Source organism: Cannabis sativa, chromosome 6, assembly GCF_029168945.1.
Source record: "Cannabis sativa cultivar Pink pepper isolate KNU-18-1 chromosome 6, ASM2916894v1, whole genome shotgun sequence".
Lineage (NCBI taxonomy): Eukaryota > Viridiplantae > Streptophyta > Magnoliopsida > Rosales > Cannabaceae > Cannabis > Cannabis sativa.
Genome location: NC_083606.1, coordinates 3,693,283 through 3,765,371, shown reverse-complemented (window position 1 = coordinate 3,765,371; position 72,089 = coordinate 3,693,283). Strand labels below are relative to the sequence as shown.

Below are 72,089 nucleotides of genomic sequence, written 5' to 3'. Positions count from 1 at the left end.
GGATACATATCAAGGGTTTCTTTTAGATTTGTATTATATAGTTAGGGTCTTTTTCTTCTTTTAGTTTTTAACCATCCTCGTAGGGTTAGGGTTAATACTACTTGTGTCTAAGGATGTAATACTATTAATTACTATGAATCTATGGTTCATAATCATAGGTTTATTTTTATATATAATAAGATAAATATAGTTTGAAATAAAATATTTATATCATATTTAATTTTTTAGCTATACAATTGGTTTATTTTTTTTAATATTTTAATATCATGGCCACAAACAATGAAGGGGCAGACAAAGCCATTGAACTCGAGCCAAACAAATTAATTAACAAGCCATTTTGAAATAAATCATTTAATTAAAGACTCCAACCAAACCCTAATATTTAATTTTTATACACTATAATTTTTTTTATATATAATTTGACTAAAAAGGACTAAAATATTAGTCACAAAAAATCAGTAACTAAATATAATTTTAGTTTGTAACTAAAATAAAATTAATAATAATTTATATCTAAACACGTTGACTAAAAAAGTTATCATGTTTTTTTAGTGATATATGATATGATTTAAATATCTTTTTAATTATTGTTTGTTTTTTTTTGAAACAAAGCTAATTCAAAAATTAATTGATGACTCCAAAATATTCTATCAATGCACTCATGCTCGATTGGTTGAGCAAAATAAGTATATTTAAAATAAAATAAACTAATTTTGAGAAAAAGATGTTATACTCTTCAATTTCAAATGTGTTTTTGATAATAAAATATCACGAAATTTCAAATAAATATTAATTAACTAATTAAATATATAATTATTATAACTGATTCTATATATATAGCTAATTAATAACATAAGTTTTTTTATTTAAAAATTACTCAAAGCCATCTCTGTCAACAATACCATGGCAAAAAATCATCACTTTCATAAAAAAACTAAAAATGGAGAAAGGGTAGATTCGGTTTCAATTTTACAATCTACAAATCCAGAATTTTTGAAGAAAATTATGGCAAGGTCAAACTCAACATCATCAGATTTCGACAAAGATAACTTTAGAAGGCCTATTGCAATTCCATTTAAGTGGGAGTCTCAACCTGGAATACCGAAAATACTCTCGACGCCACCTTTCTCGAAGTATGATTATTTGGACGACGACGATTATGATGATGATGCTGCTGATGATGATGATGATGATCGGAACATCAAGGAGGAGAATGGCTTGAGTTTGAGTTTATCTTCTATTAATGATCAATCTTTTTCATTACCATTATCGCGAAACAATAATGTTGTTAACGGTAACAGTAATAGTAATAAAAACAGTAATAATAATCTATTATCGTCTTCATCTGATGTTGCTATATTGAAAACTAGTTCAAAGTATCAAACTATCCCTAGGGGATGCATTAGAGGCTTACTTTAGATATTCTTTATTTTTAGTATTAGATTAATATATAAATGTTATTTTTTTTTGCTATAATTGAGCACAATTCAATCATATCGTTAATAAAATAAATTTATCAGCGCTTGCATATGCGCCTGCAAAGTTAATGTTCATATTTATAATATTTTAATTTTATTTGTTATTTTGAAATTTTATATTTTATATTTTTTATTAAGCGGACAAATTTTATATTTGTTTCAATATTTTTATAGTAACATTATTTCACAATTTATAATACATCAATTTAAACTAAATTAAAACTTGATAATTATATGAAAGTATTAATACAAGAAATTTTGTTGAATGCTACAGATGATTTGAAGTAGTTAAATAGTGCATAATAAATTTGAACAAAAATCAAAAACTGTAACAGTCGCAGGTAGGTGTTAGGTAGTCTTTATTCCCAATCTAACACACTAATAATAATAATAATAATAATAATAATAATAATAATAATAATAATAATAGTTGTGATTAGCAAAAATAGATAAGAAATAGAAATGCAAGATATTATTAACTTGTAGCACTACAGAATTAATTTGATAGAAAAACAGTTTAAAGAAAACTATTGTGACATTCAATGAAAGAAAACAATTAATATTAATAAAACATAAAAACAGAGAGAAATGTGAGTAAGACCTACACCACTGCAATTCTAAAATAAAATAATAGTCAAGCCATGTACTTAACACTCTACTTATCTTTTTGAAAGAAGAAGCTCATAAATCTAACTAAACCAAAATTTGATGATATGATATGATAGAATGGGGACCAAAAAAATCTTCAAGAGGGGTCTGTAAATGGGGATATGATATGATAGAATATAATACTCTTTTTTCTTTTTTAGTTGTTTTAGATATTTTCTATGAAAAAGATAATTATATTTAAATTTAAACTTAATATATCTTAACCAAAAAGAAACCTATTCCTAATCGAATGAGGGTTTTTGTCCTATATATATATATATAACTAACTAAGACATTAAATGAAAATGAAAGTGAAGAGTGAAGAGTAGTACGTGGCTAATTGCTTAATTAATTACTGATATTAATTGGAAGAAGCAAGCTGGTTCTTTCTTTTACCAATCCAAATCACAACACACAACAAATTAACCAACCATCAATGGAGACTATGACTTCTGTTCCTGGGGTCATATTTTCCCCAAATGATCAAGAGCTTCTTCAATTTTATTTGACTAATAAGAATTTGAACCCTCATTTACTCCCACTTAATCACATTCAACAACTTCATTCGATTAATGACTTTCATCCAGATGAGTTAACAGCCTTATATCCGCCCATCAACCAAAATGAAAATGAGTGGTACTTTTTATTATCCCAATAATAATAATAATAATAATAATAATAAAAAGAGGTCGAATCGAAAAGCTAAAGGTGGAACATGGCATGGAAATGCAACAAAAAAAAAAAATATTTGATGAACAAAACAACGAAATAGGTGTTAAAAGGACTTTGGATTTTAAGGACTTAAATAAAACACTTACTTATTGGAAAATGACTGAATATCAATTGACTCAATCTAATCACCCACAGGTAACTACCTACTCCTACTTAAATCACTCTATATTATTGTTTTTGCATAATATTTAAACAAGTTATTAATTTTAATTTATCTTTTGCAGCAATGCAATTAGATGTTATGCAAGATTTATAAAATAAAATCAAAGGAATTGAAGAATAAAATCGAAAACGAGTATAAAGAGCAAAACGCAAAAAGACAGAAATTAATGGAACCAAATAATGAACAAGGATATCAAAAGGAGGCCGTGACAGAAGAAGCAGTACGAACAGAGAATGAGGTTGTCGTAGAAGAACAAGAGCCAACCCTTGATGAGCCAATCTGTCAAAATAGGATCGCTGCAGCGACGCAAGACATTGATGAGCCAAAGCCGAAACCGAAAAAGCAACCGCCAAAGAATTCCCGATATGATGTAGTATTGAAGGGTTTTTATGACCGACCATCAATTGGAAGCAAGACAACAAGAACATTCCGCTGATAAAATTGGCAATTTATTAACAAAACAAAAGCTAACCAATCGCAATGAGAACAAGATTATAGAGAAGCAAAGGGAATGAAATTTAATGTAGTAGACGATCTTATTAATTTGTTTGTTTCTTTTAACTTTATTATTGTTATTGAAATGTAATCACTAAGAAATTAATCATTCATGCTGTTATTGTTTGTTACTTTTCATCCATGTAAATCAATAGAAAAAGAATACAAAAATTTTCATTACAGAATAATAATGTAAATTACAATATCTCAAAGTATTATCTCTACTGTAATAATTTTTTGTTTTGTAACAGAAAAGGAAATTGAAACATAAGATTATATTACTTTTGTGACTCACAAACATTGGTACAAAAACATCATCATGTAAAATCGAATAACAAAATGGATTTGCCTTAATTTTGAGCTAATCATAATTAATTTGACCAAAAATATCAGCAAAGCAACAACATTCATTGGTTGCTTCTTAATTGGAAATGATCATTCAACAATGGCAGTAGTAGAAGTAGTAGTCCTCCTTTCCAGCAAGGACTCCAAAAAAGGTGAACATAATTTAGTGAGGGGTGGAAGATCATGACTTGATCCACTGAATATACTCTCCCACGGTCTCTCCGAGGGTCTCGAGGGAGCCGTTGCTTCCCACAACTCATCATCCTTGCTCTTCAACTCAAACTCAGGTAGCTCACCATACATAGATGCATATCCAAGTTGTCCTACTTTATACCAAAAATCATTAAATTAGTTATAGTAAAAACATGCTTTATAAACAAAGTAAAAGAAGCAAGGAATTAATGTCCACCTGTTTCCTCAATGGTAGCAAGGTTTTGTTGTCCAGTTAGGCTAAGTTCATGTGTTTCGCTACTCTGCGGGTCAAACACAACAAATTCATGATCACCATCTACATACACAACCAACTCTTGGCCTGCTTTGAATATATTTTTAGTTTGATTATTTCCTTGAATAAAACCAAGTCCTCCCCCATTGGCCTGCAATTTATTATATCAAAACTTGTGTTACCAATCTTCACCAACACATTTATAATCAAAACTGAGATAAGAAGACAATAATAATAATAGTACCTTCCTTACAGACCAAGTAGCCACAGGAAGTGGATCTGTGACATTGAATAATAAGATTACCCCATCTCTTCCTTTAAGCACTGTTGTCTCATTATTACACGATTTACCACAAGCTACATCTACAGAAGAAAACAAAAGCAACAATATTAAGTACCACACACACACAATACATAATTACATATTATCATTGGAGAGCTTGTGTCTTTACCTTCTACTTGAAGCTTGTATGACCAGGATACAGAGAGTTTCGACATACTACATACTGACAGCTGTGGTTGTAAACCTTCGGACACAGTCACAAGATAGTCTGATTTTCCAGCAAACGATAGAGACCTAATTGGCTACAAATACACACACAACAAAAATAAATCCCAAATCTCAGGCCTTCCAACAAACAATCAAATAGGGAAGAGAGCAAAATGAACATTTACCTTTTGAATTTCTCCGAGTACAACAACAAGGACGTTGTGTTCAGGGTCCCATAATGTGATCACAGTTTCTGCTGCAACTGCCAAAATAGAGCCATCAGCAGAAAATGCAGCAGCTGTCATTGCCTTCTTTCTGCAAATGATCAAATAAAATTGAGCCAGGTACGAACGTGTGTGAGGTTCATAAATGATTGTAGACAAGCTAAAATTTTTATTCAATGTATCAGATTCTCAAAACTTAAGACAAACAAGACTCCCAATTCCATCTTCAGGAAGCTTAACATCAGAAGTACACATTATAGCTCTCTGCTCTTAATGCAACCAATCAAGCAGAGTAATCAAATGCAAACTTGATACATAACTCTTTAAGCTTAATATCACACTACATATGGTATAATGGGATTAAACTCACTTAATTTGTCAAAGTCAGTAGTTCTATCTTTCATGTTGTTAGTTATAACAGTTGGCTTTTACACAAACTTAAAGAGAGCTCCACCAACATCTATAAATAGAAGTGTCTCTACTCTATGAAGGAATCTCCAATGCTCATACTTCAGATTTTAGAGTCAAGTTTTGAGAGAGAGAGAGTCCAAGATTATAGTGAGTGTGTGTGTGTGAAGAGATGTAGTGGGAGTATCACTCTTAAAGTGATTTCTCTCATTGTGAGATATTTTTTTTGTAATTGTTTATTGTGTTGAGTTGTATTTTTGGACATATGTCATTGTGTTTTACTATTCAATCAATAAAGATACATGATTTATTTATTCTCGAGTTAAGTTTATTCTTGTCTAATTTCATCTAAGTTCTAGTTTTTGATTTTGTAATTAATTCTAGTAGTGTTTGTGTGTTCTTGAACATATCACTACTGCTGTAACCAGGGGTGTTCCCACATTGAAGCGAGGTGGGGTAGTCGCCCCTCCTGAAAAAAAAAATTGAGGATATATGTATATATTTTAGTTAGTCAAAATATTTATTTTTGATTAAAAGTGATATTTTTAAACATGATATAAGCTTTGGCATAATGATTAAGTTATATGATATACATAAGGGAGGTCATAGCATCAAATCCCAGGAAGAGGAGTACGTGGATCAAGCACAACAAATTCATGATCACCATCTACATACACAAGCAACAAAATATTTTTCCATATAAAAGGAGGCAGATAATATCATGGCCACAAACAATGAAGGGGGGCAGACAAAGCCATTGAACTCAAGCCAAACAAATTAATTAACAAGCCATTTTGAAATAAATCAATTAATTAAAGACTCTAACCAAACCCTAATATTTATATATATACATATTATAAAAATCACAAAAAAATTTATGATTATAAAAAAAATTGTGACAAATTATAATAGTCACAAATAATTATATAAATTAAATATATTTTTACTTTTTAGTTACAATACTTATTATAATTAATACTAAATTAATAACAACTTATATTTAAACCAGTAAAAAGCTACGTGCGCGGCACGTATATTAAATTTTATGCTAGTTTTTTTTTTCTATGTTATTTAAAATTGATACAATTAAAAATTAAAGAAAAATATTATTAGTTATTAGGTGAGATTATTATTATGTGTATCTAAATATTATAGTTTATAAAGTTGTCAATTAAAAGTGAATACCGAATGCAATATATTAGTGTTTAAGAAAGCTTGATGATTTAAATATGTTCTTTAATTAATCCAAAAATAAACTAAAAATTGATGTTCCAATACTTAAAGAAACATTACTTAAATGGATGTAAGATAAAAAGAAAATTAAAAATCAATCTCTAAATTGTTGATAATTGAAGATAACATTTGTCTAAAAATTGAAGATAAGAAAACTAATGATACTCATTGGTGGATTTCAATCTTCATTTGCTTTGATAGAGATAATAGTGTAATTTTTGTATTTTGTACTTTTCATTCTAGTCTGGTCCGCATATAACTGGATTGTCCATCTTTTCATTCTAGCCGGGTCCGCATATTTTTTTCACAATAACATGGCAGCACATAGACTCTTCGTATTGTCATCAATAATACTCATTAGATATATATATATATATCTATTCTATATAAAGTGTGCCTATATAACTGAATTCTTGGTTTATGAGAAATTCATGGGTGTGATTTTTTATTTATATTTAATAAAATAATAAAATATTATTTATATATAATAAAATAAAATAATAAAAAAAAACAAATCCCATTTAAACTAATATTATTTATATATATACAATATTATATATTGTTCTCATGTGATATTATTTTCACATAAGTTTCAAACACACTCTAAAAAAAGTATCATTTATAATTCTATGTGTAACTAATTTATTTGTTTATTTGGATGATTTTAGTCCATATATCTCAAATTATACTTTTTAATTTTTATAATTCGGTTATAGCACGTAAAAATATTTGGGTTGATGTAATCATAACAGTATATATATAGCTTTAGTTGAGCATGAATTGTCCATTTGATATACATAAACACATATATTTTGTTGAATCCAGATATACATAAACACATATATTTTGTTGAATCTATCATGGAGTGCTATGAGATTGATGAGAGGCTTCAAGAGAAGAATGATATTAAGATAAATTTGGAGAGCATTGCTTTGTTATAATATTATTTGGAAGCTATCATATTTCTTGTTTTTTATATTAATTCTTTCTTTCATATGTCCAGTTATATGCCTGCTACCTCTATTCTTTATAATTTTATTATTACCGGCTCGAGTTAAGTGTCCATAGTAAGTGTGTAGCATTATTATTTTTTAAATATATTTCAAGCTAATCTCTATTCTCCTCTTCTCTTTCTGCAAATTTTAAATTTGACTTTTCACTATTGATTTTCAAATAACCCCACACACTAATTAAAATTAGTTTTTAAACCATTTTAAATTATATGATTATTTATTGAATCTTTCTCAATTAAATTATAGAGCACCTAACATAAAACTAAGTATACGTGCATTGCACGTAACTTTTTTCTAGTATATATATCTTTATATATTAAAAGTGTCTATCTAACGACATTTCTTGGTTTAACAGAATATACTTAAAAATAAAAGAATATTCTGTTAAATTTAACGATTAGGTTTGATCTCCCGTTAACAAATAAACCCAATAATTAAACCAAAAAATTAAACCCAAAAAATTAAACAATCTTTTAAATATTAATAATCTCTTTTTAAATTAAAAAATCTTAACCACATATCTCTCTAACAAACCTATCTTGGGAGAATATTAATAAATTTTTTTTATTTATTTTTTTAAAAAATCTTTATTTTTTTGATTCCGATGCATAATGTGATGTTATTCTTTTTAATTGCTTTATTAATTTCTTTTCTATTCTAATGTGAAGAAATTTTTGGCAATAGAGAGTCATCAAATGTAGTCCAAGTGTTTGCACTCCATAATCTATATATCTATCTATAATATAGGTCATGATTACTCTTTTTTTAACCTATTAATTATACAGGTATAATTATTAATTTTAATTGACGATAAAATTTAATTTTTCTATTTTTCTATCATATAAGGATAACTATTTTTTTTTATTGTTATTATTTTTTTCACTATGATGTTTGTAGATAATTTTTTTGACTAAATAATTATTAAATATTAAATAGATTAATTAAAAATATCTAAATCATATACCATTTAAATTTAAATTTGATTAGATTTAATTCTGTATCTACTTTCTCATTATTTGTAATTGTTCTAAATCTGATCGTGCAAACTCATATATTAAACACAATATTCCACCTTGAAATTGTTCTCTGTTTTTTTTCTTTCTTATTGGTTGGTGTTAATTCGCCCCGATGATTCAAGTGTTATGGTTTAGCAGAAATACCACTTCTATCTTTGTGTGATTGCAGATATACCATTTCTGTCATTGACCCACTTTTTAGCTTTATAAATGCAGATGTTTATATAATATTAACACTTTACATAATATTTATAGATATAAACTTACATTACAATGCTGTGTTAAAAAAAGAACTAAATAGAATAATCTACTACTCCAATAATAAATTTATTTACAATTTTATAATTACACTAATATTAGTTTTAATACATTATTAAATAATATTTCAAATATAAATATTTAATTTTTTCAAACAAAAAATTTGTAATCTTTAAAAATAAAATACATTCAAAATCTTCAAAAGACTACAATCTTAAATGGAACTAGGAATACGTGGCTCGGCACGTACATTCACCTAGTATCTATTTTATATAAAGTGTGCCTATATAACTAAAATTCTTGGTTTTTGAGAAATTTATGGGTGACTTTTAATTTTTATTTAATAAAATAATAAAATATTATTCATATATAATAAAATAATAATAAAACAAATCTCATTAATATTTGAACTGATATTTGGGTGACTTTTAATTTTTATTTAATAAAATAATAAAATATTATTTATATAATAAAATAATAATAAAAAAAATTCCATAAATATTTGAACTGATATTTGATGCTAAATATTCGAGAATCACAACACATTTAAAAAAAAAAACAACCCGGGATTTGATACTCTGAGACTCTCAATTAAAAAAAAAAAGTAATATGCTCATCAAATTTGTATTTATTTTTAAACATGGTGAAAAAATGAATTATCTTTCATATTATTCAACAGAGTAAAACAAGTTTTATATTGGTTTACTATTCAACAACCTTGTCAAGAATTCTTGTAAGTTGTAACCACAAAATTGCCAGGTCAAACCAACACTTTCATTGCAATATTCACAGACTAACTACAAAATTATTTCATAGCATTTAGAGAACCGCACACCCCCAATCATCTTTAATATGGACGTATCAGAAGCCAGATTATTAACCTAAATTGGTTAGTTCTATTATGTTTTGGAACAAATTGTCTATAATATAAAAAACCCATCATACTTGTATCTTGAAACATTCTTCAGGAACCAAGATTTTAAAACACAATTGTTACCTCCTTAAGGTCAACCCACTCCCAAGTCTCATTTGTTGTATTTATATAATAGACCAAAGCATGACGGCCCTGTAAATAATAAGAAAATCAAACGTGGTTTAAATCTCAAGGCAATAGAGCCTTTTCCGTTAAATCTCAAAGATACATAAATATACAAGATAAAAAAGTCAATCTAAGAAGTGGGTGCCACGTTAAAGCTAAGGAAACATTAAGCAACTGTTAGGCTTGTTTTACAATTTATGGTATTTTAAAAGAACATATCGAAACAGAAACACATAAAAAAAACCTCCACATCATTTAATTTTTTTTAAGGTAGTGTTCAACTAGGAGATCTAACGAGTTTCGCCCCTTCGCTAATGGCTTCTAAGAGTTCAAATTCCAGTATTGTATAAATCTTCAATTTGTTCTATTTCTTATATTAAATGAAATTTTGCTACTTTTTTTTTTTTTAATTTACAACTTTATTGTTTATATATTATTAGGGACATTCATGGAAATTAGAGTTTCTTTGAAATATACAATTAATGAGCATTACTTTTTGATCATAGTGTGTTTTCCATGGCTGAAAACCTCAATAATCTCTATCATTTGATATCAAATAAAATAAAATTATCATGATGTATACATTATGGTTATTTAATGAGTAATTAGTGTGTTGAAATTGTCAAGCTGATATTTAGAATTGTTTATAATTGAATTATTTCTTTGTCAAAATTAATATTAAGTATATTTATATGTTTATAAGTTTATCTATTTTCTCTTAGATCAATTATGCTCATATAGCAATAGAATCATACTCATATAGACATGTTATTTTCATTTTGTAATTTAGATCTTCTTAGTCATTATTTAGTTCACTTAAACCTTTTCCGATTATGCTAACTGAAGTTTTGTTTCTTTTAGGTACTTCATTACAAAGATCTGTATTACATATATTGTTTATTTTTGACTATGATGAGGTGGATTTCTTTATTGGGAAACATATAGCGTGACAAATTATTGTTCATATATTTAATAATTCTTTTTGATTAATGAGATTCATATATATAAATGTGTATATTGAATTCTTTATTCAAATAATTATTTTTTATTTTTACGTGATTATTTATTGTTCTTTATTCAAATAATCTCACCTAATAACTAATAATGTTTTTTTTTTAATTTTTTATTGTATCACTTTCAAATAACATAGAAAAAAACTAGCATAAAATTTAGTATACGTGCCTCGCACCTAATTTTTGCTAGTATATATATATATATATATATATATATAGATTCTTTGTATTGTCGAGCCAAGACAATGTTAGTTTTATTTAAATTTTATTCCTATAGTCCAATTTTCCTCCATCAATATTATTTGATTTAATGGGGTTTGCCTAAGAAATTTGAAAGTAACCCTTGAAAAGTTTTATTATCTTGTCCACCAGAGGCTGAATAACAGGATCCTGGATTTAGACATCATAACCAATAGTAGACATCATAAGTCCTATGAATTTGTAAAATTTGATCAAGTAAATGATATTAAGGGGAAGAGACAATAGTAAACCATAAAGTGAACTTTATTGTCATGCTTTAACTTTAAAATATGAACAAATATATTAATTAATTACCAAAACATAAACTCAGCTCTTGATATCATATCTCACATGAGAGCTCTTGATCAAACACACAAGACAGTCTTTTGCAACCCTCATAAACTCTCACTAATTCCTAATTTGTTTGTGCCTCAATCTTCTTGATCTAATCTGCTCTTGAACCAAGTGTATAGAAGCCTTTATATTACCAACAACAGTCCAGTAATTTTGAATTAAACAGAAGAGGAAAACATATATTTATTTACTTATCCCGTCAATTTTGCTCTATTTTAATCTTTTTGAATTTATTTGTAATATAAATCATATGATCAGAAGGAAGTAATTGCATACATACACGTACATATGATATCCTATCCTTGATTTCTTGTATTGCGTAGCCTAAACTTGTTCAAGAGGTTGCATCCCTTTTGTATTCTGCAATATAATTAAAGATAAACATCATAAGCACTGATTTCAATTTTATTTGAAATTAAAAGCAAACATTAGAGATTGACGTTTCTACCTCATAAATCAGTGTTGAATATGAGAAATCTTATCCCAATCTTCACCTGTATTCCTTTTGCATCTCTTCAATAATATGGGACACCCATAAATACGTAATTCGTTCAAAGTGGTGAGGGCTTCGCATAAATCTCCTTCTGTTGGATTTGATTTCACTTCAGGGAGGAGAATTGAGCATTGCTTGATTACAATCAAGAAGCTGAGAGAGGAGAAAGGAGAATGCGTCGTAGGTTATGGAGGTGCACTTAGAAATTGAAAGTCGACTAAATAATACTCAATACCAATATCAGTGATTCTCGAATAATTATCATCAAATATCATTTCAAATATTGATGGGATTTATTTATTAAATATTAAATAAAAATAAAAAATCACCAATTTCTCATAAAACAGAATTCAATTATATAGACCCACTTTATATAGAATAGATATTATATTTTAGTAAAAAAAACTAACATAAAGTTATCATGTTTGTAGTGATATATGTATGATTTAAAGATCTTTTAATTATTGTTTGTTTTTGAAACAAATCGAATTCAAAAATTAATTGATGACCCCAAAATATTTTATCTATGCACTCATGCTCGATTGGTTGAGCAAAATAAGTATATTTAAAATAAAATAAACTAATTTTGAGAAAAAATTGTTATACACTCTTCAATTTCAAATAAGTTTTGATTTTAAAATATCACGAAATTTCAAATAATTAATATTATTAATTAACTAACTAAATATATATTATTATAACTGATTCTATATATGTAGCTAATTAATAACATAAGTTTTTTTTATTTAAAACTTACTCAAAGCTATCTCTGTCAACAATACCATGACAAAAAATTATCACTTTCATAAAAAATCTAAAAATGAAGAAAGGGCAGATTCGTTTTCAATTTTACAATCTACAAATCCAAAATTTTTGAAGAAAATTATGGCAAGGTCAAACTCAACATCATCAGATTTTGACAAAGATAACTTTAGAAGGCCTATTGCAATTCCATTTAAGTGGGAGTCTCAACTTGGAATACCGAAAATACTCTCGACACCACCTTTCTCTAAGTATTGATTATTTGGACGACGATTATGATGATAATGATGATGATGATGATCAGAACATCAAGGAGGAGAATGGCTTGAGTTTGAGTTTATCTTCTATTAATGATCAATCTTTTTTATTACTATTATCGCGAAACAATAATGTTGTTAACGGTAATAGTAATAGTAATAAAAACAGTAATAATAATTTATTATCGTCTTCATCTGATGTTGCTATATTGAAAACTAGTTCAAAGTATCAAACTAAGATGCATTAGAGGCTTACTTTAGATATTCTCTATTTTTACTATTAAATTAATATATAAATGTTATTTTTTTGCTATTAAATTCACTAATAGTTTCACCAGCGCTTGCATTTGCGCATGCAAAGTTAATGTTCATATTTGTAATATTTTAATTTTATTTGTTATTTTGAAATTTTATATTTTATATTTTTTTTAAGCGGACAAATTTTATATTTGTTTCAATATTTTTATAGTAACATTATTTCACAATTTATTATACATGAATTTAAACTTGATAATTATATGAAAATATTAATACAAGATATTTTGTTGAATGCTACAGATGATTTGAAGTAGTTAAATAGTGCATAATAAATTTGAACAAAAATCAAAAACTATAATCGCAGGTAGGTGTTTAGCTAGTCTTTCTTCCCAATCTAACACAATAATAATAATAATAATAATAATAATAATAATAATAATAATAATAATAATAATAATAATAGTTGTCATTAGCAAATAGATAACAAATACAAATGCAACATATTATTATTAATTAGCAGCTCTTGTTTATAAAAGTTAAGATAAAATCAGACTTTAAGAAGCAATCTATAAACAACTTTAACTTGTAGCACTACAGAATATAATCAAGAATTAATTTTATAGAAAAAAAGTTTAAAGAAAACTATTGTCACATTCAATGAAAGAAAACAATTAATATTAATAAAACATAAAAACAGAGACAAACGTGATAACTTTACCTTATATAATCTCTATGATATTGTCCTAATATCTGAATCCAAAACTCAAAAACTAAGACCTACACCACTGCAATTCTAAAATAAAATAATAGTTTGTTTAATCTCTACAAATGATATAGCAAAAACGAGTAGCATAAGTGTACAATTAATTTGTTGCTTTTCCTTTCTATATAACTTGTGCACATATACTATTCATTGAAACAATAACAGTATCAATACGAAGCTGTATATTTTGTGGACATATTCTTCAACATTTACATTAACCTGGCCACTTTGAGCTTTCCATCTATAACCGCAGACTTAAATAGTCTCTCTGATTTCTCCCTCCTCTTTCCAACTGTATACTCTGAAGAAGTTGGTCTGTTTAAAATCGATAAAGCATAAAACAAGATCATTAACATAAGTGAAAGAACACCAAAAGAAAATATTGAACCCACTTCTTGTTCTTCTTCACAACCACCCTTCATCCACACTCATCCTTTGATTCTCTACTTTGTTCGAGAACACAAAATACAATGCTAAGTAATCATGAGAACACAAAATTATTATCAAAGGAACTGATCTTACTAAAAATTAGAAGCAAAAACAATAGAAAATTCTAGAGAAGGCAACAAATATATATATTTAAATTTGTTGTGCCTGGGTAATGACCGAGTGTTTTTCTCTTTTCTCTTTTTTTATTGTTTTAAAAAATTAAAAAAAAAATATTTTCTATGAAAAAGATAATTATATTTAAATTTAAACTTAATATATGTTAAGGAAAAAGAAACCTATTCCTAATCAAATGAGGTTTTTGTCCTATATATATATATAACTAGCTAAGACATTAAATGAAAATGAAAGTGAAGAGTGAAGAGTAGTGCGTGGCTAATTACTTAATTACTGATATTAGCAAAGCAAGCTGGTTCTTTCTTCTACCAATCCAAATCACAACACACAACAAATTAACCAACCATCAATGGAGACTATGACTTCTGTTCCTGGGGTCATATTTTCCCCAAATGATCAAGAGCTTCTTCAATTTTATTTGACTAATAAGAATTTCAACCCTCATTTACTCCCACTTAATCACATTCAACAACTTCATTCGATTAATGACTTTCATCCAGATGAGTTAACAGCCTTATATCCGCCCATCAACCAAAATGAGTGGTACTTTTATTATCCCAATAATAATAATAATAATAATAATAAAAAGAGGTCGAATCGAAAAGCTAAAGGTGGAACATGGCATGGAAATGCAACAAAGAAGAAAATATTTGATGAACAAAACAACGAAATAGGTGTTAAAAGGACTTTGGATTTTAAGGACTTAAATAAAACACTTACTTATTGGAAAATGACTGAGTATCAATTGACTCAATCTAATCACCCACAGGTAACTACCTACTCCTACTTAAATCACTCTATATTATTGTTTTTGCATAATATTTAAACTAGTTATTAATTTTAATTTATCTTTTGCAGCAATGCAATTGGATGTTATGCAAGATTTATAAAATGAAATCAAAGGAATTGAAGAATAAAATCGAAAACGAGTATAAAGAGCAAAACACAAAAAGACAGAAATTAATGGAACCAAATAATGAACAAGGATATCAAAAGGAGGCCGTGACAGAAGAAGCAGTACGAACAGAGAATGAGGTTGTCGTAGAAGAACAAGAGCCAACCCTTGATGAGCCAATCTGTCAAAATAGGATCGCTGCAGCGACGCAAGACATTGATGAGCCAAAGCCGAAACCGAAAAAGCAACCGCCAAAGAATTCCCGTTATGATGTAGTATTGAAGGGTTTTTATGACCGACCATCAATTCGAAGCAAGACAACAAGAACATTCCGCTGATAAAATTGGCAATTTATTAACAAAACAAAAGCTAACCAATCGCAATGAGAACAAGATTATAGAGAAGCAAAGGGAATGAAATTTAATGTAGTAGACGATCTTATTAATTTGTTTGTTTCTTTAAACTTTATTATTGTTATTGAAATGTAATCAGTAAGAAATTAATCATTCATGCTGTTATTGTTTGTTACTTTTCATCCATGTAAATCAATAGAAAAAAGAATACAAAAATTTTCATTACAGAATAATAATGTAAATTACAATATCTCAAAGTATTATCTCTACTGTAATAATTTTTTGTTTTGTAACAGAAAAGGAAATTGAAACATAAGATTATATTACTTTTGTGACTCACAAACATTGGTACAAAAACATCATCATGTAAAATCGAATAACAAAATGGATTTGCCTTAATTTTGAGATAATCATAATTAATTTGACCAAAACTATCAGCAAAGCAACAACATTCATTGGTTGCTTCTTAATTGGAAATGATCATTCAACAATGGCAGTAGTAGAAGTAGTAGTCCTCCTTTCCAGCAAGGACTCCAAAAAAGGTGAACATAATTTAGTGAGGGGTGGAAGATCATGACTTGATCCACTGAATATACTCTCCCACGGTCTCTCCGAGGGTCTCGAGGGAGCCGTTGCTTCCCACAACTCATCATCCTTGCTCTTCAACTCAAACTCAGGTAGCTCACCATACACAGATGCATATCCAAGTTGTCCTACTTTATACCAAAAATCATTAAATTAGTTATAGTAAAAACATGCTTTATAAACAGAGTAAAAGAAGCAAGGAATTAATGTCCACCTGTTTCCTCAATGGTAGCAAGGTTTTGTTGTCCAGTTAGGCTAAGTTCATGTGTTTCGCTACTCTGCGGGTCAAACACAACAAATTCATGATCACCATCTACATACACAACCAACTCTTGGCCTGCTTTGAATAAAACCAAGTCCAACAATAAAAGCCTATTCATCATCATCTCCTTCAGCGGACTGAAGAGCTTCTAGTTACATTCATCCTGTGCCAGGGCATGGTAGCAATGTCCTAATTCTTTATTGATATAACTAATCCAAAAACTAAAAGCCTCTCCAATTAAGGCTACCAAAATCAGACAATGAGATGGAAAATCCTTAGTAATCAGCCTCAATTATTCTTTATTTTCTTTTAGTTTTTCGATAAAAAATCAGCCTCATTCTTCGATCAACTGCAATTTGTATAGCTGGGTGTTGTGGTCTAACAAAAAGTTACTGTGTATGTGCCTTTAACAACTCAATACATGAATTATCCTTCTAAACACTAGGAACACTATTATTGAAAATATTGATAATATGACATGATTTGGTGACTTATTATCATTTGATAACATTGATAACACTTTTATTTTTTATTGTTTAAATCACAAAAAAAAAATGTCTTTAAAAAATAAAAAATTCATAGCTATTTTTATTTTTTAATTTTAAAAATAAAATATAAAAGGATGCACTTTTTATGGCTATGGTCTTTTTTTTATCTATTGATGGATATTTTATTATTAGTCGTTAATTGCATTGATAATTAGCCACTAATACGTTATTTGATCTCTGGTGGTCAATTGTGTTGACTGATAGGATTATGTCTTTTTGTAGTAGTGATCATTTCATTTCATATGTACATTTTCAATAATTTGATGATAATATTGTATTTCTATTTGATAGAAAAAACAGTACTAAGAATTAGAACTTAGAGTTCAAGAAACATATCAACTCTGTTCTCATGTCTTTTCATTCTTATTGTGCTCAAATTATGTTGATACCAAAGAAGATACTAAAAAAATGTGAACTCAATTTGCCGAGCTCGGCGAAATGTTTGTTCTTTGAAAAAGGAGGGGGTCTTGGCTTTAGGGATGTAATGGTTTGGAACATAGAAGCCATTGAGAAATATATTTGAGCCATATCTACAAAGCAAGATAATTTGTGAATTCAATGGATTCATAATATTTATTTAGGAAATCATAATTGGTGGGAGGATACAGCTCTTAGATCGGCAAATTGGTACTGGAAGCAAATCATTGTTGTAAAAGAGAGATTCAGAGTCAAAATTGATGCTCAAGAATTCATCTCTGCATATTCTTCCCAAACATCGCTTCACGCTATGGCTGGCTAGTAATGCTGCAAAAACTTCAAACAAAATCCTTGTTGCTCTCATTTACAACATTTGGTGTGGTAGGAATGACAAATATTAGAGCCTAAATAATCATACTATTGAGCAGATCATACAATGTACAAAGAGTTTTGTCAAAGGTAGAGAGTTGTATTAGTAGGTAATACTTTCAAACAGATTACTCATTTAGACAAAGCAAGGATTGAAAGCAGTGGCGGAACCAGAAAAAGATCCAAGGAGGGGCCAAATAGGAAGGTCAAGCGAATTGTATTTTTACTTATTTTTTTTAGAAAATAATAACAAAATTAGGCTATTTAAAAATTTTATAATCTTGAACTATTACAATGATCGTATCGTACCCCTTGAAATTTTTTTCGCTAAAACATGTCAATATAGTTGATGTGTTATTGTCAGCGCCACATATTTAATTTAAAATTTTAAAAATTATTTTCTTATTAACTATAAATTATAGGATAAATACTATTTTGGATCCTCTATTTTATAAAAATTATCAATTAGACCATCTGTTTTGTTAAATGACAAAATAGACTCTATATTTTCCAAAATGGTAAAAATAGGATTCTAAACTCAATTTTTAACAATTTTATTTTTTAATATAACTAACTTTAAGATAATTTCTAACACGAATAGATACAGAAAATGTAGCTAGATTTGTTATAACATCTTTAGATCAAATTATTATTAAGTTTTATTTTGGCAAAAAATCAATTCAGGGTCTTATTTGTACATTTTTCAAAAATACAGGGTCCATTTTGTAATTTAATAAAACATAGATTCCAATTAGTAACTTTTGCAAAATACAGGATCCAAAATGATATTTACCCTAAATTATATGAATAAAAATAAATTAATCTTAAATTTTCTTATTAATTATTGATAAGAAAAGAAATTTCTTAAATTTCAAATTATTTTTTATTTAAATTATACATGTGGCACTTACGTGACAATGACACACAAGTCTCATTACTATTTTATTAGCCACATTGGATAAAACTTATTAGAAGTCTTATATTTCAGCATTGTGACATAGTTCAAAGGGAATAATAAATAAATTCAAAAGACGATTTGATAATCGTATTAATTTGAGGGACAAATCCTACACATAGCCTTTAAATTAATATAAAAAATAGAATACACTTATACAACCCGTATCTTTATATATTAAAAGTGTCTATTTAACGGTATTTCTTGGTTTAACAGAATATACTTAAAAATAAAAGAATATTCTGTTAAATTTAACGATTAGGTTTGATCTCCCGTTAACAAATAAACCCAATAATTAAACCCAAAAAATTAAACAATCTTTTAAATATTAATAATATCTTTTTAAATTAAAAAAATCATCTTAGCCACATATCTCTCTAACAAACCTATCTTGAGAGAATATTAATAATTTTTTTTATTTGTTTTTTAAAAAAGAAAAATCTTTATATATTAAAGTTAACCTCACGTTATTTAATGTTTTTTCTGGATAAGCATAGGAAGCAGAAATACCACTTCTATCTTTGTGTGATTGCAGATATACTACTTCTGTCATTACCCACTTTTTAACTTTATAAATGGAGATGTTCATATAATATTAACACTTAACAGAATATTTATAGATATAAACTTACATTACAATGCTATGTTAAAAAAAGAACTAAATAGAATAATCTACTACTCCAATAATAAATTTATTTATAATTTTATAATTACATTAATATTATTTTTAATACATTATTAAATAATATTCAAAATCTTAAAAAGACCAAAATCTTAAATGAAACTAGCAATACGTGACTCGGCACGTACATTCACCTAGTATAATAATATACATCTATTTATGTACATTGAGGTAAACTAAACTAACTATATTTCTTTAATAACTAAATTTAATTTTTATAAATTATCTATATATATATATATTAAAAATAATTCTCCAAAATATTAGGGAGGGCCATGGCCACCCCATACCATAACATATATAGTTCCGCCACTGATTGAAAGTCTCTATTAAAGTTTGTATCTTCACATAGTTTTTTACTTTTAATAAAAGAAATAAAATAAATTAATATTATAAAATCGTAATTTTTCTAATTATAATTAATAAACTTGATAATTTTAATTGATTTATTTATTATAAATATACATTATTAAAGAGTTAGTTTTATTTTATTATGTAGTCATTTACTCCCACCCAATCACATTCAAGAACTTCACTCAATTAATGACTTTCATTCAGCTAAGTTGACAGCTTTATATCCGCCCATTAATGAAAATGTACTTTTATAATAATAATAATAATAATAATAATAATAAGAGGTCGAATTGAAAAGCAAAAGGTGAAACATGGCATGGAAATGCATCAAAGAAGAAAATATTTGATGAACAAAACAAGGAAATAGGTGTTAAAAGGACTTTGGATTTTAAGGACCTAAATAAAACACTTACTTATTGAAAAATGACAGAGTATCAATTGACTCAATCTAATCACACACAGGTAACTACCTACTCCTACTTAAATCACTCTATATTATTGTTTCTAGTAGTACAAACATTTTTAAAAGCTACTCCTACTTATTAATAGTTGAAATTAATTTTTAACATTTTTAAAATTTGTTAATTGATTTTTTATTTAATTTGAAAAAATATATGACTTGAGTGTCAATTAATGGAGATGAGTTCTCTGAGTGAGATTTTTCCCCTAACGATGATGAGCTTATTGGATTTTGTTTGAGAAACAAGAATTACTTCATTCCTCTCAAAATATCATATTTATAGATATAGAGATAAATAGATAATTATTAAATTAAAATGTGGGACTGTAATACTTGGTATGCATTTTTCAAAAAAAAAAAAAAAATCATCAAGATTTACATTTCCCATTTGGACTTATTAATTATGATGTTATATACATGTATAAGTGGTTTTTACATTATAATTTAAATTTTTAATTTTTTTCTTTTTATTGTGGGGTGGAATTTTTTTAAAAATATTGTGTAAGTTTCATACTGTGTACTGTGTTAAGTTTTCACTGTTATAACCTTGGTAGCGAGCTGGAGCTTTTCCTATTTCTTTCCAAAGTTGATAATGTAAATCTCGTCACTTTTACTCTGGGAACATAACACCCTATGTGACAATCGCAATTTTTGGTGACGAGGTAATCTTTTTCGTGTGCATGTCTTCCTATGGTGTTTGGAGACTTAGTCAAACAGTTGGAGACATAGTCAAGTGGTGGCTAGTGTTGCTCTCATTTACAACATTTGGTGTGGTAGGAATGACAAATATTAGAGCCTAAATAATCATACTATTGAGCAGATCATACAATGTACAAAGAGTTTTGTCAAAGGTAGAGAGTTGTATTAGTAGGTAATACTTTCAAACAGATTACTCATTTAGACAAAGCATGGATTGAAAGTCTCTATTAAAGTTTGTATCTTCACATAGTTTTTTACTTTTAATAAAAGAAATAAAATAAATTAATATTATAAAATCGTAATTTTTCTAATTATAATTAATAAACTTGATAATTTTAATTGATTTATTTATTATAAATATACATTATTAAAGAGTTAGTTTTATTTTATTATGTAGTCATTTACTCCCACCCAATCACATTCAAGAACTTCACTCAATTAATAACTTTCATCCAGCTAAGTTGACAGCTTTATATCCGCCCATTAATGAAAATGTACTTTTATAATAATAATAATAATAATAATAATAATAAGAGGTCGAATTGAAAAGCAAAAGGTGAAACATGGCATGGAAATGCATCAAAGAAGAAAATATTTGATGAACAAAACAAGGAAATAGGTGTTAAAAGGAATTTGGATTTTAAGGACCTAAATAAAACACTTACTTATTAGAAAATGACAGAGTATCAATTGACTCAATCTAATCACACACAGGTAACTACCTACTCCTACTTAAATCACTCTATATTATTGTTTCTAGTAGTACAAACATTGTGTCAATTAATGGAGATGAGTTCTCTGAGTGAGATTTTTGCCCTAACGATGATGAGCTTATTGGATTTTGTTTGAGAAACAAGAATTACTTCATTCCTCTCAAAATATCATATTAATAGATATAGAGATAAATAGATAATTATTAAATTAAAATATTGTGTAAGTTTCATACTGTGTAAGTTTCATACTGTGTACTGTGTTAAGTTTTCACTGTTATAACCTTGGTAGCGAGCTGGAGCTTTTCCTATTTCTTCCCAAGGTTGATAATGTAAATCTCGTCGCTTTTACTCTGGGAACATAACACCCTATCTGACAATCGCAATTTTTGGTGACGAGGTAATCTTTTTCGTGTGCATGTCTTCCTATGGCGAGGTGGACGACTCGCTATCACTTGCTTTGGTTCACCCGTCTGTTATACTTAGTTTGTATACTGCATATTATACGCTACGTGTCTTCACATTCATATATCTCATCCACGTAATCGAGGTTAGTGCCTTGTCTTATACACCTGAAGTTACATGGTTTCTCGTTGATGCGCAAGGCAACAGTTTGTATATCTTTATCTCGCATAAGACTTTTCAGTCATCAGAGTTGTAAATATACTCTGTCAATTATGCTTTTAACGAGTTATTCCACCTCAAATGTGATTATAATTAAGTGCCTTGGTTTGTATTTTTCCCAGCTTGACACGTGTTTTCTTCTAATGTGCTAGCCGAATTTCAGGTATAACAATTGCCCCTTAAAAGGTTCTTTTTAATAAAAAGTGCTTTTTAATTATTACAAAGGGTATATTTGTCATAATTTCTTTTGAAAAAACGCATATCTTCTAATTTTGGCAGTTTTGCGGTTTCGAGGTACATCATCATTAAATGACTATCTTTTCCACTTCTACTTTGAATTCTGTCCGTAGGATCAAACGTCTCTTTGATCCGACGAAACTGATTTCAAGGGTATAAAGTAAGAAAAAAGAACCACATTTGCATTATTTCCTTCGTTTTAGAAATTCTGAGAAACTCTTAAGCTTATTTGCTAAGAAACAACATCGAGTTTGCCCGAGAATTTGCATGCCATCCCTATTCTTGACATTTTTTCTGCGAGTTTCCTCCGACTTCACATTCTGAAAGACATCCTCACTGCATTCAAAGATTCGCATGCCGAAGAGCTGTCTATTGCTCCAAATCCTAACTTCAAACAGTAAGTAGCTTTTCTTCTTGATATCTTACATGCTTATCACGTTGCATTTTTGGTGTTAATTGCTGCATCATTTGTTTGTATCGTCGCCATCTCATTTGATTTTAGTAATTTTTAGGGTTGAACTGTATTTGGGTCAACATTAGGGTTCAGGCAATATGTACGTTTTTTTCGGAACCTTCAACTCACCACCTTCAGGTTTGATAAAAATTCTTTCCAGGGATTGGGATTGCTTTCTTCTTGCAGCAATGTCCCAATCTAGTTCAAAAATTTATCGTCCAAAAGATTTGGAAATTGAATTTCCTACAGAATCATTTGTCCCTTATAAACCCAACCCTTCAAAACCCACATCAAAATTAGAGTTAAACGATGCTAGGGTTAGGGAACATTTAATGAGAGCCTATCAGGAAGACAATGCTAGTCGCCACAGGCGCTTCTTCCAAGAAATCATCGAAGGTGAACGTTGTTTCTTGCGAGATGCAGCTTGGCCAGAACCTCCCAGTGTGTCCTTTATTCCTTTGGCTAAGCCTTTATTTTTACCCAAAGTCACGATTGCTTTTGAACCAGGTGACTTGGATTTTGAAATAATGTCTCCCAAGCCACGTACATCAAAGACTCCCTAAGATCCTAACGTCACCTTTGAGGTCGAGTTAATAGAATCGAAGGTGCGAACTATCTCAGGCTACACAGGTGATATACTGAGGACCTGTGGAATCGAACTTGGGCAAGTATGCCAAGTTAGGTCACTGCGAGCTGGTGAGTTTAGTTGTTACCCCCCCTGCGCGCCTTACAAGTGAGACCCCCGAGGGAGCCAGTAGTGAGACCAGTACCAGCGACTCCACTGGCATAGGTGCCTGGAGTCTTGAACACATCAGTGCAGGGGCCATAATTCCCCTCCGTGACTACTTCAAGGATTACATAAACCACATCGGGCTTGCCCCATTCCAACTAAATCCCATCTCCTACAGAATCCTTGCCGATTTGAAGGTCTTGTATAAAATTCTGAAGTGGAAGTGCCCTACACCTGTGGAAATCGAGTATCTTTACTCGATTAAGGCTGTTCCAGCGAGGAAGAATACCGTAGGGGTTTCTATTATCTCAGTACTCACTCCAGCAAGCCTAAAATTATTTTTACATTTTGCTTTTTTTTTTTTTTTGAATTAAGTATTTATATCTTACAATGCATAATTTGGGACAGATTTATATATTAAAATATTTTGCTCTTTTAAATATATTTTTTTTTCTTTCGCTTCGGGTACACATATTTCCTAGATCACCTATGAGTTCCAACTAATTAGGTTAAGGATCAATTAATATATGCTGATACTTATTTTTCAAATTCTTTGTTTTTTTTTTTGAAAAATTTAAGCAATGCACCTAAAATTGCATTTTTTTTTAAAAAAAAAAATCTCTATCTTTTATGGTTTTTTTTTTGTTAATTTTTTTTACTTACTATTTCACATTGGAGAAAAATAATATAATGCATAAAATTTATCAAACAAATAATATGAAATACTAAAATAATTTACAAAATAACTTCACTTAATTTACTTTATGCGACCATGATGGTTGCACATTATAAATTTATAGTCGTTTATAGTCGCATAGTGTAATTCATGATCGTTTTTGCGACCATATAAAATTATTTTGCTAATAAATTTTTTTATAAGGTAATTTTGTTAATAAAAAAATTCATAAAAGCTATTTTTGTAGTAGCAACACAAAAACAATATTTTTTTATAGAACAACCTTCTATATATTATGAAAAAGAAAATTGAATCTTAACAAAGTTAAAGAATACGGTAGACCCGTAATTTTGTAAACATTTTTATAAATGTCGAGTATTTATGAAATAATTTATATAGAGATTTTTACACTATGTGTCATATTTAGCTTTTTTTTTACATTTTTAATCCCAATCGTATTTTTAAACATTTTTACAAAATATTTTTTACCTTTTTAAACTTTCAAAAGTTTTATATTTACAAAAATACTAACTTGATGATGTCATCACACTCAATTTGTCCCCCTTCCCATTTTAAGTTCTGACTCTCTATTTCTCCATAATTATTTCTCTCTCTCTCTCTCTCTCTCCCCCTCCACCTCTCTCTCTCTCTCTCTCTAACCCTTGCCTTTTCCCAATATCCATTTCAGCCACGATTCATCTATCATTTTTAACCTCTCTCTACTCATGATCTCCTATTTTTGTTCAACCGATTGTATTTTCCAACTGTATAAATAGCCACAATAAGGTCATGTTTGAACTCCCCTTCACTTGCTAAAAAGCTTCCTAAGAAAACTAAAAAACTCCTCAGAAGAGCAACAAAGCTTAGGTTCAAGCTAATACCAAAATCAGGTTGAAAGGTATTGGAAAAAAGGGAAGGTCCATTGAATGTCATGTACCAGAGGGGTTCTAGTTTTTTTTTTTTTTTTAAAAAAAAAAAGCATCTACCATTTAAGGTAGAGGCTCGAACGACCAAAATGATCAAATCTTTGAAGAACATCAAGTATGTAAGATTTTGAGTGTTTATTTATTTTATTTTTTTTTTATTTTTTTTGTGTTTTTCCCTGTTGTTTTTTTTTTTTCTGTTGTGTGTGTATTTTTTTTTTTCCTATTATGTGGATTTTAGTTATTTCAATGCCCAGCTAAAAAAAAGTTATATTCTAGTATTTATTGAGTTGTTATGCGATTATTATTTTAGGTTTTTTTTTTTTTTAATTTTGTTGTCCTTTCTAAAGAAATAGTTCATGGGTTTATGTCTTTCACTATTCTATTTTTAATTAGTTATTTTTTAGTTTTCATAGAGTTATTGTACGACTTTTATTCTAGGGTTCATGAGATTTTTTTTTTTTCTTTTAAAAAAAACTTGGTTAGTGTATTAGATCTTTCATTTATCAGTTGTTTTTTTAGTTGTATTTGAGTTTTAATTGAGTGTTTAAATTATGTTACAATTTTTTTAGTTTTTTTTTATTTTTAAAATAATAGTTCGTGGGTTTATGTCTCTCACTTTTCTTGTTTCTAATTAATTACTTTTTAATTTTTATTGTGTTATTATACAGTTTTTATTTTAGGGTTCTTGAGTTTTTTTTTTTTTTTTAAAAAAAAAAACTATATCATTGGATTAGGTCTTACATTTATCAGTTGTATTTGAGTTTTTTTTTTTAGTTGCACGTTTATTAATTTTTACAATAACATTATTTTTTGGTTATTATATTGTTGTTTTTATGTTGTTCAGTTCATGATATACTTATAGTTTGTATAACTATTAATTGAATTTTTACCAGTTCATTATTTTATTAATTTTTGTCATTCTAATATTTTCATGTTCGTGGTAAGACCTCTAATGTTGTTGACGAGTTCAAGCTTCCAAAGAAAAATATTGCCAAGGTTTATAGATTATTTTTTTATTTTGTGTTGTTTGAAATATTCTTTGGTTGTAGTTCATTCATTTAAAAAAATATTTCATAGTAGAAAGTTATTTTATAGTTTGTTTAATGTTATTTTAAATGCTATAGGATTGGGATTATATTTATGATCAGAAAAATTTATTCGTTGCAAAAGCTCTGTCTATAAGTACCTTTAAAATTATCCAAGAGCTTAAGGTTTTCTTATCAGCTAAGCAACTTGAATTTTTTTCAAAAATATGATATTTTTATGTTATTTTGTTGTTGTTTTTATGTTATTTTAATGTTGTTTTATAGTGATTGCAGATGTTTTGTAGTATCGTTGCTGAATACTTTATTGACATGAAACATATTCCCTCCAAATTCGATGTTGAGAAACATTGATAGGTTGGTTGTGATGTTCTACAAGTATGCTCGCATGGAAGAAATGAATTATGTTGATAGTGATGATGAGGCTCCTCCAAATGACACAAAGAAGATTTTGTTTTAGACCCGAATTTGTTTATAGTTGTTATTTCTAGTTGATGGAGAAAGTATTTTTTTTTTTTAATGGACACACATATTTTAATGCAGTTGTTCTTTTTTTGTTTTCCCGAGACTTCTTTATTTTATTTTTTTTTTAGTTTTATTGAAAGTGTAATTTTATGATAATTGTGTTTATTTTTTAGTTAACTTTTGATGTTTAGTTAACATAAATTTTATACACTAATACAACATAAAAACAACCTAACTACAACACTTTTTTTAATCAACTAAGTAGGAATTTGTTTTGCATATAGTTGATTTTTTCTAATTATTTGTTAAAGAGACAAGTTAGTAATTTTTTTTTTAAAAAAAAAACTTGTTTGTTCACATAGTTGTTTTATGACCATATAATATTAAGCAACATATTCACAAAATCAACTTTTAATTCAAATGTTACTTTTATGTAATATCTATATTAATAATTTCAGTATTCATTTGTCCCAACCATCTTTTAAACAATTAAAAATAAAAATATATAAAAAATATGAAATAACCAATGAAATTATGTTTGATCATCTAAATGTATAAGTGTAGTAGTTTTATAGTTGCTGAAGTGTTGTTTCTTAGTTTTCATTTGCAATGTTCCTACACATTTTTCTGTTATGTCCTGTTTGTACCCACAATTAGTGCACTTATTTTGTTTTTTTGTTTCTCAAGTCACGGTCAGTCTTATTTTCTTTGGCCTTCTAGATTTGACTCTTTCTATAGGAGGCAACACTACGATGTCTTGGAAAATTTTTAGTATATCCTATTCTCGTTGGTTCTCGACTAGGTCAACTATCTCTTGATATGTTGTACCCATGATTTTGTTGTGTAGTTGTGTGCACAATATTAGTATGTGTCTATGTTCATGTCTTTCATCACAACCCACATGGAATTTCATCATTTTGAAATCTATTGCATGTGAATGTTCGGTCCTTCAAGTTTACAATGTGTTTTGTCTTCATATAGCACCTCAAATAAGTTTTCATTTGTTGGCTTCACTTGTATATATTTTGATGCATTTAGTATAGGCATATCATTTTTTGTGCAAAATAATATAAAGCAACTTACAAACATCGAAAAAACTCTATAAAAAACTGCTTTAGTATAACTGATGCTACATATAATTTTAACTTACAGTTAATTGCAACGAGTATACACAGTTGTCTATGAGTTTTTTTTAGGAGGATGGGGTCAATCCTGTCGTGCACTTTTGTGCCTCTTTTCTCTGCTATTATATGTCCATTATTGCAATTGTGTCCACAAGAACTACAACAATGTTGTTACCGGTGTTTGCCTAGCTACTACATTTTGTTGAGTTAAGTGTTTCAGTTGTATTTGAGTTGTTTCACGATTGCATTGTAGTTCATCCATCATTATCAGCACTAGTTCAGCAAAAGTGCAATCTCTTGATATTAATTCTCTACTTATTTCGTAATCAACATAGTACTTATTGTCATCTCAATGACCATTGTTTTGTATCAAAATTTGCAGAGGTTCCATACATGAAACTAGCGTATCAGTTTTTCAATATTGTTAAACAACTATTTTAATACACGAGAACAACATATAAACAACTGTTCCATAACAGTGATCAATATATGACCTTAAATGTATCACTATTTTTTCAAATGTGAATTATTTGCACCAATTTATTTAGATCAACAAATTTTTGGTATGAATTTGCTTTGATCTGCTTCAAAAACACTAAATAACAACCTATTATGAAGAAAAATATTTAAAGTATTGGCACCTTATATATATATTTTTTTTTTCAGATGATTTGAAGTAGTTAAATAGTGCATAATAAATTTGAACAAAAATCAAAAACTGTAACAGTCCCAGGTAGGTGTTAGCTAATCTTCCTTCAAAAATTTCTTCCCAATCTAACACACTAATAATAATAATAATAATAATAATAATAATAATAATAATAGTTGTGATTAGCAAAAATAGATAACAAATAGAAATGCAAGATATTATTAACTTGTAGCACTACAGAATTAATTTGATAGAAAAACAGTTTAAAGAAAACTATTGTGACATTCAATGAAAGAAAACAATTAATATTAATAAAACATAAAAACAGAGAGAAATGTGAGTAAGACCTACACCACTGCAATTCTAAAATAAAATAATAGTCAAGCCATGTACTTAACACTCTACTTATCTTTTTGAAAGAAGAAGCTCATAAATCTAACTAAACCAAAATTTGATGATATGATATGATAGAATGGGGACCAAAAAAATCTTGAACCCGATTTCAGATTCAAGAGGGGTCTGTAAATGGGTCAGGTCAGACTGAATACAAACCAAAACATATTTGTTGTGCCTGCCTGGGTAATTACTCTTTTTTCTTTTTTACTTGTTTTAGATATTTTCTATGAAAAAGATAATTATATTTCAATTTAAACTTAATATATCTTAACGAAAAAGAAACCTATTCCTAATCAAATCAGGGTTTTTGTCCTATATATATATATATATAACTAACTAAGACATTAAATGAAAATGAAAGTGAAGAGTGAAGACTAGTACGTGGCTAATTACTTAATTACTGATATTATCGAAGCAAGCAATTGGAAGAAGCAAGCTGGTTCTTTCTTCTACCAATCCAAATCACAACACACAACAAATTAACCAACCATCAATGGAGACTATGACTTCTGTTCCTGGGGTCATATTTTCCCCAAATGATCAAGAGCTTCTTCAATTTTATTTGAATAATAAGAATTTCAACCCTCATTTACTCCCACTTAATCACATTCAACAACTTCATTCGATTAATGACTTTCATCCAGATGAGTTAACAGCTTTATATCCGCCCATCAACCAAAATGAGTGGTACTTTTATTATCCCAATAATAATAATAATAATAATAATAATAATAATAATAATAAAAAGAGGTCGACTCGAAAAGCTAAAGGTGGAACATGGCATGGAAATGCAACAAAGAAGAAAATATTTGATGAACAAAACAACGAAATAGGTGTTAAAAGGACTTTGGATTTTAAGGACTTAAATAAAACACTTACTTATTGGAAAATGATTGAGTATCAATTGACTCAATCTAATCACCCACATGAGGTAACTACCTACTCCTACTTAAATCACTCTATATTATTGTTTTTGCATAATATTTAAACAAGTTAATAATTTTAATTTATCTTTTGCAGCAATGCAATTGGATGTTATGCAAGATTTATAAAATGAAATCAAAGGAATTGAAGAATAAAATCGAAAACGAGTATAAAGAGCAAAACGCAAAAAGACAGAAATTAATGGAACCAAATAATGAACAAGGATATCAGAAGGAGGCCGTGACAGAAGAAGCAGTACGAACAGAGAATGAGGTTGTCGCAGAAGAACAAGAGCCAACCCTTGATGAGCCAATCTGTCAAAATAGGATCGCTGCAGCGACGCAAGACATTGATGAGCCAAAGCCGAAACCGAAAAAGCAACCGCCAAAGAATTCCCGTTATGATGTAGTATTGAAGGGTTTTTATGACCGACCATCAATTCGAAGCAAGACAACAAGAACATTCCGCTGATAAAATTGGCAATTTATTAACAAAACAAAAGCTAACCAATCGCAATGAGAACAAGATTATAGAGAAGCAAAGGAAATGAAATTTAATGTAGTAGACGATCTTATTAATTTGTTTGTTTCTTTTAACTTTATTATTGTTATTGAAATGTAATCACTAAGAAATTAATCATTCATGCTGTTATTGTTTGTTACTTTTCATCCATGTAAATCAATAGAAAAAAGAATACAAAAATTTTCATTACAGAATAATAATGTAAATTACAATATCTCAAAGTATTATCTCTACTGTAATAATTTTTTGTTTTGTAACAGAAAAGGAAATTGAAACATAAGATTATATTACTTTTGTGACTCACAAACATTGGTACAAAAACATCATCATGTAAAATCCAATAACAAAATGGATTTGCCTTAATTTTGAGCTAAGCATAATTAATTTGACCAAAATTATCAGCAAAGCAACAACATTCATTGGTTGCTTCTCAATGGTAGCAAGGTTTTGTTGTCCAGTTAGGCTAAGTTCATGTGTTTTGCTACTCTGTGGGTCAAATACAGCAAATTCATGATCACCATCTACATACACAAGCAACTCTTGAGATGATGGCTTGCCTGCTTTGAATATATTTTTACCTTCTACTTGAAGCTTGTATGACCAGGATACAGAGAGTTTCGACATACTACATACTGACAGCTGTGGTTGTGAACCTCCGGACACAGTCACAAGATAGTCTGACTTTCCAGCAAACGATAGAGACCTAATTGGCTACAAATACACACACAACAAAAATAAATCCCAAATCTCAGGCCTTCCAACAAACCATCAAATAGGGAAGAGAGCAAAATGAACATTTACCTTTTGAATTTCTCAGAGTACAGCAACAAGGACGTTGTGTTCAGTTCAGGGTCCCATAATGTGATAACAGTTTCTGCCGCAACCGCCAAAACAGAGCCATCAGCAGAAAATGCAGCAGCTGTCATTGCCTTCTTTCTGCAAATGATCAAATAAAATTGAGCCAGGTACAAACGTGTGAGGTTCATAAATGATTGTAGACAAGCTAAAATTTTTATTCAATGTATCAGATTCTCAAAACTTAAGACAAACAAGACTCCCAATTCCATCTTCAGGAAGCTTAACATCAGAAGTACACATTATAGTTCTCTGCTCTTAATGCAACCAATCAAGCAGAGTAATCAAATGCAAACTTGATACGTAACTCTTTAAGCTTAATATCACACTACATATGGTATATAATGGGATTAAACTCACTTAATTTGTCAAAGTCAGTAGTTCTATCTTTCATCTTGTTAGTTATAACAGTTGGCTTTTACACAAACTTAAAGAGAGCTCCACTAACATCTATAAATAGAAGTGTCTCTACTCTATAAGGAATCTCCAATGCTCATACTTCAGATTTCAGAGTCAAGTTTTGAGAGAGAGAGAGAGTCCAAGATTATAGTGAGTGTGTGTGTGTGAAGAGATGTAGTGGGAGTATCACTCTTAAAGTGATTTCTCTCATTGTGAGATATTTTTTTTGTAATTGTTTATTGTGTTGAGTTGTATTTTTGGACATATGTCATTGTGTTTTACTATTCAATCAATAAAGATACATGATTTATTTATTCTCGAGTTAAGTTTATTCTTGTCTAATTTCATCTAAGTTCTAGTTTTTGATTTTGTGATTAATTCTAGTAGTGTTTGTGTGTTCTTGAACATCACTACTGTTGTAACCAGGGGCGTTCCCACATTGAAGCGAGGTGGGGTAGTCGCCCCTCCTGAAAAAAAAAAATTGAGGATATATGTATATATTTTAGTTAGTCAAAATATTTATTTTTGATTAAAAGTGATATTTTTAAACATGATATAAGCTTTGGCATAATGATTAAGTTATATGACATACATAAGGGAGGTCATAGGATCAAATCCCAGCAAGAGGAGTACGCGGATCAAGCACAACAAATTCATGATCACCATCTACATACACAAGCAACAAAATATTTTTCCATATAAAAGGAGGCAGATAATATCATGGCCACAAACAATGAAGGGGGGCAGACAAAGCCATTGAACTCAAGCCAAACAAATTAATTAACAAGCCATTTTGAAATAAATCAATTAATTAAAGACTCTAACCAAACCCTAATATTTATATATACAGTAGAACCTCTATTTAAGAATACTCTATTTAAGAATAACCTCTAATTTGTTATAAAAAAATCAAGTCCCAATTTGGGTCAGTTATAAATAAGAATAACCTCTAAATTGTAATTAGTTATACATTTTTAAAGTCCCGTATTAACAAAGTATACCTCTATATAAGAATAATTACATCTTAATAAAATATATACATGTATTTTGTAAATTTATTTATGTAAAATTAATAATTTTATTTTAAATTATATAATACATGTATGAAATTATATTTACTCTAAAATATTTCTATTATGATATAGTATTAATGATTATTTATTGTTATTATTGTTATATTGATATTTTTTGGTTTTTTAATTTTTTTTTCTAGTGTAACTCTATTTAGTTATAACCTCCCAATTAGAATATAGTTTACTTGGTCCCAAGTGTATTCTTGAATAGAGGTTCTACTGTATACATATTATAAAAATCACAATAAAATTTATGATTATAAAAAAAATTGTGACAAATTATAATAGTCACAAATAATTATATAAATTAAATATATTTTTACTTTTTAGTTACAATACTTATTATAATTAATACTAAATTAATAACAACTTATATTTAAACCAGTAAAAAGCTACGTGCGGCACGTATATTAAATTTTATGTTAGTTTTTTTTTCTATGTTATTTAAAATTGATACAATTAAAAATTAAAGAAAAATATTATTAGTTATTAAGTGAGATTATTATTATGTGTATCTAAATATTATAGTTTATGAAGTTGTCAATTAAAAGTGAATACCGAATGCAATATATTAGTGTTTAAGAAAGCTTGATGATTTAAATATGTTCTTAAATTAATCCAAAATAAACTAAAAATTGATGTTCAAATACTTAAAGAAACATTACTTAAATGGATGTAAGATAAAAAGAAAATTAAAAATCAATCTCTAAATTGTTGATAATTGAAGATAGCATTTGTCTAAAAATTGAAGATAAGAAAACTAATTATACTCATTGGTGGATTTCAATCTTCATTTGCTTTGATAGAGACAATAGTGTAATTTTTGTATTTTGTACTTTTCATTCTAGTCTGGTCCGCATATAACTGGATTGTCCATCTTTTCATTCTAGCTGGGTCCGCATATTTTTTTCACAATAACATGACAGCAGATAGACTCTTTGTATTGTCATCAATAATACTCATTAGATATATATATATACTAGATAAAAGTTACGTAGCGAGCCACGTAAATATTAGTTTTATTTAAGTTCTAGTGTTTTTAATTTTAAGAATTCAGTAACTAATTGTAAATTATTTTTTAAACGATTTGTTTTATAAAAGTAAACTTGTTAAGAATGCCATAATTGTGTATATAAACTTATGATATACACATTGTTATTAATAATAAACATTCAGTTTATCTCAATATATTCATGCTCATATAGTAATTATCCTTAATGTGATGAAATAATTTATGATAAGTCATAACAACATATGACTTCAACATTTACTCTTTGTTTCGGGAAAATTAAAAGGATCAATATATGCGTTTTGGAAAATAAAGAGTAAGGAAATATTATGTAACGAAAATGAATGAAAAAATATCATCTTAAATTAGGGGAAAAGAATTATTAGTTAAAGTTTCAATATAAAAAACCTTATGAAAAATAAAACTAAGCTTAGAGTTGCAGTTATTTTAGAAAACAGCTTCTTGTAAGAGAAAACTACATCCATTTCATTTATGTAGTAACTATTGCAGCACCAATACAATAAAGGCAGCTGCAAGGCATATCCTAGTCCGAGAATAATATTAGCAGTAGCCCTAACAAAATAGTTTCAATATGTAATGCAATTTATTTCTATATTACACAGACAGAATAACAATGTGTGAAATAAAGGTGAATTTATGTAGATTGAAGCCAGATTGTCACACTGAGATCATTAGCTACAAGAATCTCAACTATGGGGTTTTCTTACTCTGTATTAGTAAATGAACAAGCAACTATGAGTCATTAATACCAACAGAAAATATGAAAATCAAAATAGGTTCTACTTATGTACCTGTACATGAATATGTCCAGTCCTTGAAGAATCTTCTTCCAAAGAAAGCAATAATACAAATCTTGGGTTTATACTACAAATCTTTGAAAGAAAGAACATTAAAAACCATAACAAAATCAGGTTAGATTATCTAAAAAGAAAATCTCAAGTTATTGTTGGATCAAAGGTGATGAAAATCTAGTGTACATACAAAAGTAATTTGTTTACTTGCCAGAAATTGGCATTCTTACCAATATCTTTATGAATTTAATAAGATTATAATTATAACCACTCAGATTTCTTCTCATAATTTAATTTTCCTTTTTTCGGCTATTATCCCCTTTATCAAATCTTTTACTTCTCTTCTCACTTTTCTACTTATAATGTTAAATGTCAATGGCAAACAAATTAAAGATTTGTTATTTAATTTCCTAATTGGTTATACTGCCATAGTATTCATAGTTTTCAAGTTAGATTATAATTAAAACCACAAGTCTCCTCTCTTATAAGAACTTTCTCTTCTGTCTCCCTAAAAATCCCCTGTTCTACCTACTTGCTTGCCAATGACACTAAAATTAGCATACAAAGCAAAACATACCGAGTCTCAGTCACAGTCAATGAAGATGTCATGCTCGTTGATCAAATTATTTGACATCTCTCCCTTTGTCCAGATAGTGGACCTAGAGTGGCTGAAGAATGTAGCCTTTCGTGACAAAATTGTTGTGGCTACAGCATCCCTGTTGGCAAACCCTTGCATTAATATGGCTCCAGTGTCAACATTTTGCGCTATCGCCACTGCTAAACCTTTGTCATCCCATTTAACAATGTAGGGTCCAGATGTAGCTCGTTAATAATTACATGATATTATCGGGCAACGATGAACACCTTCAAGAGAGTCCAAAAGATAGATGGGAAACCCATGAATCAAATTTCCTTCTCTAGACTTCCTTTTCCAAACATGTAACAGTCTCTACCATAGTCAACTTTGGTAGACACTTGACTATGTCTGGTAAACTCATAAGCATAACAAAAACTATAACTATTCTAGATCACATTCACAATGCACAAGTTAACTGAATTTTTACAGGCAATGAGAATGTGCACTCTAGATGTAGCTCGAATAAAAATGGATTCCATATTAACGGGCAATGATGAACAACTTCAAGAGATAAAAAGATCTGATATAATAATCAAATCCGTGTCTCTATCTTTAGTTTTCCAGATATGTAACAACTACTACCATAGTATAACTCAATAGAAATCTGACTATATACATCTGGGTCTGACTATATATATATTAAATATCATGGATTAAGAAAAAACAACCTTATTGTTGGAAGCTAGCACAAGGCAAGTGTTCCTTCTCGTAAGAGAGTCTCTACTGGAAATAGATAAACCCAATGGCACTAATCTGGAGGCTGTCAATACAATGAGTGAAGACTGTATTAATGAACGATTCTTATTGATAAAGTCTTATATATCTTTTATTGAAGAAAAAAAACACGCAATGAGAGATTAGCAATATATAAATTACCTTCTCTGATCATTCTTTGCCGCTTATAAATAAAGCTCTAGTCAGTAGTCAAATTGTATCCCCAAATCAACTTGGATGCTCTCTTGTAATGGAATGACTCATGGAATAGACTTCAGTGATAGTTTGAACCAAGTAAAACTCTTTAAGTATCCTTAATAAAAAAAAACACTGAGGCATTTGGTTAGAAGGAATGAAAATATAGGAATGAGAATGAGAATGGGAATAGGAATGGAATAAAATTTAAAATGCATAAAAAAAATTGATAAAAAAATCATTAAATTTTTTTTCTTGTTACATTGGAATGGTCATTCCTTTCTTTTTAAAATGGAATAACTATTCCACCAAAATGGTGGAAAGGAATGGAATGGAATAAAAATTGTTTCCTTTCCATTCCATTCTATTTCATTACCTCCACCTTAAAGTATCATTTTTTTTTCTCAAATGTACTTCTTCTTTTATAAACCCACTTCGCTTTAGCAAAGTTTATGCTTTTTCTTAAATTTCATGCTTGTAATTCTGTTTGGCCACTTCAAAAATTGCCGAGGAATGTTTTTTCTTAACCTTCGGAGGATGCTAAATTTTTACAGCTAGTTTCGTTTTTATTTGCTGCGTCAAGTGGGGTTTTAGGGGTTCTCTTTGGGTTTTAAGAACATCGTTATATTATTATTTTCCACTCTAAGCTAGAATCAGACTTTGAATTTGATTATGGATATGGTAATTGGGTTTTCACTAAGCTGTTCCTTGTTTATGAATAGGAGTCTTTTCTTTTTCCTTCTATTTGAATATTGGGTTTTCATGTTGCAGAAATGACCAAAACAGATGATTTATACTTGGGATATGAACAATGGCTCAAGTTTTTTCAGTTTCAGGCTTTAAAGACAGAGAGGAGCGGCGTGAGAGTGCGAAATACATTACAAGTAACATCTAGAAAAAATAAAATGATCAACTACAGTAAATATATTGTATGTATATAAAACGATACCTTTCAAACAAAGAAATAAAGGTAAATGATGAGATTCACCATTGGAGCGACTTTGAGAATTCAAGGAAGGAAGTAAGAGAATTGTAGTATAATCGGTAAGAAACACTGTTTTGCTCCTTTCTGACCCTTTTTGATTTATCATTTAGGTTCATTCCTGAAAATAACAAATATCCTATTTATTAACAGAATATTCTTTTATTTTTAAAGTATATTCTGTTAAACCAACAAAAAGAATAATTAGCATCAAATATCAATTCAAATATTAATGAGATTTATTTTATTATTTTATTATTTTATTAAATATAAATAAAAAGTCACCCTTAAATTTAACGATTAGGTTTGAATTCCTGTTAACAAATAAACCCAATAATTAAACCCAAAAAATTAAATAATCTTTTAAATATTAATAATCTCTTTTTAAATTAAAAAAATAGCCACATATTTCTCTAACAAATATAGATATTTACCTTATATGTTTGTGATTATTTTTAATTTTACCACCAAGAGGAGAATATTATTGTTGCTTATTAGTAATTTGCAAAGAATGTGAAAGTCTATAAATATATAGTTGTGTAGCTATTATTAGATATGAAATGAGATAATAGAACTTTTTTCAATTAGAAGATTAATGTACATTTTACTATTAATAACATACATTATTACTATTAATAACATACATTATTATAACATAATTATGTTTTACTTACTAAATATACTGACACATATTTTATTTTTTTAAAACAAATCGTTCAAATAATTATACTATTTTAATTATTAATTAAAATAAAAAACTAAAATATTAAATAAAACTAATATTTACGTGGCATGCCACGTAACGATCACCTAGTATAGAATAGATATATATATATATACTAGGTGATTGTTACGTGCCAAGCCACGTAGTGTTAGTTTTATTTAATATTTTAGTTTTTTATTTGAATTAATAATTAAAATAATATAATTATTTGAACGATTTGTTTTATAAAAATAAAATATGTGTCAGTATATTTAGTAAGTAAAATATAGTTGTGTTATAATAATGTATGTTATTAATAGTAAAATGTACATTAATCTTCTAATTGAAAAAAGTTCTATTATCTCATTTCATATCTAATAATAGCTACACAACTATATATTTATAGACTTTCACATTCTTTGCAAATTACTAATAAGCACCAATAATATTTTCATATTCTAATATTTTTCAACCTTCTCCTCTTGGTGGTAAAATTAAAAATAAAACTAAAAATAAGCACAAACATATAAGGTAAATACTAATTACAGCCTATTTTATCTTTTTTTTTTTATTATTTTTTTAAGCTCAAGCCCGAAAATCTCTAAGCCAACACAATCAATCTTCTTTTATATTATCTTTTCTAAATATTTTATCTATATTTTTCTTTTTTAAAAAATAAATAAAAAAATTATTAATATTCTCCCAAGATAGGTTTGTTAGAGAGATATGTGGCTAAGATAATTTTTTTAATTTAAAAAGAGATTATTAATATTTAAAAGATTGTTTATTTAAAAGATTGTTTAATTTTTTGGGTTTAATTATTGGGTTTATTTTTTAACGGGAGATCAAACTAAATCGTTAAATTTAACAGAATATTCTTTTATTTTTAAGTATATTCTGTTAAACCAAGAATGTTAAACCAAGAAATGCCGTTAGATAGGCACTTTTAATATATAAAGATATAGATTCTTTGTATTGTCGAGCCAAGACAATGTTAGTTTTATTTAAATTTTATTCCTATAGTCCGATTTTCCTCCATCAATATTATTTGATTTAATGAGGTTTGCCTAAGAAATTTGAAAGTAACCCTTGAAAAGTTTTATTATCTTGTCCACCAGAGGCTGAATAACAGGATCCTAGACACATATATAACAATAAACATAAGCAAAAAAAATGTTAGCAATATCTTACATGAAAGATCTAACAAACCTATAACCAATAGTAGACATCATAAGTCCTATGAATTTGTAAAATTTGATCAAGTAAATGATATTAAGGGGAAGAGACAATAGTAAACCATAAAGTGAACTTTAAAATATGAACAAATATATTAATTAATTACCAAAACATAAACTCAGCTATTCAAGAAAGTAAAATTAAGACAAAACTATTAAACTGAACATCCTATGAACTGAACAACTCATGCTGCCAAGACCTAAAATTATAACCTTTAAATTTTTATAACACGAGTTATCATATTTGTTTAATTAGTGTTTGATTGTGCAATGCAAATGAGCTACAGCCACAAAATCACAAATACATATCATCAAGTTCAGCAACAAACAAGATATGCAAGAGGGATTAATTCTATTAATTAACCAAGAGTTAGACAGATTACAAGACACAAACCAAGAATGGTGATACACTTAGTTTGGGCAGAAAACACTTAGTTTGTCCTGAGTCTTTATTGATCAATCAGCAAGAACAGTACAGCAATTTGAAGTACAGGGAATCAAAAGTTACGTTTACATCATATCTCACATGAGAGCTCTTGATCAAACACACAAGACACTCTTTTGCAACCCTCATAAACTCTCACTAATTCCTAATTTGTTTGTGCCTCAATCTTCTTGATCGCCTTATTTATTGGCTTTGGTCGACTGAGACAGCTTGACATAAGTTGTAGAAGACCGTTAAAGCGGTTATTCCTCAAAACACCATATCTTAAGAAATCCATTGCTTTGTGTATTTTGTACTCATTCATTGTTGGGCTTGGTATACAAACAAAACTTACACATTCCATTTTCTGAGCAGTCAAGTTCTCATAATGATTTCCTTGCAGCCATGTAACTCCATATTTACAAGCCCACTGGAACTCTTCACATACATTCTTCTCTACCCACTGACTGCATGTAAAAAGTAAAGAAGTAAATACAACTTGTAAAACTTTATCCAAGAGAATGGAGAACAAAGAAACATACAATACAAGGGACATTAATGAACGAGAGTTGTGCAGTCCGAGTGAATACAGATTTGGTCCCTGGTTTATCCTGAATTCTAGTGAACTCCACCACATCTCCAAACACTTATCTTGAAACAGAGGCCAAGTCAAAAGCCAAAGAATTCCCGTTATGATGTAGTATTGAAGGGTTTTTATGACCGACCATCAATTCGAAGCAAGACAACAAGAACATTCCGCTGATAAAACTGGCAATTTATTAACAAAACAAAAGCTAACCAATCGCAATGAGAACAAGATTATAGAGAAGCAAAGGGAATGAAATTTAATGTAGTAGACGATCTTATTAATTTGTTTGTTTCTTTAAACTTTATTATTGTTATTGAAATGTAATCACTAAGAAATTAATCATTCATGCTGTTATTGTTTGTTACTTTTCATCCATGTAAATCAATAGAAAAAAGAATACAAAAAATTCATTACAGAATAATAATGTAAATTACAATATCTCAAAGTATTATCTCTACTGTAATAATTTTCATTACAGAAAACAAAAAACAAAAACAACAATATTAAGTACCACACACACACACAATACATAATTACATATTATCATTGGAGAGCTTGTGTCTTTACCTTCTACTTGAAGCTTGTATGACCAAGATACAGAGAGTTTCGACATACTACATACTGACAGCTGTGGTTGTGAACCTCCGGACACAGTTACAAGATAGTCTGACTTTCCAGCAAACGATAGAGACCTAATTGGCTACAAATACACACAAAGGACACAATGGCAGAATTAACAATAAAATATAGAATAAAGCAAAGAAAGAACATACTTGTAGGAACCCACAGAGTGACACAGCCAACCAGAATTCTTAACTCTTCTTAATCTCATCATGAGAAACCCATATCTGCAACATCACAAAATTAAATTGTATCATGCTAGAAGGTTCTCATTAAAAAAAATGCAACATTTCAAAACATACCTTGAAGTCGCCACCATTTGATGTGCTAACAGCCATTCGGCGACTAGGATGGAAAGCAACTGAAGAGACACCAGCATCCCTGTAAAACAAGATGTGCATATATTTTACATATAAATAAGAAATTAAACATTTACAATGAAATAAACTTTTCATATGCAATATAATCAGAATCATTAAGTTGAGCCAGGTACGAACCTGTGAGGTTCATAAACGATTGTAGACAAGCTAAAGTTTTTATTTAATGAATCAGATTCCCAAAACTTAAGACAAACAAGACTACCAATGCCATCTTCAGGAAGTTTAACATCAGAAGTACACATTGTAGAGCCATCTTTGGAAATAGCCACTCGACTCACTCCCATTTTATTTTACTATTTTTAAAAATATAGAATTCATTTTATCATTTAACAAAATAAAAGATCGAATTAATAATTTTTACAAAGCACAGGTCCAACATAATATGAAAGATTTGCTCATTAGGAAAGAATACATTGAATAACTTTAATTATATGCTCATTTTGTGTGTGTCATATTCTCTTGATTTGATTCATTTTTCCTTTCAATTATTATGTTTGTTTAATACTCCTAAAAGTTTCAGTAAACATAATAGAATTGATGATAAGAAATTAAAATTTTGAAATCGACAATAACTATGATATGTTAGTGTCACGTGATACCTTTAATTGGTCCAAATGTATTTTTTTATCAAAAAAAAAAGTCTTTAACATATTTAAAAATTAAAATTTTTAAATATTAATATAAATACCACGTACGTGATGTTAATATAATACTTTTATTTTTTTTAAAAAAAAAATATGTTTATAAATAGAATTGAAGTTAGACTTCATGTTCATTACAATATAACACTTAACGATTATATACTTACCTAAATTTTAAAAGAGACAGAAGGTATTTATATATTACTGTTAAAAAATGTACATATGTATTTAAGTATAATCAGAAATATATACTCAAGTGTTTTCATCAAAAATTAATCTTTCTAAGTGTTGCACTTTTTTTTTTTTTGAGTAAATACATAAATATATACTCAAATGTTTTTAATATTTTGCACTTTTATAGTCAATCTTTTAAATTATTAGAAAGTAGAAATGACTAAATGACATACATTTTTAAGATATTTTGAAAAAGATTAATGGTAAGTGTAATATATTATCCCCATTACTTTTTATATTAATGTACTTTGACTAATATTTACATTTGACCTGGTCAATGTTACGTTAATAATGGGCTCCAACATCGATTTTATTGTCATGTTACTATTTATTTTTTTATTTTTATAAAAGAATACTATTAACGTTTTCTTTAAAAAAAATTGTGTATAAAATTTAAAATAAATGCTAAGAGGCACTATGGGTATTTTTCTATGTGAATATTATTATTGGTCTAATTAAATATTAAGTCTAATAAATTATTTATATATATTTTTGAACAATTATATTTTTTTTTATCATTTAGTATATTACGTTATTTGGTATATAGTACTATAGTATATGGTTTTGTTTTAACAGTATTTTAATTACATATCATTTGGTTGACTGCGTTTAGAATTTTTTTTTTAATCTTTTATCTTTTTTAAAAAAACCATTAATTAATAATTATCCTAAGAGTAGAAAAAACATCCGAAAAATAAATTAAAAGAAAAAAAAGATATGTAGTTTGAAAATTTCTGTTAATTTATATAAACAAAGCATCTCCAACAAATACGTAACATAATTAAAAAAAAAATTAAAATAACCAAATATTTTACAATTAATGTTGAAATTATAGAAAATTAGTACCATAGAGAAACAATGGAAATAGAGAGAAACACAATGAACAAAACCCTAGAAAAACATTCACCAACAGAGAAAGTGTTCGCGAAAATAATAAAAAAGATGAGTTTTGATCTAAGACAGTGGTTGGCCAAGAAAAATAACGTGGTTACTAATAAAAATAATAATGATGTTGAAATGGTGGCGGTGGTGAAGGGCGGTGATGATGATGAAGATAATAATGATAACAATGAGGAAGCAAAAGAGTTAGATGTGTCATTTTTTGATGGTTCCATGTCATTTGTTGAATCGTGTTCTTCTTCGTTGTCAGTGGTTTCATCTACCAAATCATCTTTTTCACTATTGCACGCAGGCGGTGGCTGCCACCATGATTAAATCTGCTACTTCGAACACTTGAGGGATACCTCAAGGGTTTCTTTTAGATTTGTATTATATAAATAGTTAGGGTCTTTTTCTTCTTTTAGTTTTTAACCATCATCGTAGGGTTAGGGTTAATACTACTTGTGTCTAAGGATGTAATACTATTAATTAGTATGAATCTATGGTTCATAATCATAGGTTTATTTTTATATAATAAGATAAATATAGTTTGAAATAAAATATTTATATCATATTTAATTTTTTAGCTATATAATTGGTTTATTTTTTTTTTAATATTTTAATATCATGGCCACAAACAATGAAGGGGCAGACAAAGCCATTGAACTCGAGCCAAACAAATTAATTAACAAGCCATTTTGAAATAAATCATTTAATTCCAACCAAACCCTAATATTTAATCACTACTAGAAAAATGGGTTTTAGTGACACACATTAAGTAACTCTAAAACTCTTTAGTGACACTTCAACGCGCGTCACTAATGAAGGTGACTGGAAAGGCAGTTTTTAGTGACACTCCACACATGTCACTGAATATTTTTACATTCACTTTCTGCGCGTCACTATAGACATATAAAGTCAAGTTTTGTCAGACTGAAAAAGTAACAGCAACACCTATCGAGTGTCACTATATCTTTTTTTATTTTTATTAATATTTTTAAAAAATAATATTTAATTATTTTAATTTAAATTTTATATATTATAAACTAGGGAACTAAGCCGCGCTTCGCGCGGGTTCGACCTAACTTTAATAATATTTTAATATTTTAATTTATTTTTGTACCACTTGAGTTATATAATTTATAATATATTAATATTTTGATGTGTATATTATAAATAAAATATCAACTTTAAAATTAGAAACATAATTTGTTATTTTTGTAAAAAGATGGTAAACTATGTTAAATTACTTAAATTATAATATATTAGTAACATAGTGCATTAGTAATTACATAAGTTACATATTGTTAATTGTTGGTATAGTAACGGTTTTTAAATAATAAATATATAATATTTATATATTAAATTAAGTAATTACATAGGTGTACTTAAATTATATAATATATAATTAAAAAATTAAGAAAAAAGAATAATAAAGAACTCAACATATAAACTTATTCATGTTTATTCCGTGAAAAACTACTTGCAACATATAACTCAATGAATAAAAGTATATTTTCATAATTGAATATATATATATATAAACATAAAAATGGAGATTAAATGATATATTAAGAAAAAAATAAAAAAAAAAATAAACATTAAATTCAATAGATTCAGGGAAGTATACCTTATAGCATGATTATATTGAAAATTTATTGATGTTTTACATTAGAGAAAATAAATCAATTTCAAGACTAAGGGTTTCTAATCAATAAATAATATATGTGTAAATATATAAATAAAATTGTTTAGTCAATTAGTATTTACATAGATTACTTTTTTTTGAAAATACATAGATTACTTAGTTATAATAGATATAATAAAATAATTAAAAAATTAAGAAAAAAAAACATAAAACTCAACATAGAAAATCAATCTATGTTTGTTTATGAAAAACATGATTATATCTTGAGAAGAAAATAAAAAAAAATACCTCATATCCGCTCCATACCTTTAAACATGATTATATTAAAATTTCATTGATATATTACATTAGAGAAAATGAATCAAAATCAAAGCTATCAACTATGAGTATTTTATTTGAAAGAGAGTAAAAAACCTGAAAATAGTAATCTAAAGCATTGAATTAATCTTTTGACTTTCCATTTCACAATCCTCATATCATATATATATATATATGCATGATTATATATATAGATAATCCTAAGAATGACTATTCGTATTCATAAATTGATCTTCTATTATAATAGTTTAAGATAAATATGTATATATAAATAGGGGCATAATATTATTTGTAGCACACCAAAAATTATTTTTCATTTAAGAATTAGTAATATTAATATAGTAATAATGAATATCATAAATTGTGTGAGTTATAGAAATGAAAAGACACCTTGATCATTTAAAAATATATAACAAATAAAATTATAAATAAATTAGAAAAATTAAAAAATTGAGAAATCAAAGAATAGGATGAAGAAATCATACAAATTGCCACATCATAATGTTTGTGTTTTTCTTTATAAATAGATATATATATATAGATAAATATTGATTTATTAATTATTATTGTCTAAAACATACATTTAGAAAATGAACAATTTTCTGTGTTTTATTCATTAATTATTTATTTATTTACTCATTATTATTTTAATAACTTACATTTGGAGAGAACTGAGAAGGAAAGATTTTTTGTTCAAATTTTGTATTATTAAATAAATAAATATTTATTATTATTATTTAAATGTACATTTAGAAAATGAACAATTTTCTTTTTTAAAGGTTAAATTATATATAATTATTAAATAAAGTGAGATGAAAAAAAATGAAAGGTCTTATTATTAAATAAGGTGAGATGAAAAAAATGGAAGGTCTTATTATTAAATAAGGTGAGATGAAAAAAATGAAAGGTTTTATTAAAGAAAAGTAACTAAAAAATTAAAAAAAAAAATGTGAAAATATGAGAAAACAAAGAAAGGGAAAGGAATTTCATAGAAACTGCCATGTCATCACTATTGTGCTTTCCTTTATTTATATATATTGATAATAATTTATATTATTAATGTAATATATTATTTTTTTAAAAACAGTAATTAAATATATATATAATTGTTAATTTTATATATTATTTAATTAAATTTTATTGTAAACAGATGTGGGTTGGATTGATACCAGATTTTATTTTTTTAAAAAAAATGATACTAGCTTTTTTTTTTTTAAATAAAACTAAAAGTAATTTTTATGGTGTTTATAATGCTATAATAACTAATCAAATTCCTATATACTTACATACAATAAACAAAAGGTTTTTATACTAAATGAATAAACAGAAATAGAAATTCAAAATAAATTACAGTATAATATTTCCAACAACAAAAAAAATATATAATTGTTTAAAAGAAAATATAACAACAATGTAAACCCATAATTATGGGCATGAGCATTTGAATAAAAAAAACAGAAAAAATAACTTAGTTGATTCAAGTTCCAATCTTTATCCCTAACAATCTGCAACAGTTGAACTAACTCATCAAGCCCGGCCATTTTTGAGCCCAATCGATACAGATCCCGAGATCCACCATAGTTTGTAGAGAAATTCAACAAGAGAGAAAGAGAGAACACCATATACCAGAGATCTATACACAAAAATAAAAGGAAAGATGAGAAGAAAAAAATAAAAGTTGAGCAGGAATCTAAAAAAAAGATGAAAAAGAGGAAGTGGGTACCTGAATATTTTCGGGGCGAAGATCTCGGATTTCAGCTCCGTTGAAGCTGTCAATCGCCGAAGACCCAGCCATCGCTTGGGTCGATCTCTTCGAAGCCCTTATGTTCGGTGGAGGAACCCAATCGAACGGCCTGGCTGAGGCGCTGTCGTGCGTCTGTGTCGCGAGAGAGGGGGAGGCGCTGGTGTGTAGGAGGAGAGAGGGAGGCGCTGGTGTGGGAGGAAGTCGTGCGTCTGGGGCGGTGTTGGACGCAGCCAACGAGAGAGAGGAACGAAGAGAGAGGAACGGCAGGAACGGCTGATGGGGTTTTCTTATTTTGCTATAAGTTATAATATGTAACCCTAATACATATATTTATCTCAAAAAAAAAAAAACCCTAATAAATATATCTTTTTATTATTATTTGTATTATTTTTCTTTTTCTTCCAAAAAAAAATATTTAATGGTTAGGTATAAAACTTACCTTTTATTTTTATTTTTTTTATTTATTTATTGATGACTACAGCTGTATTTGTTATTTTTTTTTTTTTAAAAAAAAAGATTATGATATAGTGACACGCTTAGCATGTCGGGACACGTTTACCCACACGCGTTTGGCGTGTCACTATAGATTAATATTTTCTTAAAAAAAATATTAATTAAAATTGAAAAAGATTTAGTGACATGCTTAGCATGTCGGGACACGTTTACCCATACGCGTTTGGCGTGTCACTATAGATTAATATTTTTTAAAAAAAAAAAAGTTAAAAAATTATGGGTATTACTCTTTAGTGACACCTCATATTTTTAGTGAGACACATTATAAGAGACTAATATTGAAAGTTTAGAGTCTAATTGTGCGTGTCACTAAAAATCAATCCTAATTCTTTAGTGACACGCACAAAAGTGCGAGTCACTAAATAATGTCACTAAAAGTCCAAATTGTAGTAGTGAATTTTTATACACTATAATTTTTTTTATATATAATTTGACTAAAAAGGACTAAAATATTAGTCACAAAAAATCAGTAACTAAATATAATTTTAGTTTGTAACTAAAATAAAATTAATAATAATTTATATCTAAACACGTTGACTAAAAAAGTTATCATGTTTTTTTAGTGATATATGATATGATTTAAATATCTTTTTAATTATTGTTTGTTTTTTTTGAAACAAAGCTAATTCAAAAATTAATTGATGACTCCAAAATATTCTATCAATGCACTCATGCTCGATTGGTTGAGCAAAATAAGTATATTTAAAATAAAATAAACTAATTTTGAGAAAAAGATGTTATACTCTTCAATTTCAAATGTGTTTTTGATAATAAAATATCACGAAATTTCAAATAATATTAATTAACTAATTAAATATATATTATTATAACTGATTCTATATATATAGCTAATTAATAACATAAGTTTTTTTATTTAAAAATTACTCAAAGCCATCTCTGTCAACAATACCATGGCAAAAAATCATCACTTTCATAAAAAAACTAAAAATGGAGAAAGGGTAGATTCGGTTTCAATTTTACAATCTACAAATCCAGAATTTTTGAAGAAAATTATGGCAAGGTCAAACTCAACATCATCAGATTTTGACAAAGATAACTTTAGAAGGCCTATTGCAATTCCATTTAAGTGGGAGTCTCAACCTGGAATACCGAAAATACTCTCGACGCCACCTTTCTCGAAGTATGATTATTTGGACGACGACGATTATGATGATGATGCTGATGATGATGATGATCGGAACATCAAGGAGGAGAATGGCTTGAGTTTGAGTTTATCTTCTATTAATGATCAATCTTTTTCATTACCATTATCGCGAAACAATAATGTTGTTAACGGTAACAGTAATAGTAATAAAAACAGTAATAATAATCTATTACCGTCTTCGTCTCATGTTGCTATATTGAAAACTAGTTCAAAGTATCAAACTATCCCTAGAGGATGCATTAGAGGCTTACTTTAGATATTCTTTATTTTTTCTATTAGATTAATATATAAATGTTATTTTTTTTTGCTATAATTGAGCACAATTAAATTATATCGTTAATAAAATAAATTTATTATGCATATGCGCCTGCAAAGTTAATGTTCATATTTATAATATTTTAATTTTATTTGTTATTTTAAAATTTTATATTTTATATTTTTTATTAAGCGGACAAATTTTATATTTGTTTCAATATTTTTATAGTAACATTATTTCACAATTTATTATACATGAATTTAAACTAAATTAAAACTTGATAATTATATGAAAGTATTAATTAATACAAGAAATTTTGTTGAATGCTACAGATGATTTGAAGTAGTTAAATAGTGCATAATAAATTTGAACAAAAATCAAAAACTGTAACAGTCGCATGTAGGTGTCTGTAAATCTTGAAGCCGATTTCAGATTCAAGAGGGGTCTGTAAATGGGTCAGGTCAGACTGAATACAAACCATAGTTGTTTTAGATATTTTCTATGAAAAAGATAATTATATTTAAATTTAAACTTAATATATCTTAACGAAAAAGAAACCTATTCCTAATCGAATGAGGGTTTTTGTCCTATATATATATATATATAACTAACTAAGACATTAAATGAAAATGAAAGTGAAGACTGAAGAGTAGTACGTGGCTAATTACTTAATTAATTACTGATATTAATTGGAAGAAGCAAGCTGGTTCTTTCTTCTACCAATCCAAATCACAACACACAACAAATTAACCAACCATCAATGGAGACTATGACTTCTGTTCCTGGGGTCATATTTTCCCCAAATGATCAAGAGCTTCTTCAATTTTATTTGACAAATAAAAATTTTAACCCTCATTTACTCCCACTTAATCACATTCAACAACTTCATTCGATTAATGACTTTCATCCAGATGAGTTAACAGCCTTATATCCGCCCATCAATAATAAAAAGAGGTCGACTCGAAAAGTTAAAGGTGGAACATGGCATGGAAATGCAACAAAGAAGAAAATATTTGATGAACAAAACAAGGAAATAGGTGTTAAAAGGACTTTGGATTTTAAGGACCTAAATAAAACACTTACTTATTGGAAAATGACAGAGTATCAATTGACTCAATCTAATCACACACAGTTAACTACCTACTCCTGCTTAAATCACTCTATATTATTGTTTCTAGTAGTACAAACATTTTTAAAAGCTACTCCTACTTATTAATAGTTGAAATTAATTTTTAACATTTTTAAAATTTGTTAATTGATTTTTTATTTAATTTGAAAAAATATATGACTTGAGTGTCAATTAATGGAGATGAGTTCTCTGAGTGACATTTTTCCCCTAACGATGATGAGCTTATTGGATTTTGTTTGAGAAACAAGAATTACTTCATTCCTCTCAAAATATCATATTTATAGATATAGAGATAAATAGATAATTATTAAATTAAAATGTGGGACTGTAATACTTGGTATGCATTTTTCAAAAAAAAAAAAAATCATCAAGATTTACATTTCCCATTTGGACTTATTAATTATGATGTTATATACATGTATAAGTGGTTTTTACATTATAATTTAAATTTTTAATTTTTTTTCTTTTTATTGTGGGGTGGAATTTTTTTAAAAATATTGTGTAAGTTTCATACTGTGTACTGTGTTAAGTTTTCACTGTTATAACCTTGGTAGCGAGCTGGAGCTTTTCCTATTTCTTCCCAAGGTTGATAATGTAAATCTCGTCGCTTTTACTCTGGGAACATAACACCCTATCTGACAATCGCAATTTTTGGTGACGAGGTAATCTTTTTCGTGTGCATGTCTTCCTATGGCGAGGTGGACGACTCGCTATCACTTGCTTTGGTTCACCCGTCTGTTATACTTAGTTTGTATACTGCATATTATACGCTATGTGTCTTCACATTCATATATCTCATCCACGTAATCGAGGTTAGTGCCTTGTCTTATACACCTGAAGTTACATGGTTTCTCGTTGATGCGCAAGGCAACAGTTTGTATATCTTTATCTCGCATAAGACTTTTCAGTCATCAGAGTTGTAAATATACTCTGTCAATTATGCTTTTAACGAGTTATTCCACCTCAAATGTGATTATAATTAAGTGCCTTGGTTTGTATTTTTCCCAGCTTGACACGTGTTTTCTTCTAATGTGCTAGCCGAATTTCGGGTATAACAATTGCCCCTTAAAAGGTTCTTTTTAATAAAAAGTGCTTTTTAATTATTACAAAGGGTATATTTGTCATAATTTCTTTTGAAAAAACGCATATCTTCTAATTTTGGCAATTTTGCGGTTTCGAGGTACATCAACATTAAATGACTATCTTTTCCACTTCTACTTTGAATTCTGTCCGTAGGATCAAACGTCTCTTTGATCCGACGAAACTGATTTCAAGGGTATAAAGTAAGAAAAAAGAACCACATTTGCATTATTTCCTTCGTTTTAGAAATTCTGAGAAACTCTTAAGCTTATTTGTTAAGAAACAACATCGAGTTTGCCCGAGAATTTGCATGCCATCCCTATTCTTGACATTTTTTCTGCGAGTTTCCTCCGACTTCACATTCTGAAAGACATCCTCACTGCATTCAAAGATTCGCATGCCGAAGAGCTGTCTATTGCTCCAAATCCTAACTTCAAACAGTAAGTAGCTTTTCTTCTTGATATCTTACATGCTTATCACGTTGCATTTTTGGTGTTAATTGCTGCATTATTTGTTTGTATCGTCGCCATCTCATTTGATTTTAGTAATTTTTAGGGTTGAACTGTATTTGGGTCAACATTAGGGTTCAGCCAATACGTACGTTTTTTCGGAACCTTCAACTCACCACCTTCAGGTTTGATAAAAATTCTTTCCAGGGATTGGGATTGCTTTCTTCTTGCAGCAATGTCCCAATCTAGTTCAAAAATTTATCGTCCAAAAGATTTGGAAATTGAATTTCCTACAGAATCATTTGTCCCTTATAAACCCAACCCTTCAAAACCCACATCAAAATTAGAGTTAAACGATGCTAGGGTTAGGGAACATTTAATGAGAGCCTATCAGGAACACAATGCTAGTCGCCACAGGCGCTTCTTCCAAGAAATCATCGAAGGTGAACGTTGTTTCTTGCGAGATGCAGCTTGGCCAGAACCTCCCAGTGTGTCCTTTATTCCTTTGGCTAAGCCTTTGTTTTTACCCAAAGTCACGATTGCTTTTGAACCAGGTGACTTGGATTTTGAAATAATGTCTCCCAAGCCACGTACATCAAAGACTCCCTAAGATCCTAACGTCACCTTTGAGGTCGAGGTAATAGAATCGAAGGTGCGAACTATCTCAGGCTACACAGGTGATATACTGAGGACCTGTGGAATCGAACTTGGGCAAGTATGCCAAGTTAGGTCACTGCGAGCTGGTGAGTTTAGTTGTTACCCCCACTGCGCGCCTTACAAGTGAGACCCCCGAGGGAGCCAGTAGTGAGACCAGTACCAGCGACTCCACTGGCATAGGTGCCTGGAGTCTTGAACACATCAGTGCAGGGGCCATAATTCCCCTCCGTGACTACTTCAAGGATTACATAAACCACATCGGGCTTGCCCCATTCCAACTAAATCCCATCTCCTACAGAATCCTTGCCGATTTGAAGGTCTTGTATAAAATTCTGAAGTGGAAGTGCCCTACACCTGTGGAAATCGAGTATCTTTACTCGATTAAGGCTGTTCCAGCGAGGAAGAATACCGTAGGGGTTTCTATTATCTCAGTACTCACTCCAGCAAGCCTAAAATTATTTTTACATTTTGATTTTTTTTTTTTTTTTTGAATTAAGTATTTATATCTTACAATGCATAATTTGGGACAGATTTATATATTAAAATATTTTGCTCTTTTAAATATATTTTTTTTTTCTTTCGCTTCAGGTACACATATTTCCTAGATCACCTATGAGTTCCAACTAATTAGGTTAAGGATCAATTAATATATGCTGATAATTATTTTTCAAATTCTTTGTTTTTTTTTTTGAAAAATTTAAGCAATGCACCTAAAATTGCATTTTTTTTTAAAAAAAAAAAATCTCTATCTTTTATGGTTTTTTTTTTGTTAATTTTTTTTACTTACTATTTCACATTGGAGAAAAATAATATAATGCATAAAATTTATCAAACAAATAATATGAAATACTAAAATAATTTACAAAATAACTTCACTTAATTTACTTTATGCGACCATGATGGTTGCACATTATAAATTTATAGTCGTTTATAGTCGCATAGTGTAATTCATGATCGTTTTTGCGACCATATAAAATTATTTTGCTAATAAATTTTTTTATAAGGTAATTTTGTTAATAAAAAAATTCATAAAAGCTATTTTTGTAGTAGCAACACAAAAACAATATTTTTTTATAGAACAACCTTCTATATATTATGAAAAAGAAAATTGAATCTTAACAAAGTTAAAGAATACGGTAGACCCGTAATTTTGTAAACATTTTTATAAATGTCGAGTATTTATGAAATAATTTATATAGAGATTTTTACACTATGTGTCATATTTAGCTTTTTTTTTACATTTTTAATCCCAATCGTATTTTTAAACATTTTTACAAAATATTTTTTACCTTTTTAAACTTTCAAAAGTTTTATATTTACAAAAATACTAACTTGATGATGTCATCACACTCAATTTGTCCCCCTTCCCATTTTAAGTTCTGACTCTCTATTTCTCCATAATTATTTCTCTCTCTCTCTCTCTCTCTCTCTCTCTCTCTCTCTCTCTCTCTCTCTCTCTCTCTCTCTCTCTTCCTAGTTTTTTTCTTTCTTTTCTTCCCTGGATAGTTTTGTTGAAGTTGAAGCCCTAACCCTTGCATTTTCCCAATATCCATTTCAGCCACGATTCATCTATCATTTTTAACCTCTCTCTACTCACGATCTCCTATTTTTGTTCAACCGATTGTATTTTCCAACTGTATAAATAGCCACAATAAGGTCATGTTCGAACTCCCCTTCACTTGCTAAAAAGCTTCCTAAGAAAACTAAAAAACTCCTCAGAAGAGCAACAAAGCTTAGGTTCAAGCTAATACCAAACTGAGGTTGAAAGGTATTGGAAAAAAGGGAAGGTCCATTGAATGTGATGTACCAGAGGGTTCTAGTTTTTTTTTTTTTTTTAAAAAAAAAAAGCATCTACCATTTAAGGTAGAGGCTCGAACGACCAAAATGATCAAATCTTTGAAGAACATCAAGTATGTAAGATTTTGAGTGTTTATTTTTTATTTTTTTGTGTTTTTCCCTGTTGTTTTTTTTTTCTATTGTGTGTGTATTTTTTTTTTCCTATTGTGTGGATTTTAGTTATTTCAATGCCCAGCTAAAAAAAAGTTATATTCTAGTATTTATTGAGTTGTTATGCGATTATTATTTTAGGTTTTTTTTTTTTTAATTTTGTTGTCCTTTCTAAAGAAATAGTTCATGGGTTTATGTCTTTCACTATTCTGTTTTTAATTAGTTATTTTTTAGTTTTCATAGAGTTATTGTACGAATTTTATTCTAGGGTTCATGAGATTTTTTTTTTTTTTTTAAAAAAAAAAAAACTTGATTAGTGTATTAGATCTTTCATTTATCAGTTGTTTTTTTAGTTGTATTTGAGTTTTAATTGAGTGTTTAAATTATGTTACAATTTTTTTAGTTTTTTTTTTTATTTTTAAAATAATAGTTCGTGGGTTTATGTCTCTCACTTTTCTTGTTTCTAATTAATTACTTTTTAATTTTTATTGTGTTATTACAGTTTTTATTTTAGGGTTCTTGAGTTTTTTTTTTTTTGTTTTTTTTTTTAAAAAAAACTATATCATTGGATTAGGTCTTACATTTATCAGTTGTATTTGAGTTTTTTTTAGTTGCACGTTTATTAATTTTTACAATAACATTATTTTTTGGTTATTATATTGTTGTTTTTATGTTGTTCAGTTCATGATATACTTATAGTTTGTATAACTATTAATTGTATTTTTACCAGTTCATTATTTTATTAATTTTTGTCATTCTAATATTTTCATGTTCGTGGTAAGACCTCTAATGTTGTTTGTAACGTCCCCGCTTCAAGCCTCCATTGGGTCCTTACACCCACGGACTAAATGGCTCTTATACACGAGCACGTCACTCTGACTGCTTCCCGGATTGATGACTGACCCTACAGACCAACACGAGTGTTTTCAGCGTGCTTTGTCCTCACTCGCACGCATCCTGGGAAAACTTCCCAGGAGGTCACCCATCCTTGAAATTGCTCCCAAGCCAAGCACGCTTAACTGTGGAGTTCTTTCGAGATGGGCTACCGAAAAACAAGATGCACCTTGTTGACATAGGTAGTACCAATCAATCCATTTAAGCTCTCTTCAACTGTGTAGTCCCATACCTACACAGTCTCAGAATCATCCCACTTGACCTTCCCCAGGCGGTGTGGGATTGCACAGCTTACCCGGTGTTTCCCCTTACGGATCACGGGACTACTGACTGTCACAATCACCCCCCCTTACGGGGTCCGACGTCCTCGTCGACCACACTTCCGGCTGGGTCAAGGCTCTGATACCATTTGTAACGTCCCCGCTTCAAGCCTCCATTGGGTCCTTACACCCACGGACTAAATGGCTCTTATACACGAGCACGTCACTCTGACTGCTTCCCGGATTGATGACTGACCCTACAGACCAACACGAGTGTTTTCAGCGTGCTTTGTCCTCACTCGCACGCATCCTGGGAAAACTTCCCAGGAGGTCACCCATCCTTGAAATTGCTCCCAAGCCAAGCACGCTTAACTGTGGAGTTCTTTCGAGATGGGCTACCGAAAAACAAGATGCACCTTGTTGACATAGGTAGTACCAATCAATCCATTTAAGCTCTCTTCAACTGTGTAGTCCCATACCTACACAGTCTCAGAATCATCCCACTTGACCTTCCCCAGGCGGTGTGGGATTGCACAGCTTACCCGGTGTTTCCCCTTACGGATCACGGGACTACTGACTGTCACATTGTTGACGAGTTCAAGCTTCCAAAGAAAAATATTGCCAAGGTTTATAGATTATTTTTTTATTTTGTGTTGTTTGAAATATTCTTTGGTTGTAGTTCATTCATTTAAAAAAATATTTCATAGCAGAAAGTTGTTTTATAGTTTGTTTAATGTTATTTTAAATGCTATAGGATTGGGATTATATTTATGATCAGAAAAATTTATTCGTTGCAAAAGCTCTGTCTATAAGTACCTTTAAAATTATCCAAGAGCTTAAGGTTTTCTTATCAGCTAAGCAACTTGAATTTTTTTTCAAAAATATGATATTTTTATGTTATTTTGTTGTTGTTTTTATGTTATTTTAATGTTGTTTTATAGTGATTGCAGATGTTTTGTAGTATCGTTGCTGAATACTTTATTGACATGAAACGTATTCCCTCCAAATTCGATGTTGAGAAACATTGATAGGCTGGTTGTGATGTTCTACAAGTATGCTCGCATGGAAGAAATGGATTATGTTGATAGTGATGATGAGGCTCCTCCAAATGACACAAAGAAGATTTTGTTTTAGACCCGAATTTGTTTATAGTTGTTATTTCTAGTTGATGGAGAAAGTATTTTTTTTTAATAGACACACATATTTTAATGCAGTTGTTCTTTTTTTGTTTTCCCGAGACTTCTTTTTTTTTTTTTTTAGTTTTATTGAAAGTGTAATTTTATGATAATTGTGTTTATTTTTTAGTTAACTTTTGTTGTTTAGCTAACATAAATTTTATACACTAAAACAACATAAAAACAACCTAACTACAACACTTTTTTTAATCAACTAAGTAGGAATTTGTTTTGCATATAGTTGATTTTTTCTAATTATTTGTTAAAGAGACAAGTTAGTAATTTTTTTTTAAAAAAAAACTTGTTTGTTCACATAGTTGTTTTATGACCATATAATATTAAGCAACATATTCACAAAATCAACTCTTAATTCAAATGTTACTTTTATGTAATATCTATATTAATAATTTCAGTATTCATTTGTCCCAACCATCTTTTAAACAATTAAAAATATAAAAAATATAAAAAATATGAAATAACCAATGAAATTATGTTTGATCATCTAAATGTATAAGTGTAGTAGTTTTATAGTTGCTGAAGTGTTGTTTCTTAGTTTTCATTTGCAATGTTCCTACACATTTTTCTGTTATGTCCTTTTTGTACCCACAATTAGTGCACTTATTTTGTTTTTTTATTTCTCAAGTCACAGTCAGTCTTATTTTCTTTGGCCTTCTAGATTTGACTCTTTCTATAGGAGGCAACACTACGATATCTTGGAAAAATTTTAGTAGATCCTATTCTCGTTGGTTCTCGACTAGGTCAACTATCTCTTGATATGTTGTACCCATGATTTTGTTGTGTAGTTGTGTGCACAATATTAGTATATGTCTATGTTCATGTCTTTCATCACAACCCACATGGAATTTCATCATTTTGAAATCTATTGCATGTGAATGTTCGGTCCTTCAAGTTTACAATGTGTTTTGTCTTCATATAGCACCTCAAATAAGTTTTCATTTGTTGGCTTCACTTGTATATATTTTGATGCATTTAGTATAGGCATATCATTTTTTGTGCAAAATTATATAAAGCAACTTACAAACATCGAAAAAACTCTATAAAAAACTGCTTTAGTATAACTTATGCTACATATAATTTTAATTTACAGTTAATTGCAACGGGTATACATAGTTGTCTATGAGTTTTTTTTAGGAGGATGGGGTCAATCCTGTCGTGCACTTTTGTGCCTCTTTTCTCTGCTATTATATGTCCATTATTGCATTTGTGTACACAAGAACTCCAACAATGTTGTTACCGGTGTTTGCCTAGCTACTACATTTTGTTGAGTTAAGTGTTTCAGTTGTATTTGAGTTGTTTCACGATTGCATTGTAGTTCATCCATCATTATCAGCACTAGTTCAGCAAAAGTGCAATCTCTTGATATTAATTCTCTACTTATTTCGTAATCAACATAGTACTTATTGTCATCTCAATGACCATTGTTTTGTATCAAAATTTGCAGAGGTTCCATACATGAAACTAGCGTATCAATTTTTCAATATTGTTAAACAACTATTTTAATACACGAGAACAACATATAAACAACTGTTCCATAACAGTGATCAATATATGACCTTAAATGTATCACTATTTTTTCAAATGTGAATTATTTGCACCAATTTATTTAGATCAACTAATTTTTGGTATGAATTTGCTTTGACCTGCTTCAAAAACACTAAATAACAACCTATTATGAAGAAAAATATTTAAAGTATTGGTACCTTATATATATATATATATTTTTTTTTTTCAGATTCTCCCAAGTTGTTCTTGCCTAAGGTTTGAATCTCCTTTTGGGTTGTTATCAAATTCTCTGCATAATAGAATTCGAATTATTATTTTGGTTTGTTATTGTGTGATTTCAAATTAATAGAGGTTGTAATCTTTTTTTTTTTTTTTTTTTTTTTCTGGTTTACCTTTTGATTTAAATTTTCCAGGATTATTTTGTTTTGTTGTTGAGATCTTCATTGCGCCCTTTTCATTTGTACGATTTTTTTGGACTTGAAATCGTGCCTTAGTTGAGAACGAAAATGGAGGAGATATAGAAGCTTTGGTGTAGCTGGAAATAGAGGAGAAGGAGAGATGAAGATGGGGGCTGTTTTGTTTCAGTCCGTATATTTGAAAAATAAAGTTTATAATTTCCTTTTTTGTTTATTTTTTCTTAATAAGATAAAAATGTAAATTTTGGACCTAGAAAGTCTATTAAAGAAAAAATTTATAATACATCAATTCAAACTAAATTAAAACTTGATAATTATATGAAAGTATTAATACAAGAAATTTTGTTGAATGCTACAGATGATTTGAAGTAGTTAAATAGTGCATAATAAATTTGAACATAAATCAAAAACTGTAACAGTCGCAGGTAGGTGTTAGCTAATCTTCCTTCAAAAATTTCTTCCCAATCTAACACACTAATAATAATAATAATAATAATAATAATAATAGTTGTCATTAGCAAATAGATAACAAATAGAAATGCAAGATATTATTAACTTGTAGCACTACAGAATATAATCAAGAATTAATTTTATAGAAAAACAGTTTAAAGAAAACTATTGTGACATTCAATGAAAGAAAACAATTAATATTAATAAAACATAAAAACAGAGAGAAATGTGAGTAAGACCTACACCACTGCAATTCTAAAATGGAAATTTGAATTTCCATGCTTAAATTACTTAATAATTTTTCCCCTAAATGCAAAGTTAGTAAAATTGGTGATATATGACAACATTTCTAAATTTCCTAAACTACCCCTCTCATTTGAAACCCTCTATCTTCCTCTCTCTTCGTCTCTCTCAGCCCAATCCCAGCCGCAACCTCTCAAAGCAACCAGCAACCGACAGAGGCAACCCGTCCCACCGTGCTCCTTTGACGCTCAACCCCGACCCACCCACGCCGTCGAATCCAACTCCGACCAAGCAGAACCGGCGACGGTGGGACGGGCCTCTGACCCTCTCTGAAATTTGAAAAAAAAAAAAAAAAATAAACCCACAGTCCGATGGTCGGACCTTGGGGTCCGATGGGGTCCGACCAATCGGACCCATCGGACCCCATGGTCCGACCATCGGACCTCTCTCTCTTCCTCTCTCTGAAATCTGAAGAAAAAAAAAATAAATGTAGAGGAGGGGAACATGACATTACTAATCAAGGGAGAGGAGATGGGTTTTATTAATTATTATTAGCTATAAATGTAGTGATAATGGTGAAATGATCCTACATATCCTAGCTAGCTAGTCCCAAGGTATATAATAAACATTACATAAAAAGGTGTAATTATTTAATAAATTATCAACGCGGAAAATGAAAAGACGCATCCATGCATGCATTTTCTATTTATACATATAGATCTATTATTTCAGATATAATTTTGATCTGTATAACAAACATAATGACTACTCTTAATAATGTTTCCATTGATCTAAGATCAAAAAAGAAAATAAAAAGATCATTGTCATTGTCTCCAACATTTCATCGTAAGTATACTGTAATAATAATGTTTCTATCTCTCTTTAGGTCTTGGTGTAAAAGTGCAAAATTTATATGGCAGTGTGGATTTTTTTTTTTTTTTTTTTTTTTTTTTTTTTTTCAGATTTCGCAGAGAGGAAGAGAGAGAGAGGTTCGATGGTCGGACCATGGGGTCCGATGGGTCGATTGGTCGGACCCCAAGGTCCGACCATCTACTGTGGGTTTTTTTTTTTTTTTCTTCGATTTCGTAGAGAGGAAGAGAGAGAGGTCCGATGGTCGGACCTTGGGGTCCGATGGGTCGGACCCCATCGGACCCCAAGGTCCGACCATCGGCTGTGGGTAACCTTGGAAATTATTTAGGATAATAAGTTTTAGTATTTTCACTTGTCATTCCTACTTGCTATATGTTTATAATTTCTGAATTGTGTATGAATTTATATTGAAGCATGTTATTTTCTGTTATTAAGTTGTAGTTTAATTTCGAATCTTTATTGTTGGTCTAACTTGGCTTGTTTATCTAATGAGATAAATCCCTAGTGGATTTTCACCATTAGACATACATAATAGTGTTAGATCTCGAAAGATAAATATTGTATATGCGACATCTAGCTGTTCATCAATTGATGACACCTTAGACTAGTATTTTTACGATATGAAACAAGAAGATTGTATAAATAAGATTACTTTGACTTTCGCTAATCGAAGCATCGTTGGATTCTTATTTATAAACGAAATTATCCTAATTCCTTTTAGCTTATTCATTTCGAATTAGCTTCAAAACATATCATTGGATGAATGGTCTATAAATCATTTCATGTCATTCTATATTTTCTCTTAAGAAATTAAATGACGCATATGATTATAATCCCGAAATTCTATTCCCAATTGATATAAATCCTCAATCTTAGAAATCTCCTACTTGTATGGGCAAATCAGACTTAGAATTAAATAGTAGTGGTGGTCCAAGATAGAATTACTCATTATATTTGGTATAAATTTTAAGTCTTTGACTTTAATTTTAGATTCCAAATAGAAATTTTCTTATTCCAGATACAATACAGTTACACTTTCTCAAGTGTTTTTTTTTTTTTGAAAGAATTCTCAAGTGTTTAATATCCATCTTTTATTAATGGATTCAAACTGTATGGAATATGAGTTAGGTATTCTGTGACCAGGATCCACTTGCACTATTCTAAGAATTCTTTGATGTAACTAAACCTAAGTCATCAAAAGACACTACCACATTTTTTTAATCTATGGCATTTGTATCTTGTTCATAGTGGATTTGACAAGATCAATCTCTGCAAAGAGTTAATATGCCTATATCCACTGAAAGTAGTTCATCTCATTCGCAGAGGGATGTACATTCAGGGGTGGATATGAGTTTTTCGTTGTATTCTTAAAACGTAACTCTAGCAATGGTTAAATCCATTAAGGTAAGTGGTTAAAGATCTTGCGAACTGATAGGGGTGGAGAAATAGTTAGTAGATATGCAGTTCAAAGATCATTAAATTGATTTCTGAATTATATCCAAACTTACCTCTCCAGAAATTTCGAGTTGCATATTGATGATTAGTTACTAGTCGTTGCCTAATTCCTTCTATGGTAAAACAATTTCAGAATGATGTAATGGTTGTATACTTAATGTAAATCATTACTAGATTCATGGATGACCTAATTAAAATCTTAAGAAAAGCTAGAACTGTTAACCATGGTTTGTTAGCTATTCTAAGTGATTAGGGGTGGACTATCCCATTGTCAATAGATAAGAAAGTGTTTGATCAAACAAATACTACTTTTCTAAGAAAATGACTAAGTCTGAAAAACAAGTAGCAAATAAAGGAGATATTTAATTCTTGATTCCAAAAGTGTTCTATCATCTTACATACTATGATCCCACTGCCTCTGTTGTCTTGTCACAACCAAAGAGGTTAATACCATTTAGTTTTCTTCGACATAATTCACGGTACCTTGTCGTAGTGGGAGAGTTTCTAGGAACTCACCTTCTTATGACTTGGGAGACACTAGTGATTAAAATCCATTGTGAGTTTAAACAAGTAATGGATTGTCAGGATAAGAAACTAAGAAGAAAGCCAATAGAACTATGGTTTAATCCATTCACATTGAGTAACCTTAAGTTTTCTATTACAAGGACATAAAAGGAAATTTTCGTTTATAAGTCTATTCAATGGACTTAACAAAACTTCATGTTCCTAGTATTATAGGTTTGAGTTTATCTAAACCTATGGCTTGTGGTATACCTGGTAATTACTTACTCTAATGCAAGCAACTTACTTTAGTAAGATGCTGAAGCATTTTCTTTCTAATGGCAATCTATAGAAGCTTCACAACTTCTTAGGTATAGATTTTATTTAAGGAAAAGTCTTAACTATTCCAGAAAAGATAAAGCCATGAAAGAATTTCTTATATCAACAGTGAGAGGTCTTAGATATGTTTTTGTATGCCTTAGACCAGACATTTGCTGTTGAGTGGGAGTAATGAGTAGGTATCAGATTAATCCAGGAGAAGAACATTGGAAGACAATCAAGTAAATTTTAAGATTAAGAAGAGGAACTATATGTTAGTCTATAAGGGTGTGTTTAAACCTCTTAGACTACACCATATCAGATTTCGAAATTTGCCTTTGTGCTAGAAAATCTTTCTGATAAGATGGTGATTACTCTGGGGGTTGAATAGTGATTTTGGAGAAGTGTAAAAATCTATCTGAAGTCTCTAGGTCTACCAGAGAGAGACTGAATGTTAAAGCTGCAGGAAAGGTACTTATTCAGTCTAAGGAAAGTTCTATACATTTTTGGCACCATTCCAAATTGCCTTAAACTACTAGTGTTAATTTCCTGATTAACCAAAAGTAGTTGCCAAAGATATAGAATCCAAACATCCCAAGAGAGTAGACATATAGAGAGGAATTTCACATTATCAATGATTTTGTGATTAAGGAAGAGTAATAGTGGAGGAAAGGTTGTGGTTAATTCAACCTTTCAGATCCTATTACGAGGAGTTTACTACTACTACACTTGATTTGTATATCAAGGTGTTGAGATTATTTGAAACACACTTTTTGTTTTATATTAGTGCAAGTGGGAGTTTGTTGGGTTTTATGCCCTAAATAAAACTCATTTCAATATAATCAGATTTACTTATTAATATAGATCAGAAATAACATTTAATGTTGCATGGTTCACATGATTTATTTCATGATTATATGTACATAATGTATGAATTCATCTGAAACCCTTTTCACATACTTGATCCTATTTATTGTGTCGTCAACACATTGGAAAGTAAACATGACTATGTGAATAAAGTTTCCTAGATTTATCAAACATAGGGTTTTACTGATATGATAATCTACAACAGAGTTTACTTGCATTTGGAGAAGTGCTATGTTCTTTCCAGAGCATTGGTTAAAGTAAAGCTCAGGTTGGATGCATGGAGTATGCATCGGAAGGGACCGATATTGAACTTTGACTTAGATTTATTAAACTTACCGTAATATCTATTCAAGTCAATATCACCTAGTTGATCCTAGATCAAATGATCTTAATCCTAATATGATTAGGCTCAATCTCGAGAGGCTATTCGTGTTCTTTGATTGTTAGTTAAGCCTACTTTTAGGTCAGGGTGATATGTACATTTTGGGAACACGGTAGTGCAATTGAGTGGGAGCGCTAACATAAACATGGAATCTATAGCTTCTATCTGGCGAATAGTAAGCAAAGGATGATCTCCTTCGAGCTTGACCAAACGAACATAAATGGTGGAGTACTCATTTCACATAAGCTGAAATATCATTTATACGGGGTCAAGTGTTTTAAGGAATAAATACATTGTAGGGTGTAACGGTAATTTAATCCCTTTACAGTGTAGATCATTCATATAGAGGATTAGTGATCAAATTAGGATTATAACAATGGATAACTAATGATGTGTCTATATGGTGGAACATATAGAGCATTCTATATACTGAGAGTGCAATTCTAAGTTCTATGCGTGGATTCAACGAAGAATTAATAAGTTAGTGAATTTTAGTGCTAAATTCTTGATCTACTTATTGGAAGCTCGGTTATATAGACCCATGGTCCCCGCACTAGTTGAGATAATATTTCTTGTAAGACTCATATAATTGGTTTTGATTAATCAATTATAATTCTCAAATTAAACCTATGTCTATTTGTGAATTTTTCACTAAGTAAGGGAGAAATTGTAAAGAAAGAGTTTATAGGGGCATATTTGTTAATTATGATACTTTGTATGGTTCAATTAATAAATATGATAAATGACAATATTATTTAATAATTATTTATAGTTATTAAATAGTTAGAATTGGCATTTAAATGGTTGAATTAGAAAATTGGCGTTTTTGAGAAAACCAGATGCAGAAAAGATAAAACTGCAAAATTGCAAAAAGTGAGGCCCAAATCCAATAAGTAGGGCCGACCACTTTTGTAGGGTTTTCCCTCTGATATTTTCATTATTTTAATGCCAAATAATTCAAACCTAACCCTAGTGGAATGCTATAAATAGATAGTGAAGGCTTCAGGAAAATTACATTTTTCTTCTGACACTTCTGATTCAGAAAAACTGAGCCTTCTCGCTCCCTATCTTTGGCCGAACCCACTCTCTCTTTCTTCTTCCTTCAATTTCGAAAATCTTAGTGTGAGAGTAGTGCCCACACACAGCAAGTGATACCTCAATCATAGTGAGGAAGATCGTGAAGAAAGACTTTTAGTAAGAAGGAGGTTTCAGCATCAAAGATTCAGAGAAAGAGATCCAGGTTCAGATATTTATAATACTCTACTACAGAAAGGAATCAAGGGCTAGATATCTGAACGGAAGGAGTCATTATATTTCGCTGCACCCAATGTAAGGTTTCCTAAACTTTATATGTGTTTATTTCATCGTTTTAGAAAGTTCATATTTAGGGTGTTAATAAACATACTTGTGAGTAGATCTAAGATCCTGGTAAAATAATTTCCAACAGAAGCAGCTTTGCTAGATCCTTCATACCTAGTCCTTTCCTTCGATTATGAATTGGAAACCCAGGGGGACCCATTGCAATCAGATTCAGTTCATGGGCACGTAATTCTACTTCGAGCTTGTCCATGTCGGAGGAGTTAGAATTTTTGATCATGTAAGAGATAACAAATTCATTATACTCCGGAGGAAGACTATTAAGGATGAGTTGGACCCATTGTTCTCTTGATAAATCAATTCCCAGTAGATTTGCCTTTTGGAACTTCAGATTCATCATCAACAGGTGCGAGTTTATGCAACTACCAGGATGCATTTTCACACTATAGAGTTCTTTTGCTAAGATATTAACTAGGAGAGGATCGGGGTGAGGGTTATTCATAATGACACTACAACACATCAATAAAACAGAAGTAAGGTTTTGGCTCATAAATTCATACACAGTTCAGAAAATAACAAGTAATGACATATGTTATAGAAATACTAAATCTAACATAGTTTATTTTCCAAGGTATTTCAACAAACTAATACAATGTCCCGTTTAGGCGAGAGTCAAAGCATCATCCATTGAATAGAGTTGTCAGCTCATCTAAAATGATAACCATTCTAGCAACCTTTTATTCGATCAAGATTGGAATTCAGCGTTGTCCCGTTTAGGCGAGAGTCAAGGTAATTCTATCTTATGAGCTTCCACCATTGTTTCATAATTTGCAAGTCAACTATGGTCGCCACCATTAGGGTGATCTATACCATACAAAACACTTACAAACTACTTATCTTTCGAGATTAAACGGTGCGAAATTGCTAATGAACGTTCCTCCATTAGGGAGGATTACTCACTAAAACAAACGCGATGTAAAACCAACAATGGAGATCGAATGTCTCTTGATTAAAAGCTCATTATTTAAAAATAATATATGTATTTTGTATAATGATTTTATTCGATAATGAAAAATTGCAAACTAAAGTTGGTTTAAATAAAAAAAATCAACTTCAATTAATTTTCAATTATTATTTAATTCGAAAAATAAATTTGAATAAATATCGAACAAGTTCCATAATATAATAATGAAAAATTACAAATCAAAGTTGGTTTAAATAAAAAATCAACTTTAATTAAATTTCAATTATTATTTAAATTCAAAAAACAAATTCGAATTGAAAATGGAACAAATTTGAAAATATCTTGTTTAAGTTGTTTTAAAATAATCCAAAAAAAAATCAACTTAAATATCTTTCAAATCAGATTTAATTAAATTAAAATTAAGTTATAACCACTTAAATTGAAGATATTCCATTTTAAGTTAATATTCGAAAAGATATTAACCTAAAAAAAATATCTAAAATATTCCATTTTAAGTTAATATTCGAAAGGGATATTAGCGGCTAAACCACCCGAACTTTACGGTTTGTAACACTTAACCACAAAAACCGAATTTTTGGCGGCTAAACTACCTAAACTCCCATTCTGTTTTGCTCTGTACACCTCCGTCCAAAAATCACAGTTAAGTGCCACGGTGGACTATCCACGTGTACACACTTATACACGTGGCAATTTTTTAGTGGTCCACGTAATATTAGTTTTAAAAAATAATTATAAATATTTAAAAAAAAAATTAAAAAAAATTAGATTTTTTTTTTTATAATTTATATATTAAAAAAATAGTTTAAAAAACAGAAAAAAAAAATAATTAAAAAATAATAATTTTTTTTTTTTAATTCTTCTTCTTTTTTTTTTCTTTCTTTTTCTTCTTCATCTTTCTTCTGCTTCCTCTTCTTCTGCATTTTTTTTCCAGAAAGCAAACCCCCCAAAAAGCCCAAGCCATCCATCCCCTATTAGCCAAAGATAGTCATACGAGTCATCAGTTCGACCAGTCCCCATCTGCTGCTAAACCCATATACATATTTCTCTCTCTCACTCTCAGTCTCCACTCTGAATGAATACCAATAATAAACCCCTTTTCTTTGTTTTAATTTTTTCATTCTATAATATTTTCCTTTCCTTTTCTCCATTTCTAAACAAACAGACAAAAACAATATATTTGTAATTTCTAATAATAATAATAACAGCAAATTAATTGGGCTGGAGTGTCACATTCAATGCCAGTTCCACAACCCACAACTCTTTTTTTTTTTTTTTTTTTTTTTTTAGATCTGGGCCGAACTGTAAGAACCTGGAAGTGTAATGGTGGTAGACCAAGTAGGAGACCAGAGACGACTCAGTTTGGTCCTCCCAGATCCGTCGTCGTGGTTGTGCGAAAATTGCCATTAACGGCGTCGAGGGTGAGCTCGGGTGGGGGAGGGAAATCGGAGTTTAGGGTTTCTTGGTTTGGGGATTCCGATTTTGTGGTCTGACTTTAGTGGGCTGGAGCTCTTGGTCCGTCGACGGTGCTGGCGGTGCAGAAGAGAAAGATCAACATTATCAAGAGAGGAAGAGAGAGATAAGGATTTTGGAAGAAGAAGAAACAGAAAAAAAAAAAAAGAAAGAAAGAAAGAAAGGAGAAAGGAGATAAAAAAACAAAAAAAAGAAAAGAAAAAAATAAAATAATATATTTTTTTATAATTTATTTATTTTTATAATTTTTAAATTATTTTTTATAATATTTTCATAAGTAATATTACGTGGACTACTAAAAATTTGCCACGTGTACAAGTGTGTACACGTGGACGGTCCACCGTGGCACTTAACTGAGATTTTTGGACGGAGGTGTACAGAGCAAAACGGAATGAGAGTTTAGGTAGTTTAGCCGCCAAAAATTCGATTTTTGTGGTTAAGTGTTACAAACCGTAAAGTTCGGGTGGTTTAGTCGCCAATATCCCTATTCGAAAAGATATTATTTTAAAAACAAATATCTTAAAGAAACTTAATAACCAATACCTAAAATTCCTCAACTTAATTTTGAAATTTTAAATCCAAAAGATATTCAGATTTAAGTTGGTTAGTTGTAGATAACTAAATATCAACTTAAATAGGAATATTTAATGAAAAATTTAAATTAAGCTTCAGAAAGAATCTAGATGGTTATAATTCTATATTTATTAAATACAAGAAAATACATATAGTTTAGCTTAGAATATAAAGTTCTTTAAACTATGGTTTTTTTAAATTAATTTCAAAATAAATGAAATTAATTATGTTGCTAATCAATTTTATTAGGTTAAACTAGTGTAATTAACCTAGTACAGTTATTCAAATTAGGCAAATGGGCCTTCACAATTTGGGTGGTTCATGTGAGGGGGTGCTGGGTTCAGTATGTCGTACCCACTTCTATGGCTCCCAACTCTCACACAAGGCCCAAAAGAGAGGAATTTAACCTTAAAATGAACAACTGTTATTAATTGAATAGGCCCAATAACTAAATGGGCCTAAATAAAATTTATCAAGAACTATGACATTTTATTTAGCAACAACAACCTATATGCATCTATAATGAAATTAAACACATAGGCTCACACAGGCACACTTTGGATGGGTCCTATCATGTTGCTAGGTCATACACTGATGAAAGAAGATTGTAAATATACCTGTTACAAATTATTTACTTGACCAAGGGAGCCATCAGATCATTAGATCTGGCAAAAAGTAACCATGGCTATTTGCAATCAAGTAATAATAGGTTTTGAAAACTTACACACAAGCTAAAACACATACTCCTGCAACAAGGTTAGCTGGATAGTTGGATGTAGGATTTATTTAATTTTAAATTAAATAATTAATTTCGAAATTAAATAATTAATTAAAAAATATTTTCGAAAATTTAAAAAAAAAAATTAAAAAAATTCTAAATTAAATTAAAAAATTTGATTTTAAAATTAAACCTACAATTTTGAAAAATTAGGTTTCAACCAACCTAAATATCATTTCAAAATTTGCTAACTACTTTTAAAAATTAAATGTTATTTTATAAATAAAAATTAAATAAAAAATTAAAAAAGATAAATGAATATCTTTTTCAGATTTTAAATGTAATTTAAATAAATAAAATAACAAAATTTAAAAGTTAGCGAAATATCTTACATCTTTTTAAATTACATGATTATAATTATCTTATTTTAAATTTAAATAAGGTCAAATTATTTAAAAAAGATTTAATTTAAAATATTTAAAATCTGACCTTAAATTTAAAAATAAGATAAGATATAATCAAATTTAAAAATAAGATAGATTATTAAGCAAAAAAGATAGATACTAACTATTTTTAAATTCAAATTACACTAATATCATGAACCAAAATTAAAAAATATTAAATTAATTCATAATGATAATTAGAGTTGAATTAGGAATAGTAATAGTATAAATACAGAACTACACAAAAAATCTGAAGTTAATTTCATGAAAAAGCATGAAAAAACGAAGAAAAACGAAAAAATTGCAAGCTGTACGGACGGGATGCAGTACATACCCGTCCGCGCGCGTATGCTGGGTGCATGGCCGAGTTTGCTCGGCAAAATCATGTCGTGCATAATTTCCGCGCGCGCAGATGGGTTTTAGCACAACCCCGATTTTTTGAATCTTCAAAAAATCATAACTAATTCAAATTAAATCGAAATTGAGTTCTGTAAAAAAAGTAACTTGCTTAATTTTTTCCATACTATCCAATAAAAATAATTCCAGAAACAGATATTCAATTATTTTCACGAAAATTCACAAACGCCAATCAATCATCAAATAACACTCAATACAACATGATACCATCCAAAAAACATCAAAAAATCGTTTTAAAGTCCAAATTTCTTGCAAGTAAATCAATTACCATGGCTCTGAGGCCAGTTGTTGGAATTATTTTACCAGGACCTTAGATCTACTCACAAGTATGTTTATTAACAACCTAAATATGAACTTTCTAAAACGATGAAATAAACACGTATAAAGTTTAAGAAACCTTACATTGGGTGCAGCGGAATTAAATGACTCCTTCCGTTCAGATCTCTAACCCTTGTATCCTTTCTGTCGCAAAGTATTATCAAGATCTGAACCTGGATCTCTTTCTCTGAATCTTTGATGCTGAAACTCCTTTGCTGATGATCTTTCTTCACGATCTTCCTCACTATGATTGAGGTATTGCTTGCTGTGTGTGGGCACTACTCTAATCACTAAAGTAATTTCAAAATATGAAGGAAGAAGAGAGAGAGAGAGAGAGTGGCGGCCAAGGTAGAAAGAGAAAGGCTCAGGTTTTCTGATTCAGAAGTGTAATTTTCCTGAAGCCTTCACTACCTATTTATAGCATTCCACTAGGGTTAGGTTTGAATTATTTGGCATTAAAATAATGAAAATATCAGTTTAAAATACCTACAAAAGTGGTCGGCCATGGCTTATTGGGTTTGGGCCTTGCTTTTTGCAATTTTGTAAATTTAACACTTTTGTATCTGATTTTCTCAAAAATGCCAATTTTCTAATTCAACCATTTAAATGCCAATTCTAACTATTTAATAACTATAAATAATTATTAAATAATATTATCATTTATCATATTTATTAATTGAACCATACAAAGTATCATAATTAACAAATATGCCCCTAACAACTCTTTCTTTACAATTTCGCCTTTACTTAGTGAAAATTTCACAAATAGACATAGTCTAATTTGAGAATTATAATTGATTAATCAAAACCAATTACATGAGTCTTACAAACAATATTATCTCAACTAGTGCGGGGACCATGGGTCTATATAACCGAGCTTCCAATAAGTAGATCAAGAATTTAGCACTAAAATTCACTAACTTATTAATTCTTCGTTGAATCCACGCATAGAACTTAGAATTGCACTCTCAGTATATAAAATGCTCTATATGTTCCACCATATAGACGCATCATCAGTTATCCATTGTTATAATCCTAATGTGATCAGTGATCCTCTATATGAATGATCTACACTGTAAAGGGATTAGATTACCGTAACACCCTACTATGTATTTTATCCTTAAAACACTTGACCCCGTATAAATGATATTTCAGCTTATGTGAAATGAGTACTCCACCATTTATGTTCGTTTGGTCAAGCTCGAAGGAGATCATCCTTTGCTTACTATTCGCCAGATAGAAGCTATAGATTCCATGTTCATGTTAGCGCTCCCACTCAATTGCACTACCGTGTTCCCAAAACGTACGTATCACCCTGACCTAAAAGTAGGCTTAACTAACAAATCAAAGAACACGAATAGCCTTTCAAGATTGAGCCTAATCATAACAGGATTAAGAACATTTGATGTTGGATCAACTTGGCGATATTGACTTGAATAGATTTTACGATAAGTTTAATTAAATCTAAGTCAAAGTTCAATATCGGTCCCTTCCGATGCATACTCCATGCATCCAACCTGAGCTTTACTTTAACCAATATTCTGGAAAGAACATAACATTTCTCCAAATGCAAGTAAACTCTTGTTGTAGATTATCATATCAGTAAAACCCCTGTGTCTGATAAATCTAGGAAACTTTATTCACATAGTCATGTTTACTTTCCATTGTGATGACAACACAATAAACAGGATCAAGTATGTGAAAAGGGTTTAAGATGAATTTATAAATCAAATAGACAAGCAATTGATAAAGTGAACCAAAACATACACAAATAAATAAAAAATACTTCTGTTTCTTTATTAATGTTGAATAAAATTGATTACATTGAAATGGAGTTTTATTTAGGGCATAAAACCTAACACTACACTGTAAAGGGATTAAATTACCGTAACACCCTACAATGTATTTTATCCTTAAAACAGTTAACCCTGTATAAATGATATTTCAGCTAAGTGAAATGAGTACTCCACCATTTATTTTTGTTTGGTTAAGCTCGAAGGAAATCATCCTTTACTTTCTATTCGCCAGATAGAAGCTATAGATTCCATATTTATGTTCGCGCTTCCACTCAATTGCACTATCGTGTTCCCAAAATGTACGTATCACCCTGACCCAAAAGTAGGCTTAACTAACAAATCAAAGAACACGAATAACACTCTTGAGATTGAACGTAATCATATCAGGATTAAGATCATTTGATCTAGGATCAATAGGTGATATTGAATTGAATAGATATTACGGTAAATTCTAATATATCTAATCAAAGTTTAATATCGGTCCCTTCCGATGTATACTCCATATATCCGATACTGGTAAACTTTGCCAATGTCCTGGAAAGGACATAACACTTTTCTAAGGTGTAAGAATACCTATCGCTGATTATACCATATCAGTCTAAATCCACTGTTGTGACAAATCAGGAAATAAACTTTCGAACATATAATTAAGATTATAT

The 72,089-nt window shown here is 29.2% G+C and overlaps 1 protein-coding gene and 3 long non-coding RNA genes across 6 annotated transcripts; 1 reads left to right on the top strand and 3 right to left on the bottom strand.

Moving 5' to 3' along the window:
• The first annotated feature begins 15,040 nt into the window (after positions 1-15,040).
• Positions 15,041-15,924, top strand: LOC133039088 (NAC transcription factor 29-like). The gene is made up of 2 exons (XM_061117888.1): positions 15,041-15,460; positions 15,550-15,924. The coding sequence occupies exons 1-2, from the start codon at positions 15,041-15,043 to the stop codon at positions 15,922-15,924; spliced, it is 795 nt and encodes a 264-aa protein (XP_060973871.1).
• A 211-nt stretch (positions 15,925-16,135) lies between these two features.
• Positions 16,136-16,867, bottom strand: LOC133038707 (uncharacterized). Its single transcript, XR_009688229.1, has 2 exons — positions 16,739-16,867; positions 16,136-16,655 (listed from the first exon to the last, which is right to left on the bottom strand). It is a non-coding gene; the product is annotated as an uncharacterized LOC133038707 (long non-coding RNA).
• A 14,043-nt stretch (positions 16,868-30,910) lies between these two features.
• Positions 30,911-37,541, bottom strand: LOC115702489 (uncharacterized). 3 transcript variants are annotated; one of them, XR_009688226.1, is made up of 7 exons: positions 37,394-37,532; positions 36,412-36,562; positions 36,204-36,295; positions 35,476-35,762; positions 34,899-34,979; positions 31,552-31,686; positions 30,911-31,461 (listed from the first exon to the last, which is right to left on the bottom strand). It is a non-coding gene; the product is annotated as an uncharacterized LOC115702489 (long non-coding RNA). The 3 variants fall into 3 exon arrangements; XR_009688228.1 differs by having other exon boundaries at positions 36,412-36,579; positions 37,394-37,531; XR_009688227.1 differs by having other exon boundaries at positions 34,899-36,295; positions 37,394-37,541.
• Positions 37,542-46,428: 8,887 nt separating this feature from the next.
• On the bottom strand, positions 46,429-47,152 carry LOC115714520 (uncharacterized). The gene is made up of 2 exons (XR_004011075.2): positions 46,822-47,152; positions 46,429-46,731 (listed from the first exon to the last, which is right to left on the bottom strand). It is a non-coding gene; the product is annotated as an uncharacterized LOC115714520 (long non-coding RNA).
• Positions 47,153-72,089: the final 24,937 nt, after the last annotated feature.

What these genes read in the sequence shown, in the direction of transcription:
- LOC133039088 (XM_061117888.1), top strand. Translation starts at nt 15,041, where the DNA reads ATGGAGACTATGACTTCTGTTCCTGGGGTCATATTTTCCCCAAATGAT. An exon ending in CTCAATCTAATCACCCACAG is followed by an intron (nt 15,461 to 15,549) that starts GTAACTACCTAC and finishes TATCTTTTGCAG; the next exon opens with CAATGCAATTGGATGTTATG.